The sequence below is a fragment of the Hyaena hyaena genome, unplaced genomic scaffold, assembly GCF_003009895.1.
Source record: "Hyaena hyaena isolate Hyena2069 unplaced genomic scaffold, ASM300989v1 scaffold_913, whole genome shotgun sequence".
In the NCBI taxonomy this organism is placed as follows: domain Eukaryota; kingdom Metazoa; phylum Chordata; class Mammalia; order Carnivora; family Hyaenidae; genus Hyaena; species Hyaena hyaena.
Window position 1 is genome coordinate 64,329 of NW_024081546.1, and position 72,089 is coordinate 136,417.

Sequence of the window (72,089 nt, forward strand, 5' to 3'; positions counted from 1 at the left end):
CTCACCCATTGGGACTAGTCCAAATGTAGTCAAGTTACTGAACTGTTATATTTCTAAGAGTTTAAATGTATTTATTTTTGTTGTATTTTAGTCTTTCTGAAATTAGCATATATTTGCCGTGCATACTTAATATGAAATGTTTCAATTCTGTGTTCTTAAATTGCTGACCTACTTTATAGTAAATAGGAAAAATCCTAAAGTCTATGGAAATATTCATTTTATTTTTATTATGAACTATTTATACCATACAGAAAAGTACAGGGAATAAGATTGTGTCACATACTAATATTTTGTTTTAATTACATCTAATAAAAACAGCAAAAGATAAATTTGAATGTATCTCTCTGGTATGCGTGTCAGACATATTTCAAGGTTTTTTTCCTTCATCTGTTACAGAAGACCAAATATCTCAGATTTGACAGACATGATTCATGCGCATATTTTATACTATTATTTCATAATTGTAGACCTACAAATACTTCTAAAATCATAATATACACATTTTAAATATTGAATTGATTCTAATATACTTTTATATATGTATCATCTATGAAATTGTAATCAGTGGTATCTTAAAACAACAAATAGCAACCATTTGTTTTATTGTGGTAAAAGATATTTTATCTTTACCATGTTGAATATGCTTCATTATTTTATTTCTTTACTTTTTATTGTAGTTTATGAGACCATTCATTCATTTTAAGTAACATACCTTCTCTATATTTTATTCTACTTTATAGTTTATATGGTACATTTTAATTATTATAAGATAGAAAAAGATTCATATTTATTTATATTTCATAACACAATAGTCACACACAAATACACATACATACAAGCACATATTTTTTTTAAACTAGAGACATATACTATTATTCAGTTTAGAATGGTTCAAATATTATTCCTGTGCCAAATCTCATTTCAGTATTTTGCAACTGCTATAGGTTAGAAAAAGTCATTTTATTACCACTTTTACCTATTTACTCATTATATCTCAGTTCAGTGTTTTTGAATCTCTTTCCATTTTGAAAATACTTTCTTTGACAGTATCCATCAAGGGATTTATGCTCTTGACTGAGCCTTATTTTTATTCTATTACCTATTAATTTATTTTCAGAATTTATAATGGACAATTATTCTTATAGTTCAGTTATGCCAGATCTTTTATTTGTTCTTTTATAGATTCTGAATTATAATTACCTACTCATTTTTTGTTAATGTATCTTTACCTTAATACTATCTTAATTACACATATTCTCTATTATCTAGGTGGTTAACCTGTATATTATGTATATTTGACATGCCACCTTAGTATAAATCGTACTTTGCTGAATTCCTGAAAATACTAGAACTTTGCATAGCCTGTTATATTATTGTTATCATGCAGTTTAATTCTAAATATATCACATTATTGTTATGTGTAATGTAAAGTATAGTCAAGGCAATGGCCCATGTATTTACCCTTTCACTACTCTGTGTTCCTTCCTGTATTTCTGTGTTGCTTTGTGGTATCATTTTTCTTCTAGCTAAAAAATTGCCATTAGATTTCAAATAAAAATTTTTAGTGCAGATATTCTCTGTATATTTATCATATTAAAAATGTATATAGTGTTTAAATCTGGAATAGAATTCTACATTGGTAGTCATTGTCTTCTAACACTGTGGGAGTCAACTGTCTTCTAGATGGCATTATTTTCTGAAGTTTGCAGTCAGTTTTATTGATGCTTTCTAAAGGAAACCTGTATCTTCTTTTAGATGTTTTTAATATTTTCTCATCCTATTTAGTTTACATCATTTTAACTATAATAAGCTGAGTTGTGCTTTCCTATGTGTCTCTATCTCCAGTAAATTATTATCATCCTTAGGCTTAAATTTTTCCTATGCAACATACAGAACCTTTAGATATCAGAGAAGATAAGGACAGTTGACTAAAGATCTGGAGATCACCGCATATAAAAAGAGATTCAAAGAGTGTTTACATAAATGACTTTTCAGAACCTTTACATAAATTATAGTATTGGATACTATAAAAAAAAAGAACCATATGAAAATCCTAGAAGTAAAAAAGTACAGAATTCAAAAATAAAAATTCAATTTGAAATACAGAACTCAGCCCATTTACATTAGCACCCCCCAAAAGTTCTGAAAACACTAAGGTATAAATTTAAAAAAAATTACAAGATTTATATGAGGAAAATTATAAAACTGATTAAATAAATCAAAGGACTGAATAAATAAAGGCACTTTCCATATTCAGATATAGAGCCAATATTGTCAAGATGTCAATTCTTCAATTGATTCAATCCAATCCCAATTAAAACCCCAGGAGATTATTTTGTGTATTTCAACAAACTGATCTTCAAGCTTATATAGAGAGACAAAAGGCCCAAAAGAGTCAACACAATATTGAAGGAGAAGAACAAAATCGAGACTTACTATAAAGATATACTAATTAAGGGGCGCCTGGGTGGCTTAGTCGGTTAAGCGTCCGACTTTCGCTTAGGTCATGATCTCGCGGTTGGTGGGTTCGAGGCCCGCATCGGGCTCTGTGCTGACAGCCAGCTCAGAGCCTAGAGCCTGTTTCAGTCTGTGACTCCCTCTCTCCCTGACCCTCCCCTGCTCACGCTGTCTCTCTCTCTCTCCTAGAAAAAAAAAAAAAAAAAAAAATTTTTAAAAAAAGCTATACTAATTAAGATAGTGTGATATTGGTGAAAGAATAGACAAGTAGATAAGTGAAATAGTATAGAGAGCCCAGGCATCAACCCACACAGAGTCACATATACTTAGACAAAGGAGAAAAGGCAATGCAATGAAGAAAAGATAGTCTTTTCAATATGTGACACTGGAACATTAGGACATCATATGCAAACACTACTACTACGACTACTGCTACCACTACTACTAATAAATATGTAAATATAAAGATATATATATTTAGCAAGTATTATATATATATACTGTGTTCTTCACAAAAAAATTTGTGAAGTGTATCATAGACCTAAATGTAAAATGCAAAACTATACAACTCCTAAAAAATAACATAGCAAAACATCCAGATTATCTTAGGTATGGTGATGTCTTTTTTAAATCTTTATTTATTTAGTTTGAGAGAGAGAGAGCACAAACAGGGATGGAGCAGAGAGAGAGAGGGAGAGAGAGACAATCACAAGCAAGGCTCAGTGCTGTCTGTGCAGAGCCTGAAGTGGGGCTCAAACCAATGAAGCATGAGATTATGATCTGTACTGAAATCAGGAGTCAGAGGCTCAATGGACTGAGCTGCCCAGGTGCCCCTTATGGTGCCTTTTTAAATGCAATACCGAGAGCACAATTCCTGAGAGGAAGAATTGATAAACTCAACATCATTAAAATTAAAAGCTCACCTCTGCAGAATCCAATGTAGAGAGAATGAGAAGACTAACACATTTTAGTGAAAAAAATATTTGCAAGTGACATTTCTGATGAACAACTATTATGCAAGATACATGAAGGATTCTTAAAAGTCAATAATAAGAAAATAAGCAACATGATTGAAAAAGGGCAAAAGATCTGAACAATTAACCAAAGAAGATATACAGATGGCAAAGAGGCATATGGTAAAATATTCATCATATGTCATCAGGGAAATTCAAATTAACACAATAAAAAAGTACCACTACATACCTATTAGAATGCTCAAACCCAATACATGGACAAACCAAGACTAGTGAAAACGGTAAGCAGCAAGTACTGCCGTTCTCTGCTGGTAGCAATGCAAAATGTTACAACTTTGAAAAACAGTTTGAAAGTTTCTTCAAAATTTAGACATACTCTTCTTATGTGATCATCAAGTGCATTATCAGTATTTACCACAAATAACTGAAAATCAACATCCACAAAAAACACTGCACATGGATATTTGTAGCAGGTTTATTAATAACCACCAAAGCTCAGAAGTAACCAAAGTATCCTTCCAAAGGTGAATGGATAAATAAATGGTAGTACCTCCAAACAATGAAATATCAGTAAACATTAAAAAGGAATTATTTGTCAAGCCATAAAATGACTTGGAGGAAATTTAAATGCATAATACTTGGAGGAAGCTTACATGCATATTACTAAGTGAAAGAAGCTAATCTCCTCAGATTAGCTATACACTATATGATTTAACTATAAGACATTCTGGAAAAGGTAAAATTTTGGAAAAAGTGAGAAGATCAGTTGTTGCTGGAGGTTAAGGAGGAAGAATGGATAAAAAGATGATAAATCTTTGAAAGGAAAGCTACAATATGAAAAAATGAAATTAAAGTTAATATAAAATATATAAAATTATAATAAAACTACAAAAGAGAATGAAGAGAATCACATATACTGTACAATAATATGTGAGATTATTTTCATGACCTTTGTGTCAGAAGCAAGATATTGAATAAGAAACAAAAAGTCCAAGTCTAAGGAATTAATATTCAATAAACTCAATAAATTGATTATATAATCTTTAATTTAGCCATCCCATATACCACCAGACCTTCAAAAATTCACACAATCTGATGACTACCAGAAATCAATCACTTTCCCAGAACTGTTACAACTAACAGTTAGCTTAGAGGTCAACTACAAAGGAATGTCTCATCCTCCTACTATTAACTTATTCAAAGTATAAATAACAATCTTCTCGACAGTGCTCTAAATGTTTCTGCATGGTGACTGGTAGTGGAAATAGTTTTGCTAGAAAAGAGAGATTATAGACTGGGTCTCACTGAAAGCATCTGGCTTAAATAAGTGAAATAAATAATTCATCATAGAAGCATGTAATAATCTGAGGTGCAATGAATATTTCTTATTGATTTTGCTTATGTTGATGTCATTGTTTTCCATTTGTTGGACAGAGATTGGGGTAAAAATAGGAAGTTCTTTTGGAAGCTGTAGGCAGGTAAGGATTCCTTTGACAATCCGAGAAAAATTATAAAGAGAATCATGTAGTATTCAGAACAGCAGTAAGTATTCAGTAGCTGAATAAGAAGCATGGATTTTCTGATTATAGAGAAGGCCCAAAAGATGTATCAGAATTGGAATGATAAGAACAAAAAGATGATTTTGTAGAAAATATGGGGAAATAAGTCCTAGGAGTCTCCATTTATTCTATTCTTAAATGAAGAATAATAATACCTGCTTCACCAGGTAGTTATTTTTGGAATTAAATATTAATTTCACTATTCTATGTCTACACACAAAAATGTAACACAACTCCAATCATTTGAACCTGGGCAATAAAGAATAAATATGACCTATTAACAGATTAAAAGAAAGAACAGAAAAATGAAAGAAATAGGAACAGTGCTAGAAAAAGAAGAAACAGAAAAATCTTTGAATTAACATAAATAAATAAAAAAATAAGAGATGGAAAATGTGAGATGGAAATAGAGGGAAGGAGGAAAGATGACAGTCATTTCACAAGGAAATGATTAGTTTCCACTTTAATATCATTTTAAGATGATGGCAAGATATCTAAATGTCTAGTAGTTATTTGTAAGATGAGAAAGCAGACAGTAAGTCAGCTCTGGATATACAGATTCAAGAGTTGTCCTTATAAAATTAAACAGCCTTAAAAATAATGGGATTATAGGAGAGAAACTATAGAGTTAAAGGAAAAGAACACAGGGAAGAGAAGGAGAGAAGAAGTGAGAGAAGGAGGGACCATGAGTCGTAGGGGGAAAGCTGCAAAGGACTGAGAATAATCTATAAGCTAGAGTGTCTATTTTTAAGGAGGTCAAAAACAAAACAATAAAAATTAAAGACATAATTGATTTTTAATTTCGGGTACTGTGTAGAAGTGAAGGAAAATGAGAGATCTATGAGACGCATACAATCCAAAACAGTGTCGTTTCATTTATAAGCCTGATGGATTCAGGGCAAATTGCAAGAGGGGCACACGGGTGGCTCAGTTGGTTAAGCAAACGACTTCCGCTCAGGCAATGATCTCGCAGTTTTTAAATTTGAGCCCACATTGGGCTCTGTGCTGACAGCTCAGGGCCTGGAACTTACTTCAGATTCTGTGTCTCCCTCTCTCTCTACTCCTCTCCTGCTCACATTCTGTATCTTCCTCTCTCAAAAATATATAAACACTGAAAATTTTTTTAAAAGAATCAAATTTCAAGGAATTATCATTAAATTGGGAAAAATAGAGTATGTGACCATCTTTTAAGGAGTTAAACAAGTAAAACAAAGAACAAATTTGAACACAAATAAAGCTTGAGATATGTATGAATTTAAAAAAACTTAGTTCAAGAATAAGAACAGACATTTAGGGAGTAAAAGTAATGTAAAATGTAGAAAATATGACAATACAAATAGAAGGAATGGCTGGTGGGCAGCTGACTGATGAAATCATTGTTTTGAAGAAGACCGGGAGTAATAAAAGGAGAACAGATAGAGAAATCACAATTGAAGAAGCATAAGAAGGTTCTTTTAGGCCCACAATGGAACTGTAAAGAAGAATCAAATTGTGCTTGCTCTCAGAGGCTTGCCCAGATCAGCCAAGGTTAAGAGATGTTTTCTAGGATACAGCATGATGTTTAAATAATTTTTTTGTGTGTTGTTACTGAATTGCTAAAGGAAAGTACTTTTTTTTTTTAATGTTTTATTTATTTCTAGGAGAGAGACAGAGAGAGAGAGAGCGTGAGCAGGGGAGGGTCAGAGAGAGAGGGAGATACAGACTCTGAAACAGGCTCCAGGCTCTGTGGGGGCAGTCAGCACGGAGCCCGACGCGGGGCTCGAACCCACGAACCGCGAGATCATGACCCAAGCGAAAGTCAGACGCTTAACCGACTAAGCCACCCAGGCGCCCCTAAAGGAAAGTACTTTTGACTAACCAGAGCTTCTTTATTAATTTTTCTGTCTAGCAGAAAGTACTAATATTTTATTCACCTTGTAAAAAAGTGAGAAAACACAAGATTTTAAAAGAATCCTCAATGTTGAGATAGTTTCTATAATTTTAATGCTTTAACAACAACAACAAAATAAGAGATAGATTATACTTCATTCCCAAAAGAAGCCTAAGTGTCAAAGCATATTCTGTCAAAATGAAAACTCAGTCCCTGTGAATCTGTCTTACTCTCTAGGAAGAATCCCAGGAGAAAGAAAAAAGAATGGTTTGAAATAAAGTATCTAAATTTCTTATTTACTGTCCAGTATCACAGAAAACACATCAAGCTAGTTCAAACTTAAAGGAAATAAATCTACCTGCTCATTCTGTTTTCTAGCTCTACCGTTTTGGATAAGACATAAAATCATCTTTTCAAAGAAATAACATTCCCTCTTCAGCAAGCAATTCTCATGATTATATTATACCATTTAGTTATACTATACAACTGTTCATATTTTTCCAAAAGACAATCATAAGATTGTATACTCTTTGCTCCAGTCAATAATAGACTTGGCATATATATATCCGACAGATATTTCATTGAATTTACAAATTAAAGGAAAAGGATAGTTAAAAATCATACAAATATTTCAGTCAATTTAAATTAGTCACTGAATAGCTCTGTATCCACTATAGGAAGTATATGCTTAACAAGGAAGAAATTAATATTAATAATATAATTCTTTGCTTAGAAAGTAGAAACTTGAATTGTAATCACTTCATAAGTATACTTTATTTGGCTAAATTAATCAAATTTAGGATTGTTTTTTTTAAATTTTTTTTCCTACTGAAAGCAGGTAAGTAATAAAATAAACTCAATTACCACGAGGACATACAAATTGACAAGTAATATTAATGGTTTCATGGCTAAAACTTAATATGATTTTATATGGCAAAATATATGGATATTTTTCAGGAACAAAGTATAATATGTTATTAGTCTTTACATCTATTTCTCCAGAATCGATATAACTTCAATAAAATACATGTATTATACTTGGCTACTTGATAAATTAAATACACATGGAAGAACAAATTCATATGTACATTATTCGTATTGCTTTAAATCTTATGCAAATTTTAGTTCTGCTGACGACCACCATATGGAGTATTAGGGCTCTTTTTGCTTAATGTCTGTAACTGCGCACCACTTCTTTCTGCTATGCCCTTTTCTCATACGGGTTCCTTAATACAAAGGAGAAAGGCTAGAGTTCATATTTCCACATAGATCTAAAAGAAAATACAACTATATACAAAGGAATCTTAATAGAGACAAAGAGGAACGGTGTAAAAGAGATCTCCATGAGAAACTATGTTCCTTCCAGTTATGACCTATAATAAGTATGATTTCCTAAATACATTTGTATTGTCTTTCCTCCTTCCTACAATGAGATGAATGAGTTCAGGTGTATAACATGACCTAGAATGGCTTGACATACTGCTAGAAAGAAGAGGATTTAAAATTGAACATTTCATGAAACATCATGGAATGAAAAAAGAAACAAAAAATAAAAATTCACATATCCTAAGCATATTACCAAAAATCTAAATCACAAAATCCAGAAAGTTAGCATAAATTCTGTGCTAATTATTTCACTGTGTCAAATTACCTTAGTGAGATTTAAAAAATATTTAATAGCAATAACTTTTATTTTAATATTAATTGAATGAATTTTATATTGAGCAATTTCTGCCAAATTACTAAAAGCACTAATATTTATTAGTGGGTGAAATATTTCCTTATTTTTCTTTTTTGATACCAGTGTTCATATATTTATTAGGATCTTAGTTTGATATTTATTCTCATAATCAAGATTGTAATTGTAATTCTAATATAATTCTAATTCAAGTGTCTTCTTTAAATTGGACTTAAGGTATTATTTATTTTGTTTATCTATTTCCTCATTATCAAATACAGATTAAAAATAATGGAGCAAAAGGTAAGTATATAAGAGAAATACAATATGTCAGAGGTTTATACTTCACAGAAATCTGTTAAAATAGTAATTCCGTTTAATTTTGAAGAGCTTTTTCCTTTAATCTCTATCAGTGTATTATTATTAAATTGAAAATATTTAAATTAATTCAACATTAAAAATATTTGACAAGGATTCTCAATATGCAGAAATAAAAAACAATAATCAAGGTAAATCTAAAGACATATTTTCTTTAGAACACAAATTGAGCAAGAAATATTAAAAAGCATTTTGCTCAGTCAATGGCTGACAATCTTATATTTTACAGGACAACATTTCAAGGACATCTTTCTTAAAGTTGGTGTATATAAGCTTTCTCTCTTGTTTGTACTTTTTTACTATGTAATATTTCTTTTTTTTTTAATATTTTTTTATTTATTTCTAGGAGAGAGAGAGACAGCGTGAGCAGGGGAGGGTCAGAGAGAGGGAGTCACAGACTCTGAAACAGGCTCCAGGCTCTGTGGGGGCAGTCAGCACAGAGCCCGACGCGGGGCTCGAACCCACGAACCGCGAGATCATGACCTATGCGAAAGTCGGACTCTTAGCCGACTAAGCCACCCAGGCGCCCCAACTATGTAATATTTCTTTACTCAGTTAATTGATTTGGAAATCTTAATTTAACATACATGGTGAAGATTTTCTGACACAACAACTGTTTAAAATGTACTTTACTCATCTGACTTGTGGCCTCTGATCTTTAGAATTAGTTAATCCTAATTAACTCAATGGGAGTGATCCCATGTGGATGAACCCAGAGTATAATTTACTTCATGTTCAGAAGGAGACATAAAGCCATTAATTTGTGTGACATGTAAGCTAAACATTTTGCTATTTTCCACCTCACTAAATCTCAGACTGGCATTTCTCGGACTAACATTTACCAAAAAAGAAAAGAAAAAAAAACCAACAGACTTTAATCACAGCTTCTTCACTATTGACCACTACATATTATCAAACATACAAAATCTCTAAAGATATCTATATATTAAAGATTTCAGCATTTACTGATGTTCAGTTGGCCTTTGTCTCCATTTTAGAACACGTTGGGTATAATATTGTGTGACTAAGCCCATTGATGGGCAAGATGGTGGGGGAACCACAAAGTAACTAACACTTGGAATTTGCTCAATAATATTTTTTGAATGGGTAGCATAGTAAGTAGCATGGGAATTAGATAGTAAATTCTAAAAGGATTAAAATTCCTCATAGAAAACCCTGGCGATGTAATGAAAAATAGCCTGAAGACTAGTAAAGAGTTTCTAATTGCCAATTGATGAATATTCTAAAAATAATAGAAAGTATTTGAAAGATTTTATGTAAAGAATAAGATTTTCAGGGGTGCCTGGGTGGCTTAGTCGGTTAAGTGTCCGACTTTTGCTTAGGTCATGATCTCGCGGTTCGTGGGTTCGAGCCCCGCGTCGGGCTCTGTGCTGACTGCCCCCACAGAGCCTGGAGCCTGTTTCAGAGTCTGTGTCTCCCTCTCTCTCTGACCCTCCCCTGCTCAAGCTGTCTCTCTCTCTCTCTTCTAGAAATAAATAAAACATTTTAAAAAAATTTAAAAAAAATAATAAGATTTTCAAATTTATCATTTTAGTTACTAAAACCAGGAAAAACAGTAGGATATTGTTTAAAAATAATAGGATTTTATATAATCAGAATTATTTATCTCATGGGGGTTTGTGTAACATCTACATAGATCTTTTCAATATTTGGTCAAATATATGTTTATATGGCGTTTAAGAGAGTAATTATAATGGGGAAAACAAAATTGGGAGTTATTTGTATGGCAATACTTGAAATAATGTGAATGGAAAATTTTTCTAGAGATAACAATTAGAGGAAAGAGAAGAAGTAGGGTTGAATTGATAAATATTAAAGAGAAGAATTAGGCAATAGAACCAATGAAAAATAGATGTGTAGAGGTATAAGAGGAAATCAGTCAATGGCTGTGATGATTAATTTGATGTGTTAACTTGACTGGATTATAATGATCAATTATTTGGTCCAATCCAGTCTACATGCTGCTGTGAAGGTGTTTTGGGGATCGTACCCCCAAAGTAACCATATACTATTAAAAGATAAACTGAGACATAATAAATATTCTAGCTCTCTTTCTGAGCAAAAATCAATTTCAATCAAGCAGTATCTAATCTAGCAGATAAAAAGGAGCTCAAAAGAGCTATACAAAATGAACAACTTTTATAGATAGAATAACGTGGAAACAAGGAAGTTTACTAATAAAAAGCAGGTTGATTATTACAAGACTATTTTTCTTTAGGGGTTGAAAAGGGTCTATGAGACAGATTACCTAACTAAGGTTGATCGGGAAATTCCTGACTGTTGAGTTTAAGATTACATTTCTGGGAAAGATGGAGCTGTAATTAAGTTACGAGTCAGTTTGGTGATGTGGAGTTTTAGCATAAGGGAATCCGTTTATGACCTGTTGTCATATTATTACTTTTGTTTTTAATTAACACATAAAAAGGTTTTTATGATATATTATTGATGACTTAATCAAAAAATTATGTGTAATTTTTGACTGTGTTGAAAATGGACTAGAAAATTAGATTCACAAATATTCAGAATAACTGTCACTGGTTTATTTTAGTTTTTCTTTTTTGTACTTTTAATTCACGTTTATAAGATGTCTACAGTGTTAAAAATATTGCTAATAATTAACTATTGCTTGGAGATAGGTAAAAAGAAATTTAGGAGAATATAATCGCATTAAAAAAGGTAAAATTATTCTATAATGAGTTGATTAAAATTTATAAAGAATATAAATAAATCAGGATAGGAAGGATAGATAAAAACATGTGTGGATGCAAGTGGATTTGTAGATCTAAGGAGATTCCATTTTTATAGTCTTTATTTTCTGCATGTAGTATGAAGTAAGTGATAGTTAAAGAGTATGGAGAAAGTTTGGAATATTAAAGATTGATTCAAAATTCTCTTGTTGCTAGTGACTATAGAAACTAGGCTAATAGAAAACAACACAAGATGTGAGTTAATGTTTAGTTGGCCTACTTGAACATGAGAGAATTACCACATGGTGGTGAATGGTGAGAAATATAGGACAAAGTTATACAATTTCAGAATCTACAAAACAGTTTTTTATAAAGAAAGCCCTCATGAACATGACATTTGACATAAACTATTCAGTAGAGGAAGACTTAGAAAAATAGAGACAAGCTTCTCGAAGAGGAATAGTATGACATGACCCAAAGAAGGAAAGATACAAGGACCCTTCAGTGGATCAGGAAATGATCAATTTGGCTATAGTAGCAGAACAAAAGCAGGAAACGAGACTATTTTGTAATCAGTTCTAGCTGCCTATATTTTTTACCAAAATTTCTTTCCTCAATATTCCATGTACCACTGAAAATCCCTCAGAAAAACAAAAATATTTCAAGTAGACAGCACAATAAAAGTGAATATGCATAAATACCAATGTTATCGACAAGTTAATCCCAAAAGCTCTTTCAGTTGTGTTTAAGCAGTATTTAACAGTGGACAGTCTTCTTAACTAATTTTATAAGGCAAATAACAATGCTCATTTAATTCATACTACTGATAAAACACAGGCAAAAGAATAAAATATTAACAAGAAATTGCTAGTTAGGCAAGAAAAACACAATTAAGAAAGAATCAAGAAATGCCTCTTTGTCTACTACTAATTATAACACTATTTTATAGAATAAAATACATGGCCTAATTAACAAGATTAAATCATTGTGTGTGAATTATATAATTTGAATTTGTTTTATTTAATGTGAAATGGAAGGAATAGTGAAAAGAGGAAGCCATATGTTTCTATAAAATTTCATTTTCTCAGAATTGTTAAATAATGTTATCTCTGTGCTTCTAGCCACTAAGGATTACTCTCATGATTATTTTCCAAATTAATTTTAAACTGAAACATATAAAACATAAGAGATATTGGAAATAATTTTGTCCTTTCTTCTTAGAACTGGTTTTGTTCAATTTGTAATGCAAAAACTTTTCCAATCTGTGCCATTGAAATATCCACAGAAACATCAACAATGTCAAAGATACCCTTTCTTTCCTTCCCCCCACCATGTTCATCTGTTTTCTTTCTTAAATTTCAAATATGAATAAAATCATATGGTATTTGTATTTCTCTGACTGACATTATACACACTAGTTCTATTCACGTCATTGCAAACGGCAAGATTTCTTTCTTCTTTTATGGTTGAATAGTATTTCATTGAATATATATACCACCTCTTCTTTGTCCATTCACCAATCAATGGACACTTGGGCTGCTTTCATATCTTGGCTATTTTAAATAATGCTGCTATAAACATAAGGGTGCACATATCCCTTTGAGTGTTTTGTATTCTTTAGGTTACTACCCAGTCGTGGTATTGCTGAATTATATGGTAGTTCTCTTTTTCATTTTTTGAGATGCCTCCATTTTACTTTTGGAGTTTAGCTAAAGTAAGAAATCAAGTGTATATAATCAATGCAAATATTTGAGTTAAGAAATGAGGCAGTACAGTTGTAAATACCTTTTAGTAAGATGTACTTTTATTTTTATTTTTTTTATGTTTTTAATGTTTTAGTTATTTCTGGGGGAAAGAAAGAGAGAGAGAGAGACAGCATGAACATGGGAGAACCTCAGAGAGAGAGGGAGATACAGAGTCTGAAGCAGGCTCCAGGCTCTGAGCTGGCTGTCAGAGATGTGGGGGCTCGAACCCATGAACCATGAGATCATGACCTGAGCCAAAGTCAGGTGCTTGACCAACTGAGCCACCCAGGCGTCCCTAGTAAGATGTACTTTTAAGATGTTGTATCTTGATTAATAAAATAAAATTCAAAGTGTGCATGTTTCCAAATGTTCTATTTAAAAATGTAAAATATTATAACTCAGTATATTTAATCATGTTAAGTGAACAACATGAGAAGTGTAAGACAAACAACAATCTTTCTTTTATCTTTTCCGTATGAAGTATTTCAGTAAATTATTTATTTATTTTTCTTTATTTGAGAGAGAGAAAGAGAGAGAGAGGAAGTAGAGGAGAAGGGCAAAGGGGGAGAGAGAGAGAGAGGACAGTCCTAAGCAGGTTCCATGCTCAGCCCAAAGCCCCACACAGGACTCATTCCCACAACCCTGGGATCATGACCTGAGCCAAAATCAAGAGTTGGACATTTAAATGTCTGAGCCAGCCAGGCACCCTGATTACTTTTGTATAATGTCAGGCCTGCACACACACACACACACACACACACACATACTTACAGATACCTGCTCTTTTGAATTAAGGTACATATATAAAATAGTCACATATAGAATGCTTAATATTCCTGTCAATTTATATTTTTTTATATCTGACTTCAGTCATATCTGAAAGTAATGTAACATTCCTTTAACTGATTCCATTTTGGTCTTCAGCAACTTTATAACCCTTTATATTCGTGGAATTCTTGGAAAGTTTTAAGTGGGCTGCATTTGTATAAAACATTATTTTCATAGGTTAAAATTATATAATAAGCAACAGTTAGCTACTGGCAGAACTTACCAATTTGAATTACCAAAACAAGTTGGGTTTTATTTACATGTGTTTGATTAATTTTGTAGAACATATGACAGAGATACAATTTTCAGATTAATCTATAGTATAAGACTGAGCTAGAGACAGAAGTAAGGTGGGGGACCAATTGCACCAGGCAACATGGCTTATAATAAATTTCTCAGAGAGGAACTGAAAGGATGCTGGGGTTCAGGAAAAAGCAGAATCTGAGATCTGGGGGGTTTGTTTGTTTTATTTGTTGATGGTAGAGAAGCTGGAATGCTGCCGACAACTATTAAACCCAATAATGAGTTCTTTCTAAAGGGCAAAATGCAAATGTCTAATATGGAGATATTTAAGCCATAATGAAAAGGACCTAATAGAAACATTAGGTGACATTAGCCTACCATTAAGCTCAGGAAAATGGTGTAGAAAAATTACAGAAAAGGAAATTCTACAGGTTCTGATAAAGGTTACTGATTGCAAGGTTACATTAGTCCTTTAGGTTGATTAAAACCTGTGATATAAAGATATGTTCCAAGGGTTGTGAGTACGTGCGTTGATGTTCGATCCCTGCTTATGTTGTAATGGAAGCTAGTCTCATGGAACAAAAATGTAAAAATAAATAATTATTTTTATTGTAATTTTTAAATGTTTATATTTGAGAGAGAAAGAGACAGAATGCAAGCGGGGGAGGGACGGAGAGATGGAGACAGAATCTGAAGTAGACTCCAGGCTCCAAGCTGTCAGCACAAAGCCAGACGCAGGGGCTGGAACTCAGAAGCAGTGAGATCGTGACCTGAGCTGAAGTCAGACACTTAACTGACTGAGCCCCCCAGGTACCACTAAAAATTATAATTATTAATAAGAGGATCTCTGGATGAAAGTAAGGTAGAAAGATGTATCAATGATTTAGCTCTAATATCATAATTTCCATGAAGACTTTCCAGATTTGTCCCAACCAGAAAAATACACTCTCCTGTTTGGGCAGCCATGTTTACCATGGTCTAAGTGTGCATGGTCTAATATGTATTATTCTTTGATTAAGATTTCTATATGTAAGAAGAGATTGTGTTTTACAAATGCTTATCTCTCCCTGTGCCAATTCTGGAGCCTTTTTATTATGTGCATCACATATTATAGTAAAATACTTTACAATGAAATATAGCTTTTTTAATTGTTCTATATCCAACAAAAAACCTTTTTTTAAATAACAAGGTATGACTTATACCAAAATATTAGAGTTTAAACTCTTGGACTTTTAGCATTTGTGAATTAGAACACATAACATTAAGAACCTGACATTTGACAAACATATAACCAACAGAGCTGATCGTACCCATGTGTATTTTTCAAGATAGTTTTAAAAGTGGTGAATTAATAAAATAAAGTTTATCTTTGACATTACTATGAAATAAATTCACTTCACATTTTCTAACATGTACTTTTTTTTACTTGTTTTAATATTTAATGATGCTGTAATCAATGTTCCATGTTCTACTTACAAGGACAAGGACATTGTCTTCTTAAATATTGCTAAATGTTGTCATATAGTCAGACAAGTGAGGCCTTGATCCTGTCATTTATTTCTTTTAAAGACAAAGTATCCCGTGTCCGTGAAAAAAAAGTAAATAAGAAACTGTAAACATTATGAATCTTGAGTAAGATAAGTGAACCACTATGCTTACGGCTCCCAAATTCATCATTTTCAGGAATATTTTACCGAAAGGAAAATACAAACAATAAATTACCCGACATCAGACACACTGTGTGGCTGTGTCCTGTCCCAGGAAGAAAGGCAAGGATGAGATGATTTGGGAGAAAAAGAAAGCATTACTAACTCTTCTTTTTTTAAATCATCAAGCATAAATTTCCCCAAAAAAAATTTTGTTGAGGGCACTCATTTATTTCACACTCAAAGGACCACCTGTAACCAAATGACGTGAACATAACCACAAGATTTTATTGTCTTCATAATGTAACAAAATATGAAGCTTAGAACTGGATCACTTGGCTCTTTCCCTTCTTATCTCCTCCCAGTTCAAAATGCCTGCATCTCTTAATAGCCAGCATTCTCTTAGATCTGCAGTTGGGCTCAACGCATTTAAGTCTCTGCACAATCTTCTTTGTGGTTTTAGCCTTTTTTTCAGGAAATCGGCTTAGTTTGCCCACCATAGCCACTCTGCTTCCTGTCATAACGCCGCTTTCCCTGGGCATAAAGAGAATCTTTGCCTTTCTTGTACTGTGTCACTTTGTGGGGTTGGTGCCTGCCACACTTCTTGCACAAAGTCCGGCGGGATTTAGGAACGTTCACCATGGCTGCGAGAGGGCTATCGGCAAGGAAAGAAAGCAAGCATTACTAACTTTGTGGAAAACAATGAAAAGCTATGTCATGACATATGCCCGTTTTGTTCAATTCTGGGCTACATAATATTGATTTGAAAATATTTGTAATCAAATATAAATACATATTTCAGGTTTATTTGATCAAGTTACCATTTCTTAGAAAATAATAAGGGTACTCATAATCAAGAAAAATCAAATTAATTCAATATTAGTTTTAGAATTTTATATTCTGAAAACTGGGGATTTTGTGCTCCAGGTAAAATTATATTGCTCTAAAAAGTTATTCCAAGTTTCTGTGTCTACTTTTTGAAGATTGAAGAATAATCTTGTAAATTCTGTTCTTTCTAATGCTCATAACATGTGATAATATCAACACATCACCTATTATCAAGACAGAACTCAGAGAAATTTATATTACACAGATATTTCTCTCTGCTCTAATGTATGTACTTCTGATCCTAAGTCCTGTCTTCATATGATGCCTTCTGGAGTATGTCATTCATGAATCACTAATTCAGTCATCATTTCGTCTTGAATTTCTAGGGTGAGTCAACCATTGTGCTCTAGTAACTACTACTTGTTTTCATCTTATTACATAGTGTATTAAGTATGCTTGTTGTATTAGTAATTTTATCTTACTGCAGTTACTTAAGAGTTGCTTATTATAAATTTCTGAATGGTCAAAAGAGAGCAAAATCAGAGGGGTTTTTGGTCCATATTTCCTTGTGTTGTTTGTGCTCTTTGAGTCTTGTTTAAGAAATCCTTCCCTACTCTGAAATAATTAATATATTATCTTCTAGTTTCCTCAAATAGTTGAAAATTTTGTTTTTCACATATTTAAGCTACCTGAAATTTATTTTGGGGTATGTTTTAATACAGAGATTTATTTTTTTTTATTTAGATAGCCAATAAGTCAGCCAGAGAGAGACAAACACCATATGATTTCACTCATATGTGGAATTTAAGAAACAAAACAGATGAACGTATGGGTTGGGGGGAAGAGGTGGGAGAACAAACCATAAGACACTCTTATAGAGAACAAACATTGTGATGGGGAGGTTGGGGAAGATGGGCTAGATTGGTGATGGATATTAAGGAGGTCACTTATTGTGATGAGCACCGGGTGTTTGATGTAAGTGATGAACCACTAAATTCTACTCCTGAAGGCAATATTGCACCGCAAGTTAACTAACTAGAATTTAAATAAAATTTTGAAGAAAAAAAGAAAACAAAATCAGAGGTTGTTATAAGTAATTTGCCTCTCTTATAAACCCAGAATGAATTATGGAATGAAGTTACACATGCAATATGCCAAGTAAAGCCTCTTTTCTAAAATAAGAATATTTAAAAGAGAAAAAAGTGATTATCACTAAGTATCAACATTGATCCATTCAGTTTTCTACTTCAATCTTGGCTATGTATCTATCTGCCTGCTTGCCTCTCTATCTATTTGTGCCATTCTTCAAGAGCTCTCACTTGAAGGCCTGTCTTTATTTAGAGGTAGGTCAGGTATCTAATTAGATTGTGCAAAGATTCTATGTTTTAATCACCTAGTGTCCTACACCAAATTAATATAACATTGAGTATACTTGAAAATCACTTCAAAAAGATAATTCATTCAGTGATGTTCACATTTCAGCAATAATTTTTAGAATAAGAAATTGTGTTTAACACCATCTTAATTTACTTCACCACATCAGAGGTCAAGTATAATGCCACTATGATATTTCTAAAATTAACGTGTTGTCTGAGAAAAAAGTTTCTGTAAACTAGTGAGTGAAATAGTCAGATCCTGTGAGAACCAACTTGTACAGTTTCAATATTCTAACTGTAGGTATATTTTCATATTCTGTAATGGAAATGTGAGTAGGGTCAAGAAAGGAAAGTTTTGCTTTTTTAAAAACTTTAATCCACTATTTGCATTATACAATAATTGAACTAAACTTTTTAAAAATTTATTGATACACAAATATAAGAATGTGAAGCTAAATAGAATTTGATTGATATTCTCTTTTCATATTTCATGAAATTATTTTTTAATATTCTTAAATAGATACAAGATAGTATACTATTAATAAACAATAAGTTAAATGGAAGGAAGAAACATAAATATCTAAAACATTCAAGGTAATAATAGCAATGTTTTCTATACCAAATAAAACATTTAAGTAAAACATAAAAATATATCAATTCCCAAAATTGAATATCTCTAAATAAATTAAATAATAGTTAGCATACATCATTGATTTCAAAATGTGAAAGATTTGGGGCACCTGGATGGCTCTGTCAGTTGAGTATCCAACTCTTGAATTCAGCTCACGGCCTGATCTCACTGTCATGGAATTGAGTCTTGTATTGAGCTCTGTGCTGACAGCATGAGGCCTGTTTGGGATTCTCTCTCTCCCTCTCTCTATGCCCCTTCCTGTTTTCTCTCTTTCAAAATATATAAACATTAAAAACATAAAATAAAATAAAATTTTAAAGGGCATATTTTTTTCTTAGAGAGAGAATGAGAGAGTGCAAGCAGGAGAAAGGGGCAGAGGCAGAGAGAGAGAATCCAAAGCAGGCTCCATGCCCAGCACAGAGTCTAATGTGGGGCTCGATCCCATGAACCCTGAGATCATGACCTGAGCCAAAATCAACAGTCAGAGGCTCAACCGACTGATCCACCCAGGCACCCCAGGGCATATTTTGTAATAGGCAAAGATTGGGTTTGAATTAAACAGGTATTAATACACAGTGAAAACATTACTATATGGGAAGATAAACTTATAATTTCAATAAACTTGGAGGACAAAATATAAAATGTCTCAGATAGAAAATAAACTATCAAAACATTCCAGGATACAGAAGGTTAAATGACTAGATACAATATTTCAAGAGGACTTACTTTATTAATACAAATCAGAGTTCCACGATGTGAATGAATTCCCTCATAAAAGGAAGTACTGATGGAGAATTGATGAAAAAGCAATACTAGAACTAAATTCCTCAGGGTAGAGGAAGCTTAAGATTTACAGTTGAACAAACTCATCAAACAGCATGTATTATTATCAGTCCCAAATCAACATCAAGGCATTTTCATTTACTCTTTAAAAAGTCTGTGATGCTAAAGAGGTTTAATTTAAAGCAGTATAGAATTAGAATTGACTTTACCATTTTCTCTAATCTAGTAAAACCTTAGTGAAATGTAAGGAACATAAAATTTTCATAGGTAAAGTATTTTTCCAGTATCAGGACTGTATATCACCAGCCTCCTCAGAACTCTTTTAAGAAATGTTTGAGGGGCGCCTGGGTGGCTTAGTCGGTTAAGCGTCCGACTTTCGCTTAGGTCATGATCTCGTGGTTCGTGGGTTCGAGCCCCGCGTCGGGCTCTGTGCTGACTGCCAGCTCAGAGCCTGGAGCCTGTTTCAGTCTGTGACTCCCTCTCTCTGACCCTCCCCTGTTCACGCTGTCTCTCTCTCTCTCCTAGAAATAAATAAAACATAAAAAAAAAAAAATAAAAAAAAAAAAAGAAATGTTTGAAATTCAATGTAGATTATTAAATCCAAATGTCTAAAGAAACACTGATTTGTTATTATTCTTAAAATAGACTCGAATAACTGAACTATGAATTATGTACATGAATGAAAATTCTAATAAGTAATGTACCAGTGATCAAAGGAAGCAAAGAGGACAATAATACAATACAGATGAGCTTTACAAATCTGAAAATTTGAGTTTGGGTATTTTTTGGATTTGAAATTCACACTGTTATTTTCCTTTCTATAATTTAAAACAAAACAAGAACCGTTTGAGCAAATGAATGCAAAGATATATGTAATTTAATATTCTATTTTGGATCATATTATTAAATATCACACATTGTGCTTAGATTTTTTATATAATGATATAAGCATAATTCTAATGTTGAAGTTTGTTTTCTTCACACTATCCCTATCATTTCTCCCTGATAAAGGATAAAATAATTTTAATGTAAAACAAAAATAAGTAACACCAGTGGGGTGAATGTTACCATTTTTGTATCTTGATGAATACTCATTTACAAAAAGTTACAAAAAGAAATAGCTAATTTGATGACTAAAGAGCTGTCGATGCCATGACAAGAATGGCAACATCTGATTTTTTCCCAATTAATGTTTTGACTTCTTGTGATTTACCACACATTCCAAAGCTTGAATATATATTGATTAAAAATAAATTAACACCAGAAAGAAATCCCTGCACAGGAAGAATCTATCGTATGCCAAAAGATTTGAGTACTAAATAGAGTCTGGTCTGAATCATTTTTATCATCCCTTCCATCCTAGGATGTTATTATTGCATTTCATTTTGCTTTACTCAACCTTATACAAAGATACATCAGTACAAATCAGTAATTAATAATTTTGACATCCTATGTGGAAAGTAAGCTAGTAACTGACATAATCTGAGGAACATACTAGCACTGACCCTGGCAGGGGTGAGGTACTGGAAGGAAATTTTTCAAAAGGGTAAAGAGGAAGATAACCAGGGAACTTCATGAGACACACTCCAGGACAAAGAAAAGGATAATGGAGAAACTGAGGTACAGTAAAAAACGAGCTTTACTTTCTCCTCCAATTTGGCACAGCCATCTCTGAACTTTCCTCTCCATCTGGCTGGGTGTGTGAAACTGAGAATTAATAAAATCATTGTGATTTCTTTAATAGCCATTAAAAATTAAATAAATTAATATCAATTTATACTTAAAAATGTATAATAATAGCATTTATCAGTAACAGTATATATAGAGAGTGTCTGTATATTATATACATTATATAGAAAGAGTATTGTATATGTGTATAATATTATATATTGTATATATATATAATGCTTATTTGTATTTGAGATAGAAAGACTGTGTGAATGGAAGAGGGGCAGAAAGTGACAGAGGCAGAATCTGAGATCATGACCTGAGCTGAGGTTGGACTCTTAACTGACTGAGGCGCCCAAGCGCCCCTAGAATATACATTTTTTAAATCTCTATGTACAAACTTCCATTCTAATACTTTATATAAATAGTTTCATTTAATATACCAAAACCACTTTGGATTGGAGAGCATTAAACATTTTAGAGAAGGAATTCAAGACAAAAAGGTTGAGGAATTTTTCTAATATTAATCAGATATCAGGTAGAAGGAGCTGGTATTTTAATCAGTCTACTCCTAAGTCTTGGATATTTACTCTTATGCGTCATACATTTCTAAGGTGGTGGGAGACTAAAAACTAAAACAAGGATTCAGTCTTATTGGTATTGAAATGTGTATGACACTGATAATTCTACCACCACCGCCAGGAAGATCATTTAAATTGTTCATGTATTAGGCAGGGTCTCATTCAGGGGAACTTATTAATAGAAAATGAGATGTTTTTAAATGTATACATACAAAGGGGCAAGATTGTTTATAATAATGGAAGACTGGAAATGATGTTTCCTTCTTTAGAGATATGGCATATCTTATGTAAGTACGCATAATAAATGTGAAAACTTTTTGGCAAAATAGCTAATTGCATACAAACCAACAAAAAGTAAAAAAAATTAAAAAGGTTGAATTCATGACTGTTTATAAACTATATTTTAACTGCATATAACATTGATAACTAAAGAAAAATGTATTCAGAAATATGAGATGAAGCAGATATTTGAGGATAGGGAAAACATGAATGATTGTTTTTATTCTTCCTATGTTTTTTTTCTAACATGCAACTTTATTTTTGATGGGAAATTAGTGAGTGGAAATTGGGAGCCTTTTTTTCTGGAACATTATTTGGCAGTATTTCTCTGCTCTTTGACCTTTAGTTTCACTTTTAGAAATTGATCCCAGGGCGCCCAAAGACTTACAACATCTACGTTCATAATGGAATTATTTGTGGTAATACAGCATTGGCAACAAAGAAAGCATCTAAAATAGCTATAAATCTTGAGTCTAAGTCTTGGGTCATCTGTACAATAGAAACAACCAGTCCTGACTATTTAGTAGAAAAATATTTAATAACATAAGACTCTGTCAAGAAATACAGCAATTTTATAGTGCTTTTCTCTATGAGTTGAATTTATGAATAATTTCACTTTTAAGAGATCTCTATTTGTCAATTTTTCATTGATCAACATATATAGTATTACTTTGATTTTTACAAGAAGTTAATACATATGTTTGTGTCTTGAGAGTCATTTTGGGAATGTTCATTTTAATATCAAATTTTACAGTTTTAGCATTTCATTATCTTTTTTTCCAGGAAGTTGTTTTAAAAGAAAACCAAAACAATATTTTTTTACTTGATGGCAATATCTAAAATATCCTCTCAAATTAAATCAGTTTATTTGCATTTGGTCAAGGTATTCTCATTTTATTTTCAAATTTTCATTCAAATTCTAGTTAACATATAGTGTAATATTAATTTCAGGAGTAGAATTTAGTGATTCATCACTTACATAGAGCACCCAGTGCTCATCCCAGTAAGTGCCCTCCTTAATGCCCATCACTCATTTAGCCCATCATCCCCATTCCCCCTCCATCAACCCTCAGGTTATTCTCTACAGTTAAGAGTCTTTAAGGGGCACCTGGGTGGCTCAGTCAGTTAAAGCGTCTGACTTTGGCTCAGGTCATGATCTCACGGTTCTTGAGTTCAAGCCTTGCATTGGGCTCTGTGCTGACAGCTCAGAGCCTGGAGCCTGCTTCAGATTCTGTGTCTCCCTTTCTCTCTGCTCCTCCCTGACTCACACTCTCTCTCTCTCAAAAATAAATAAACATTAAAAAGAAAAGCGTCTCTTATGGTTTGTTTCCCTCTCTCTTTTCCCCTCTTCCCCTATGCCCATGTTTTTTTTCCCCTTAAATTCCACATATAAGTGAAATCATATGGTATTTGTCTTTGACTGACTTATTTGACTTAGCATAATACACTCTAACTTCATCCATATCCTTGCAAATGGCAAGTTCCATTGTTTTTGATGACTAATACATACATACATACATACATACACACACATGCATATACACACACGCATTATGTCTTTATCCATTCATCAGTTGATGGACATTTTGGCTCTTTCCATAATTTGGCTATTGTTAATAATGCTGCTAAAAACAGCAGGGTGCATGTGCCCCTTTGAATCAGTATTTCTGTATCCTTTGGGTAAATACCTAGTAGTGCAATTGCGGGGTCAAACTCTTCTCATTTTGATTTAAATTACACTAAGAAAAACATCAGCCAAAACATTAATATACTGAGCAAGATTTATGTTTGTTACATGAAGCTTCATTTATTTAAACTCATTCCCTAACTTTTGTTCTACTTAAAAAATATGAGTAGTAATTACAGCTTTATAGGGTGACCCTTCTAACAGAAAGTTGACATATATTTGTTTGATAAAAACCCATTATTAGCTCTGCAACCTGTACCTTGTTGACTGTGGGCAAACATAACAATTTAATCTCAAGTACTTTCAATTATTCTTCTAAGTAGTGCCTTAGATGACTTTTTAATAAAAGATTCTTTTAAAATTAGGACCTTCTGAATTATAGTGTGTCAAATTTTCAACACACAGAAAATTGGTACTGAAAAATTCATATAAATATCAAATAAACATGTCTACATATATTCTAAGTTCATTTGCAGTGGTATCATCATGACTTACCGTAGGGACACTCTACCAAATTCAAATAGGTAGAGTTAGAATATGCTAAAATTAAACTGCTTCGATTTTTTAAAGGTCACTTTTAATTATTTTTATGTTATAATTTTACCATAATAGTGTCTATGAACACTACTCAAAGGCTATTCTATCTTTAAGAATATCTTTCTTATAAGTCAATATAAATGACATTTATATTACAATGTTTATGCAAGTTCTGAGTGATTGGAAGCTTTTACTATTCAAAGATCATTTCTATAAATAGCTTTATGAAGTGATAACACCTTATCACTTGACTAGCACTGTAGTATCATTTTCAAGGAAGCTATCCTTGAAATCCAATGCATTTTAAGAAGGTTAATTAAAGTCAAATTTATAATGGGATGGAATTGGATTTAGAATCAAACTAAAGTAACTCAATATCAGAGTATGAAGTGGTTCCTAACAGAATACTTTGATATTTAGGAAAGGTGAAATAGAATGGGTAAATAATTGTACCACACATACATAAAGGAATGTCTACATATACAGAGATACTCATGTATCTTTAGCTCAGTGACTGTAGCTGAAAAATTCTTTAGGTCTTCATTGGGCAGCCATAACAGGTATAATAAAGGGTGGCTTAGAAGAACAGAAATGTATTGTCTCACCCTTCTGGAAGCTCAAGGACAGAAACAAGGTTTTGGTTGGAGGACACTCCCTCTGAAACCAATAAAGGGAATCCTCCTTTTCCTTTTTCTATTATCTGGAGGTGGCTATGAACTTTTAGCATTTCTTGCCTTATAGTTGAATACTCTGCCCTGCCTTTGTCATCACATAGAATTCTCCCTGTGTGCCTGTGTTTTCACAAATAACCATTACTTTCATAAAAACACCACTCATACTGGATTAACGGTACACGTTATTCCAATATGAGCACATCTTGACTTAACCAATTACATTAAAATTACCCTATTTCCAAATAAAGTCACATTCTGGGATACTTGGGTTTAGAACTCCAACATATCTTTTGTGGTAAGGACTGGGGGACACGATTTTACCAATAATAGTCATATCACTATTGTATGAGTTTCTTTAAAAAGAAAATAACAAAGTATCCATATTACCTATCTACAGTTTTGTACAAGTCAGGAGATATTTAGGACTAAAAGCATGATAATCTGTTATACCATAACAGATCCAGGGCTGTGCGTTGGTATTTCAGAAAGTTCACTGTTGAGAATGCCCCTCATTCAAATGGAAGAAGTGGTGTTTTCCGACTGCAAAATCTCGGTTTTTCAACAGGCAGTTGTTACTACTAGTAGAGTTTCTATTCAGTAAGAACTTTATATTGAAACATTCTTCCTTTTATGCTGCTCCTCCTAAGAGCCAATTGAAGCTTATATATAAGATTTAGATTGTGTGGTTATACAAATTTATAGAAAATTGAATAATTTTGGATAAAAACATTACACAGATTTTTATCTTTATCTTTTCACTATTTCCTTTCTGTTTTATTGGTTTTCACGTTTCCCAAGTTATTATTTGTGTCATTTTCTGTAGACATTGAATGAAAGTAAAACCACCAAGTCTATCTGTCTTTCTTTCTTTCTTTTCTTCTTATTATGAAAGTATGATCAACCAAGAATTTGCAAGGGTAAAATACAATTTGATTCACATACAGAAAATATTTCCATGAATATGGGATGCCACAATTCCCATACTTGCTTTCAGAGAAAATCTACAGTCATGAACTATATAGGGCTATTTTGAAACCATACCAAATATAAGCAAAGATCATTTTTAAAAGATTCTCTTTCAAAAAAATCCAAACCTTATGATATTGTAGTTCCAAATATTCAGAGTTTCTGTGATAATGGCAAGCTTAGTGTTATATGACATGCAGTAATATATTTTTAGCAAGCTAATTGTGTAGAGTACTTATAATATGCCAAGTATTCATATATATTGACTCATTTAATCCTCACAGGGTTTTTTATTTTTAATTTTTTTTAGAGAGAGGTAGAGGAAGAGACAGACACACAGAGAGAGGGAGAAGGAGAAAGAATCCCAAGCAAGCTCCATGCTCAGCATAGAGCCTGACTCCAGCCTCAATACCAGGACCCTGGGATCATGACCTAAGCCAAAATCAAACTGAGCCACCCAGGTGCCCCAGTATAGGTTTTATATGTAAAAATTTATAGAAGGTATAAGAAACAACTGGGTGAATTCAGTTCTTAACTGACAATATAAATTCATGAAAAACGATTAACATTTTATTGTGTTGAATATTTGACCACAAGCATTGTTGGGCTTATTCACAAAATTGAAATAAATATCAATAAATGTCATACATATAAAATATATGCAGGAATAAATCCTTGACCATATTTTCCTTTGTGTTGCATATGATTTTAAGCCACCTACAACTTTTGTTAGTCCTAAAAGAAAAAAAAACAATTCTCTTCATAGATGCCACATGCATCAACATTTATTGTATGCTTAAATCAGAATTTATTTTTCTTGCATAATTTTTGTTTATGCAATCTTCTAATTCTTCTTTGTACTGCTTGCTACAATATGTAGAGTAAGAATAAGAATGTATACATACATGTATTCTCCTATAATTCTGATTTACTATCATGGGCCAGATAATTAAATCTAAATTTATTGCTATTATTATCTCATATTAATGAAAGTATGAAATACATTTTGAAAACTTGCAAAAGAGCATCAGGCTATCCTCTAGTCATTATCTTTTTTTTTTTAATCTTTATCTTTGAGAGAGAGAGTGTGTGAGTGGGGGAAGGACAGAGAGAGAGGGAGACAGAATCCAAAGCATTTTCTAGGCTCTGAGCTATAGCACAGAGCCTGACGCAGGGCTCACAACGCAGGAACCACAAGATCATGACTTGAACTGAAGCCAAAATGAGCAGAAGTGGACGCTTCACCAACTGAGCCACCCAGGCGCCCTTCCTCCAGCCTTAAGTTCCCCTTAAGAGAACTTAAGGCATTTCTCTACTTCATACACATTTACATATATTATTAGATCTGTCCCTTTTAAAAAGCATTTTTTTCATACTATCGACGTGTATATGTTTACTCAGAACAGCTTCTGAAAAATTAAAAACTTGCTTACAATTTTACTACCAAGAGAACGATGCTGTTGACCTTCTGGTTTTTATACTTTTGTTTACTTTTTTTTTGTATATATTAGGTATCTCAAAGTTAACTAGTAAAAATTGAGTACCTTTCTCCACAGACACCAGCCTTTCCTATAGTGGTCTCTATGTTTGTATATAATGCTGTCTTACACTAAAAACCTAAGAGTTCAGTGGTATAAAAGATTCTCGGGATGCCTGGGTGGCTCAGTCGGTTAAGCCTCCGACTTCCGCTCAGGTCATGATCTCATGGCTGGTGGGTTCCAATCCTGGTCAGGCTCTGTGCTGACAGCTGGCTCAGAGCCTGGAGCTTGTTTCAGATTATGTGTCTCCCTCTGTCTCTGACCCTCCCCTGCTCATGCTGTCTCTCTCTCAGAAATAAATAAAACATCAAAAAAAATTTTTAAAAACAAAAACAAAAAAACATTTCACTATCACCCCCTTATCTGATTAGTCTCTTAATGATGTCAATTCTACTTGTAACCTTACCTCTTATATCCTTTCATCTTCTTTTATTCCAAGATTACTTTTGCGAAATTTCCATTCAATATCAATCTTCCCTACAGTTAAACTGATGAGGTCATTCTCATTATTAAGGCTCTGTATTAATACAGAGCCTGTATTCTTACTGCTTTTAATAAATTCCAAATTCCCTCACATTCTTTATAATGGTTTTCCCCAGTGTATATTTCCCTTATCCCCTATCTAATGAAATTTTTGAGACATTTTTTGAGCCACGCTTACTTTTAATTCTTTTCCACCCAAGGGACTGTCTTTACTATTGCCTTTAAGCTTGCTCAGTCTTGTGTTCTGCTTGTTTCTCGTGTATCACTTCCTCCATCGTCAGACTAAATCTCTAGAGCCAGTGTTTATGTGCACTAATTCAGTGAAATATTTAACCGATTCATAGAATAGCTTAAATTTGACTGTGCTATATCTATAAGTTGTTATATTTCCCTTACAGTGACCCCTTCTTTTACCATAATTTTTAGAATAATGTGTTTCAAGATAACTTGAAAGCGGTAAGAGGACAAGGGATGACTGACATCTATCATCTTTATTTTTATATCCCGGAGGAGTGCATAGTATTTGTTGCTTCTTGGGGGAAAATGCAACATTTGCAAACCTGATGAGTGAATCAAAGAATAATTTATTCATCTAATTTTCTACCTTTAACATTTAAATTATTATTTTTCATTATTCAAATAACACTGCAACGAATAACTCTTGCAGTTATATGCCTACGTATTCTATAATTATTACATTTAAATACTTTCTCTGAGAAGACTATTTGGCTAAATACATATAATTTCTAATGCCTTTGCATGGCATTAATTAATTGCTTTCAGAAAGATTTATGGATGTACATAACTGCTTTGTTGTACATTTTGTGAAACTTATTACACTTAATGTATACATACACTTAAAATTTGATAATTAGAAAATTGTGTTTCTGTTATTGGATTTGCTTGCTTTAAAATGTTGAATACTTATTAATGACTTTTTAGTATTTATTTTTTATGTTCAAATATGAGAACAGGGAGTGAACTTTGTTTATTTATAAATTTATTTTCCTAGAACTTAGTTGTACTTTTAGACCATGATGATGATGATGGTGGTGATAACTATTATTATTGCAATTGTACAGGCAGCAAACGCAAGACAGAATCTACTTTCTAATGTCTTTAATTCCATGATTATTAGAAATGAGGTAGAAAAAGGAATCAAACATTTTATGTTTATCTCTGAAAATCTGTGTCAGAAGATTTAGTGACACTCCTTTGATAAAGCAAGTGTTTAAATTGTATCTTTGTGATTCTAAGGCTTTATTTGGAAATGTAGTAATTCATAAAACATCCCATTCCTAAATCTTCTCATAGCTACCATATAAATAGAACATCAGGATCAAGTAGGAAAGCCTTCAGCATCATCACCCAATGTGTGAGGTTCTGTCCTATGTCATGCTTTGAATGTATCATAGGAAACATTGACTTATCTCCTAGTAGTTCCATATCTGAGGGAAAAAATACTATCATTTATTGTTACAGTCTGTAATGCAAAGCATCAACCGTCTCTAAAAGACTTCAAGAACACCATCAACATTTGCAAATACTGTCTGAAAGAAACTCAGCAAACATATTGCATGTCATCCAAAAGAAAAAAGCGATCTCCTGTATTTTTACCACGTGTTATTGACCATAACAAATGGCAACAAATGTGGCAAGAGTAGATTATTAATTATTCCATTACATTGTACTAACCAGCATGGTCAGAAAAATTATCAGAATTTTTAAAAATTACATTTATTTAAGCTATAAAGTTGTTAACAATATTTGCATCCCATTCTTGCCCCTAAATCTAATAGTATTTTGGGGGTTTTATGTTTTAATAGTATTTTATCCTACCATATGTTGGTTGCAAAAGACAAATGTTACTATGTCCATTTTACAGATGGAGAAAATAATGGGAGTTTCTAATATCAAGTGGTCAATGGAGTGTCAGGAAAAAAATACCTACAGCTCTAAATTATTTGGATAGTGATCAATAACTGCACATAAATAAATGTAAATTTTTATATAATATAATTTTATTTTATAAGTATAAAGCTATAGAAATATAGATATAAATTTTTAAAATTTGCTGTTACATAAATTCATTAGCTAACTCTATAGTTAAATTACCTTCGATGTAAAATTGTCAACACATATTTAGTGGCAGGAAAAAAATTCTTACAAACTTATCATTGTAACATATAATTATCAAAATTTCAAAACCCCAATTTAATCAGTGGTGCCAGGATTGCTCAATAGGTTAAGTGCCTGACCAGTCAGTTCATGATTTTGCTGCTGGTAGGTTTGAGCCCTGCGTTGGGCTCTGTGCTGACAGCTCAGGGCCTGGAGCCTGCTTCGGATTCTGTGTCTGCCTCTCTCTCAGCCCTCTCCTGCTCACTCTGTCTCTTTCTCTCAAAAATAAGTAAATGTTAAAAAGTTTTTAAAAATTCCAGTTTAATCAGTCTACATTTAGTTTATAAATTACAATACTAATAGTTATAGGATAATATTACTGCTTCTCATGTTTCATTTTACTTCTTTTTTTAAGTTTGTTTATTTACTATGAGAGAGAGAGACAGCATGAGAGGGTGAGGGACAGAGAGAGAGAGGGAGAGAGAATCCCAAGCAGGCTCCGCACTGTCAGCAGAGAGCCCGATGTGGGGCTCCATCTCACAAACTGTGAGATCATAACCTGAACCAAAATCCAGAGTCAGACACTTAACCAAATGAGCCACCCAGGTGCCCTGAATCTCTTGATTTAATTAAACTTTCCATGTTTTATAGACTAAATCTATAGACTATAGATTTAGAAAAATCTCATGGTATTTTTGTTTTCATAATATGGAATTTGGTAGATGTATCTACATCTAATACAAAATAACAAATGCTAAAAAAAACCCTAAAAAAACAAAAAACAAATGCTTTTTAGAAGAGATTCAATAAATAATTAATTAATGTGTAATTAATGAATAGTACGTGTGCCTATGTGTATGTACTTGTGTGTGTGTGTGTGTGCATGCATGGATGTGTGTGTGTGATAGGTATTGGAAGGAGCAGTTATGGGCATACAGAGTTGCGTGAGAAAAGAAATAGACAAGACTTGTTACATTAGAAGCCTTCTAAGTGTCACAGTTTCTGTAAGTTCTGGTGGCAATGCATATGAGGTGCAGTAGAAAAGTAGAGCAGATATGAAATAGAATATTGCATTCAGTGATAGGCTGGAATTGGCTTAATATGCTTCTGTATAGCATTTCTTCACTAGCCTGAGTTCAGTGATGTTATGTTATGTTGGATGCTTGAAATCAGATATTTGGGGCATATTTATACACTGAAAATCAAGAAATGCTATAAATCAGAACTTTTCTCCCTCAGAATCCAGTAGTTGAATTTCCCAGAACACTAGTCCATGACATGAAATAAATAGAACTTACGTATCAAGATAATTTTGAAGTATTCAAAACTGTGAAATAACATTATTTGACTTGACTGTTTAAAAAAGAGAATGATTCAAAGGGGCATAAGTTTTAAGTCAAAGAGAATAGTTAAATATTTCTATATTCTATGTAAGAGATTATGGAGGTAGCGCTGAATATGAGGAAAGGAACAGAAAACAAATATATAAATATATGGTTCTCTAATCTTCTAGTGATTATTATTTAGTGCTCTGCTTCCACACACAGCATAGTATTGTGATGAAGGTAGGTTTTTCACAAATACTTGACACATGACACTTTATTTATGTATTTGAAGGTGACCTGGGAGGCATTCCAGGTGGTGGTAATGAGGCTATGCTACAATTTATCAGAAGCAAATGTGGAAGTTTACAGTTTAGTTTGTTTTAAGTTTATTTTTTTATTTTGAGAATGAGAAAGAGCAGGGGAGGGAGAGAGAAAGAGGGAGGGAATCCCAACCAGGCTCTATACTATCAGCATAGATCCCAACACAGGGCTCGGGGCTCGAACCCACGAACCAGTAGTTCATGAACTGAGTCAAAGCCAAGAGTAGGGTCTTTAATCCTACTGAGCCACTCAGGCACCCTAGAAGCTTACATATTTAATAAAATGCTGGTAGGTTAAAGACTTCAGGCACAATCACTACACACAAAAACAAAAACAAAAACCAGAACAAAAACAAAAACAAAGGGCGCCTGGGTGGCTCAGTCAGTTAAAGGGCCGAATTCGGCTCAGGTCATGATCTCACAGTTCGTGGGCTCGAGTCCCGTGTCGGGCTCCATGCTGACAGCTCAGAGCCTGGAGCCTGTTTCAGATTCTGTGTCTCCTTCTCTCTCTGACCTTCCCCTGCTCATGCTGTCTCTCTCTCTCTCTCAGAAATAAATAAAACATTTTAAAAAAATAAACAAAAACAAAAACAAAAAACTATGCATAATAAATGTTAATTTGCTATATAGTGTACATGTAAGTGATGACTAGAATATCATTTTGTATTTTTAGATAATTGTACCTATAAAAATGGTTCTTGTTGTCATAAGTCTATTCATCTTAACCCTGACCTTTATCTGGGTTATCTTGTCTACATACTTAAAACTACCCTCAGAAGGCACCTCTTCTAATGAATTTTTATCAGACCATGTTTTTCACTGTTGAGCCTGTTTTCACATTTTATAGCTTGTGAACCTGGAGACACCATTCACACTGTTGAAGGTTACCAGAACTTTGAATCCTAGATATACATTCATACAAGGAGTTTTTCCAAGGTGAGAATAGAGTAATTGAATCCGTACACAACTTTGGAATTATGGGTCTATGATCCTATCAGATAGATTATATCCATCTTAAATAAAGTTTAAACTTTTAAGGAAAAAATAAATTTCTAAAGCATTTCAAAAGGTATATTTAAAGTACATTTTATGCAAGATAAATTACTGTACCTTTTCTTTTTTTAAAAAAATTAGAGGAAAAAATGTTACAATGAATTAATAATTCTTTAATATTTATGGACAAAGCCTGAAGCAATCAGTAGTACATTTGAATGTGGAATGGCAGTAAGTATAAGAAGTATCAAAAAACTTTTTGTTTGCATGAAAATATTTTCTATATGCATAACTTGAAAACACAGAAGTCACACTTAGGAACCTAAACATTTGTTTTAAGGTATTCTTCTAAATCCTTACAAAAAACATAATAAGAACATATATCTAATGGTGTTCATAATATAATCCATTACTTCTGAGTTGTGACTGAGCCTTATTTCATTTGGATAATTTTTCATCAGTTTGTCCCTTAATATATACATTATATATTATTATTAATATTATGTATTATTATATTAATAATATATATAAAATACATGAAGCAACAAAATCTCCATGGTACAGTTGAATAACATAATTACTTAAATTTGTATGTGTTGAAGCAAGTATACTTCATATGCTTCTTTTGTTCATGTCTTTGTTACATTTATTTAGATATTTGGCTTGGGACCATATTATGTCATGTAAAAATAGCCTTGCATTTATGGGATAATTCATAGTTGGTTATGATATGTTTTGATATGATATGTTTTCTTTGAATATAATTTAAAAATTTATGTGTTAGCATTTCATTTCTTAGAATTGCATCAGTTTTGTTGGTTTCTCTGAGTTATTGAAATATAATATATAAAAACCTGAGTTTTTAAGTTAAGGCAACCTGAGGGATTATGGAATTTATTATAGATAATGAAATACAACCTGGGAACTTGATCACTAGAACGGTAAGCAAAACCATCTTATTATTCATCTGAAGTGTCTGTAATAAGGAACTTTATCTTAAAGATGTTATGATATCACTTTATATAGTATTTTGCGCCTATAATTTTATAATTAGATTTTACATTTGTTTTACTTTTGTGCCCTATATTAAAATTTACTTTTACATTTTAAAATAAACTGAATGACACTGAATACATGACATTTTCTAACTAAAAGTCAGTTCTTGTATACATCTGTTATTTTAAGGAGTTTGACCATTACTCAATGAATACAAAAAGCAAATGAAGGACTTTGAGGCAGAGGAGTGACATAATCACTATAGCTGGGGTTTGAGAAGAAAACAAAGAAAGTGTGGATTCAGGGTGACAAATGAGGATGCCAATGCAGTACTGTGGGGGCAGATGTCAGTATCTTGGAGAAGTTGAAGTGAGTAGAATTGAGTAGAAATAATGAAAAGTAATTATTTTTTATATTATTTTGAAGGTAGAATTAACAGGATTTATAGATTTATAAACAGATTACAAGTGTCTTTGAGAAAAATAAATGAATTAAGCATCTTTCCAAAGTTACTGTCTTCAGCATCTGGAAGGATAGACTTGCCTGAGATGACAAAGATGGCAGAAATAGCACAATTTAGTGCATGAGTTTATGACATTTTAATCTGAGATGTCTGGTCATAGAAATAGCATATGTTAAGTATGATAATAGCTGTAAATTTGAAATAATCAACTAATTTAGAATATATTTGGCATGTCATTCAAAGTGTTTTTTTATAAGGTATCTTTGAATTGTATTTTTAGTAATGATAAAATGAGGAGCATAGATTTTTGCTGGCTGGTGGCACAAATATGGTAGTCATTGACATTATTTACAGACTACAGTCAAAGGCAAGAACTTATATATCATCATCAAATGAATGAATGTAGATAGAAATGAGAAGAAAATCAAGAACCGAGCTCTACCACCATTCAACAGGGAGAAATGAGAAAAAAAAAAAGGGGGACAAACCAGGAAAGGAGACCTAGAAGGGATAATTTAGTGAGTGGTAGGCAAAATAATAGGATGTGGTGACCCGAGATCCAAGTAATATATTTCAAGAAGGAAAAAGAATTTATGTTTTTAAAATTCTGTCATTGATAAAGTAAAATAAAGACTGGTAAATGAACATTTTATTTGGCAGACTGTGGGTTGGCAAGAACAGTTTTGGATTGAGGCATGGCAGTGCAAATTCTACTGAAAAGGTTGAGAGAATCAGAGACGACACGTAGAGAGGATCTTTTTAGAGACTTTCTACAAAGAGGATTAGAGAAATAAGTCATGCATGTTGGGAAAGGGATGATCATGAGAAAGCTGTGGGTTTTTTCCCACAGAAAAGATGGACATATCTTGCAGAACATAAAAACTTGGTGAAATAGGAAGGAGAAAAGAGAATTGATTCAGTTGTTTTTTGAATATGTAAGAAGTGATGGGGTTGGATTTAGAGAAGAGCAAGATTAAATATGGTATGACTCATGATCAAGAGTCTATGGGCACAAAAATTGTTAGGCAGCAGTGCCAATCGCACAACTCCAGGGTACATCTTTAACCGTATATTCTGTTGGAACTTTGTTCTAGTGAGCGGCATTCATTGTTTACAAAAAGAATGAATTGTGCCCCATAAACTTGTCCAATGCAGAGTGATATTGGCAGTTGGATGTTAGTGATGGTGGAAGTCTGAGGAAGTGGCTTTTTTGTCAGCTGGAAGTGAAAATGGATTTCAGTTGGAGGAGTGAGTGGAATATGCGAAATATTCATTTAGGAGATTCGGACAAAGAAAGTGTAGGATAACTGTGGTGAAGCATTAATGACTTGCTTCAGGCTAGCGAGCAGGAACTTAAGGGCTATCACCCAGCATGTAGGGATGTGTTATTCTAGATACATTCAGCTGCATGGGTATAGAAACAATCATACCTCAAAATACCTGACATTTAAAAGACATATTGTTTTTTTGAGGTATTTTATTTATTTATTTTTAATGTTTTTATTTATTTCTGAGACAGAGAGAGACAATGTGAGCAGGGCAGGGTCAGAGAGAGAGGGAGACACAGAATCTGAAGCAGGCTCCAGGCTCTGAGCTGTCAGCACAGAGCCCGACGTGGGGCTCAAACCCACCAACTATGAGATCATGACTTGAGCCAAAGTCGGACGCTCAACGGACTGAGCCACCCAGGCGCCTCTGAAAAAATGTATTGTCTTTGATAGTAACTGATTTTAAAACGATAGTTTTAAAACAACCACTGGTAACTTGGAAATTGCCTATAAACTGTTTTCTTTTGATGAAATGTCCATATTTCTAAAAATCATAAGGGATATTAAAAAATTAATGAAACATTTGGTATTATTAATTAGATGTGTTTTTATACAAGTTTGCAGATATCAACATTTTACCTTAACTTTTATGCAAAAGATATATTCAAAAATATAATATTCAAAATGATATGAAAATCAGGTTTTGTCTTTTAAGAGTCAACATTTTAACTTACACAACTGTAATTAAAAATTAATTTATTTGTGGGGCACCTGGGTGGCTCATTCAGTTAAACATCTGACTCTTGACTTTGCCTCAGGTCATGAACTCACAGTTTGTGGAATCGAGCTCCATGTCGGGCTCTGCATTGACAGCATGAAACCTTGTTGGGATTCTCTATCTCTGCTTCTTCCCCACTCACATTCTCTCTTCCTTTCTCTCACTCTCAAAATAAATAGATAAACATTAAAAAATGAATTTATTTGTGAAATCATGTTCCTGCATGTGAAAAGCATTTATATATAATCCCATTTAATATAAACTTATGAGATTTGTTGTCTTTATTTGAATGCAAACATTTTGTTATTTTTCCCTTAACAACAAAGAAATTTTTATTTCCTTTAAAGGAAAAGCTCTTAGGGAATTCATTTCAGTAAACAGATCAAATCAGTTTTTTTGTTTTCTTTAAAATGATAGCAAACAAAACTTTTTGGGAAATACAATTTCTATAACACTAGCAAATATATATTTCCATTTCTTTGAATTTCTATGTTTTATCTACAAATAAAGCTAAAATGCCATATCTCATATTTCTTTGACATCTTAGGCAGGTACATGCTCAAATGAATTCCACAGGCTTCTTACAAAATGGGAAGTTGATCCAATAGTTCTGAATTTAACCTCCCTTTTATTTTCACACAGACAGGCACATACTCCCATAAGACAATCCTATTACAACTTGAAATGTTTCTTTAAACAGTGGTTTTATTCTTCAAATATATTGTTGACTGACTACCTTTAAAATCTACTAATAAACGTATTAAATAAAATATACATATGAGTTTATGAAGAATTTCTATTTGTGGAATAAATCAAATTGGATATAATTTAGCATTGATTACAGTTTAATTAACAAATAATCAAAATTCCCTTCCACAAGTTTCCTATTAATCCTGCTCTGTACGTTTTAAAGCTTGATGTTTTTGTACTTAATAGGAAAGCATGTTTTGATACTTTTCCCAAAAGAATAACAATAGCAGTGTTTTGAAGTTGGTTTTACATGTCACAATGAATATTTTCACTGTGCTTTTTATGCCTTGAAAGCTACATTGTGGTGTGTGTGTGTGTGTGCGTAAAGTATATAATTAAATAAGTGAATAAATATTTAGAAGTTATTTATTAGTGTCTGTCATCAGTACTTAAAAATGTTACCTAAAATAATTGTTCACTAGAAGTTCAAGCATGACAAAAATCTTTGAAACATGACAAATTAAATTATTAACAAAAAATCTATCAGAAAATAAACTGTAATGGACATTATAGTAATGGTTAACAAGAAGTATTGTATTATAGGGATTCATATTCATAATTAGTGTGTCCAATGGAATCTCATTGGAAATACAAGAAGAATGACTATTATGTATTTGCTGGATTACTGCTGTATTGTTCATATTGCTGAGAATTTTATAATGTAAAAGTTAAGAATATATAAATAAAACTAGGTGAACTTTGTTCATATTTAGTTTATTCTGTTAAGTTTTGTCAGAAATATAGGTAACATCATAGAAGCTTGTAGTAAAAAAAAATCTTGTCACCTTGATAAGCCATCTGGTGCATAGACACATGGCTATTTTTTAATATAATAAATTTCAAAGGATTTGTATAAAGGGAATATTTTAGCAATAGGAGGGATCATTGGGAACCTATTTATTGTCAGAGGGACAAAAAACACATAGGGGCTAAATGACATAGAATCTCACATAGTTAGTAGCAAATCAATTATTAGATCATGGATATCTTAATACAAACTCTACTGTTCTCTCTAATGTATGTAAATTTATGAAAAAAATGTAAATTATGAATCCTCCATACATGGTTTGTTAATTATATCTATGCTATCTGAGAATAACATTCTCTCTGGGCCTCAGCTTTATCAGGTTTAAATTGAAGATTTTCACCTTCATTGCCATCAAATTTAGAAAGCATCTGATTTTCAATGCTTTCAACCATTTAATTCCAGATTTCAAAATTATTGATACTGAAAAAGAATTGCCAGTGTAACTTAAAATTATGAAAGAATTTTTTTCAGGAAAAAACCTTAGTTTAGTAACATTTTCAAATATAACATTTGAAGAAATATGATGACTAAAATTATAAAATAAAAGGGCACTGGGAAATTCTCAGAAAATTCATGTGTGACATAAGAAGTATAATAAAATAAGAGAAAATATTAGAATAATAATGAAAATTTATAAAGAAACAGTATTTAAATGGTTGATCTGAAAATGAAAATCTCTAATCTGTAAAAGAGAGACTTTTCAAACTTATGGTCATAAATTAGAGAAGAAAACAATAAAATGTTATTTCTAGGTGCATGTCAACTTGCTACTCTTCTTGGTCAAAGGAAACACACAAAACATATACTTATACATTGTGAATATAAAACAAGAATCTGAGGAAAAGTTTTATATATAGTGAGAAAGATACATTTTTTTTGAGAGAGAGAGAGAGAAAGAGAGAGGATGCAAGTGAGTGAGGGGCAGAGAGAGAGAATCCCAGGTGGGGCAGAGAGAGAGAGAGAGAGAGAGAGAGAGAAGCGGGGCTCACCAGATGCGAAGCTTACCTGACTTGGGACCCAAACTCATAAACTGTGAAATCATTACTTGAGCTGAAGTCAGATGCTTAACGATCAAGCCACCCAGATGCCCCAAACTTTCATATTTTTAAAGAGCATTTTGGTACTTAAATTTAATTTGGAATACTATTACACACCTCAAAACATGTATAATAAAATCAGAATTAAAAGAAAGTTTATAAAAAGCAAAGATCATAAAGAAATCAGCATATCTCAGGAGCTGAGGTGAATGAGTTTGGGGGGATTGACTATTAAGTGCATGAAGAAATTTGATGGGACTATGGACCTGTTCTCTATCTTGACTATGATGGTGATTACGTGCTGTATACCTCATTCACAAAATACAAATCAACCAAAAGGCTCAGTTGGGAGAGCATTAGACTGAAGATTATGTTTTAAAATATAAGAATACACAGTAAAAAGGATGAGTTTTATAGTATATAAATTATTCATCAATAAATTGAGCTAAAAATTTGTAAACTTCTATTACTAAGTATATATTTATACATATACATATATAAATACAACTTATTCTGTTTTTGTAAAAGTACTTCATATACAATGGAATTTTGTTATTTCTAATTTCTAAATATTACTGTATAAATTATGTAAATATATATATTTTACTATTTTAGAGAGAGAAAGAGCACAACTCGGGGATAGAGACAGAGAGAGAGAGAGAGAGAGAGAGAGAGAATCCCAAGCAGACCCCATGTTCAGCTCTGAGCCTGACACGGGGCTCAATCCTGTGACCCTGAGAACATGATCTTAGCTGAAATCAAGAGTCAGACATTCAACTAACTGAGTCACACAGGTGACCCCTGTAATTATAATTTTGTAACAATTTTTAAATATTTATTTTTTGAGAGACAGAGTGAGACAGAGCATCAGCAGGGGAGGCGCAGGGAAGGAGACACAGTATCGGAAGCAGACTCCAGGCCAGGAGCTGTCAGCACAGGGCCTGACACAGGCCGAGGACATAGACCCTGAGATCATGACCTGAGCTGAATTTGGTCGCTTAAACAACTGAGCCACCCAGGTGCCCCATATAATTTTTAAAGTATTTTTACTTGAGCAAGGACTTAGAAATATATTTTTGAATGGATTGTTTACTGAATTCAGTTGCAAGACTACTTTAATTGCATTTTTTTCCTTCTGTCATCCTCACTCTAAGAATATAGTTTTCCTTCCCTCTCTCCTTTAAAAAAAAAAAAATTATTCATGCATTCGTGACAGACAGGTCCCAAAGTTGCAGTGATGAGAGAATTAAGAAGCCGGGGGCTAAGACTCTCCAGGCTCGGCTCCTCTCCAGGCTCAAGCCTCTTTTATTTTGCTGCTTGCCTGATAACAGCAAGCACATACAACATAGTATTTGGCACCTTGGCAGGTCATGCGCCTGCAGTGTATTCCATACTGGGTCATGGGTGTATATCTGGCACCAGACAAAACTTTCTTATCCCTGGCCTGGCATCCACATGCTGTCCTTCTAGAGACAACAAGCTGTCCCGGCGTCTTTCCGAACTGGGAAAGGAACTGCTTTCCGTTCCTTGGTGCTCGATCCCTTTCCATCAAGACATTCTTACGGTGCCTCTGGCTTCTCATTCTCCAACACATTTGGACTCTGGATTCTAATAAACAAACTACCTGTTTGTATTTACTTGTTAGGTTGTGATTTGTGTGGTATGACACTGTGATGTTTGTAATCTTCACTTACAACAGTAGATGGTATACCTTATATTAAAATTCTCTTTCTTCAATTCTGTTTTAACATCTTTGATGTTTACTCTTATTTTCCAAAGGAGCAAAAGAGAGCTGGTTAGGAAGTTGCTTAAGCGTCTGAAAAACAGGTAATACACACATTATCATTTTAACTGTTACGGGTATGTAACAATCCTACCCCATATACTACCATTAAATTTTAGCTGAGATGCTATAAGGTTGAAGATGAATGTGCTTATGCTGAAAAGAATTATAGCAAACTAAAACTACATGAGTAATAAGAATACATCATCATTAGTTTTTGATCAAACAGCAAAACTTCAGTAAATTAGATGTTGGTGTGATTTTGTGGTTAGTTTGCTACAATGAAATCTATCTCAAAATGGTAATATCCATAAATACTGGAGAAAAAAGAATACATTCTCTTATTGCTGTGCATAAGAAATGAACGAATGATACATATTTTAAAGTAATAAAAAGAAGACACCAGTAATTTTGCAGCTAATAACTTATTTTCATTTACCCCAAGTTCTTTGACTTGTATGTGAATGCAATTTTTTAGGCTATTATTACTATTACTATTATTTTGTTAAACTGGAAGAGTAGTAAAATTATTGAAAGGAACTTGTATACTAGGAAGTAATGAATTGGGGCACCTGGGTGACTCAGTCAGTTAAGCATCTTACTTCAGCTCAGGTCATGTGCTCACAGGTCCATGGTTTTGAGCCCTGCATCCAGCTCTGTGTTGACAGCTCAGAGCCTGGAGCCTGCTTCGTATTCTACGTCTCTCTCTCTCTTTTTCCTTCCCCAACTCAGGCTTTGTCTCTCTCTGTCTCTCAAAAATGAATAAATGTTAAAAAAAATTTTTTAAGAGGTAATGAATTAAACAATTTGTTACCTCTCTTAAAATGCAGGTGAATAACACCAATTTGTTACTTCAGTTAAAGATAGGAGTAAGCAGCAAAGCTGCACAGAAAATATTTGACAAGTAGAATTATTTATTTTAACCCACAAGAGCCCTGTCATTGACAGAGTTCCTGGTACTTATTTTTACAATTATTATTGCATTAAAGCCTTATTATTAGCTTATATAAATTATTATGCTATTTAAATTAGCATTTACAAATTAGCATATATAAATTATTATGCTATTAAAGCATTTACCTTAGAGAAATTAGTGTCTCAATGTTAATAAAAATACACTATGTATACACATACTGTAAATTTGACTATTTTATTAATACAATCCTACATCCAGATTTCACCTTAATATAAAAAATAAAGGATGGGGCCCATCAGAATATACAAAATATAAGCAAAATAAGTAACTAATGGGAACAGAAATGTGCTGATAAGTTTTACTGTGTTTGTTCTACATTTATATTTATTTTACTTTATGTATGCTAATTCTTTTAGTTTATTTATTTATTAGGAGAAAGAGAGAGAGCACTAGCAAGGGAGGGGCAGACAGAGAGTCCCAAGCAGGTTCCTTGCTGTCAGAACAGAGACCATTGTGGTGCTTGATCTCACCAACTGTAAGACCGTGACCTAGCCTGAAATCAAGAGTCAGAGACTTAACCAACTGACCGCCCAGGAACCCCTTATACGTGTACTAATTTTTATCACTGAATATGAAAATCCTAAAGTATGAAACCGTTTTATAATTATACACAAATGCTTCAAATTAGTTAGTTATTGGCTATTTCTTTCTTTCTTTCTTTTTTTTTAATGTTTTATTTATTTCTAGGAGGGAGAGAGACAGCGTGAGCAGGGGAGGGTCAGAGAGAGAGGGAGTCACAGACTGAAACAGGCTCCAGGCTCTGAGCTGGCAGTCAGCACAGAGCCCGACGCGGGGCTCGAACCCACGAACCGCGAGATCATGACCTAAGCAAAAGTCGGAACCTTAACCGAGTAAGCCACCCAGGCGCCCCATTTTTTTTTAATGTTTTATTTATATTTCTTTCTTTTTACTAGCTAATAACCATGTATGGTTTTAAAATTTAGCAAAGAAAAATTTTTGCTCACAGTTGGAAAATTTCTTGTCTCCAATTCTTGACAACTAGCAGAATTTCTGGTAGTGTGTAGGGCATACTAAATTTTGTTGATTCAAAATTAGCTCAAAAATTTTAAAAAAGGAAAATGTTTAATCGATTGCAATGAATAATTATGTTGAATTTTCTAGTGGAACAAATTCCTTGAAGCTAGAAAATGGCATATTGGTTACATAATCTGCAACATCTACTTCAGAACTAAAAGTAAAACAAATGATAAATACGAGTTTTAGGAACACTAAAGTCAGTAATTATTTAGGCAAAATATTTTAATTATGGGATATAATTGAAACCAGAAAAGACTATAGGAAATACATGAAGTCTCTACTGCTGTAAAATTTAAACACTGTCTATCTTAACTAATGCCTCATATAAGAAATCACTTGTATGTTATAATGCATATCTTTATAATGAGTATTCATTGAAAAACTACAATCAACACACATACGATGCCATCAACAATATAGTTGTCCTTCACATAATACATTGATTAAAGTCTTCTTTCTGAGGGAAAAGTGTGAGATTTGGGGAAGAAAGGAAGCTCTGAGAATGTAAACTAGTCTCAGACTCTGTGCTGACAGCTCAGAACCTAGAGCCTGCTTCAGATTCGGTGACTTCCTCTCTCTCTGTCCCTTCCCTGCTCGCACTCTGTCTTTCTCTCTCCCAAAAAATAAACACGAAAAAATGTTAAAAAGAAAAGAAGAAAGAAAGAAAGACTTGGTTGTTTACACAGATGGATGTATCTATATAGGACAAAGCTGCCCCGGAGTGACAATGCCAAGAAGAAAGAGCTTCTCCATTTTATCACAAAGTTGGCAGAATATCTAGGTAATTATCCAGTGAATGTAAAATCACAGGGGAAATACTCTTTTCTTTGTTTTGTTTATTGGTGTGTTCGTTGCCCGGACATTATTAAAAATGGAATTCCCAAAGAGTAAAATCAATATAGTGACTACTCTAATATATAGATTTGAGAAAAACAAATTTCAACCTATTTTGTCAACATGATTCTCTTTTTTGTCTTTGTTCCTTTTTTAAAAAATTTCTTAATGTTTTATTTATTTCTGAGGGAGAGAGAGACAGACAGACAGAATAAACAGGGGAGGGACAGAGAGAGAGGGAGACACTGAATCCGAAACAGGCTCCAGGCTCTGAGCTGTCAGCACAGAGACCGATGCAGGGCTCGAACCCACGATCTGTGAGATCATGACCTGAGCTGAAGTTGGACGCTAACTGACTGAGCCACCCAGGCGCCCCGTCCTTGTTCTTTTGAGCTTTATTATATTCTTCTTCATTAGGTCATGTAGTTTTCCAAAAGTTAGGGTAGCTAATTTAATTTTTTTGAAAGTAAAGTCTCTCTCACACACATCTTCTTATGGAATTAAATATTCTTATTCTTAACAAACTGGAAAAAATTGAATAGTAATAAGAAAATTAAAAAAAAAAAACAAAAAAACAACAACAAAGCAAAACACCTGGTTGGATCAGCCAGTCAGTTAAGCACGGTCATGATCCCAGGGTCATGGGGTTGAGTCCCATGACCCTGCCTCAGACTCTAGTACTGGGCATGGAGCCTGCTTAAGATTCTTCCTCCCACTCCCTCCCCTGCTTGCACTCACTTGCTCTCTCTCTCTCTCTCTCACTCAAAAAAATAAAAAATAAATTAAAATAAATAAATAAATAAATAAGAAAAAGAAAGAAACATAACAAACTTCACTGAAATTTTTTATCTTGACAATTTGAGCAGTTTAGGGAAAAATGTAAGAAAAAAGACCTTTTAAGTGAAATAGAAAGTGAAAAAAAAGACCTCTTAATATCCACTCTCCCCAAAGACTTGTTAAGAGTTTACAAATATTATCCTTACCAATTTATCTTTTATATTATTTCTTGATTTTTGCTTTATCTTACTCAATTTTACACATTATTGCATTTTTTATTTGCTTTGTGTCCTGTAATTAAATGCACACTTAGAAAAGTTAGCTAGCATTGATGCCCACAGATTTTATGAAATAACACAATAATGTTTACTTGATTTTTTCAATGAAATTTATTTTTAAATTAAATGTGTTGATTTGTCTCCACTCTGGTGAAGGACCAGATTGGGTAAATGTTTCATAATAAGTACTGATATGGGCTCTATGGCTCTGGAGAGAAGCAATGATTTTCATCAATAATATTATATATTACTTGATGTCACCAAAACACCACAAATGCCAAATGCTTTTAGAATTTTTATTATCAACTACCTCCTTGGTATATAATTAGGAGGTTTTTAGGAGTTTGAATAAGGCTAACATTCAATGGTAAACAAAACATAGGGAGCATAAGCAATTTAGTGAATGTGGTACCTTATAATTTTATTGAAATTAAAACACTAAAGAGTCAGATACTTGTTAGTTGTCCTTAAACTATTTAAAACTGTTTTTTAAATGTTTTTATTTATTTCTGCGAGAGAGAGAGACAGGATGAGCAGGGGAAGGTCAGAGAGAGAGAGACACACACAGAATCTGAAACAGGCTCCAGGCTCTGAGCTAGCTGTCAGCACAGAGCCCGACGCGGGGCTCAAACCCAAGATCTGTAAGATCATCACCTGAGCCGAAGTCAGACCCTAACTGACTGAGCCACCCAGGCGCCCCAAACTAATTTTTGGTTAATTATTAATTTTTTGGTTTGGAATCATATATGAGATTTAAGTGCTACACCATGGTTCTTAGAACCCTATGACTCTGATGGGGTTGGTTTCCACAACTGTGGAGCTAAATTGAAGAAAAGTGCTTTTATATATTTGTTACATAGGGAGGTCTCCATGTTTTCTCTCTGTTTTGGTACAATGGCTTCTTATTTCACTCAGGACAAAAACTGTACATACATACATGCATGCACACAAAACTGATATTGCAAGTTAATTTTACAAATGACCAATGACAATGCGACAATTAATAAAATTTTCTAAAATAAACAAGAGTATAAGAATTATCTGAGGAAAAATAAATGCTATATCTATCTTTTCTCAAGACATATTTTCAATTACAATTGTCTCTCAGTATTTAGGTCCATTTATCAGGATATTTAATGACTAAATGTTTATGATTTTGTGAGATAGAGTGGGATGGGGGGTAGGGGAAGAAAATTGTACTGAGATTTATAAATCTCTATCTTTAAGCACATGAGGTATAATTTAGTGTGAGCAAACATGGTAATACAAAAATATAAAGAAAGAGGTGAGATAAAGAGGAGTAAGTAGAGCTCTAAAAGAATTTCTTCCATCATTACAGAATCTTTTTCACAAAACTAAATCTTTTCATGTTTCTTTCTCTAAAAACCTTATTTTTAAATGTCAGTCTAATTCTTTGGCTTTTATGAAAATTGTGGGCACATTTTTGAAAGTAGTTTGTAATTGTAAAGAAAGAAGTAAAAACAATTAATAATAGGAATAAAACCTATTTTTCAAAAAACATGTTGTATTTAATAACAAAGCTATGTATTAAAATCATACATGCTGAGTTACTGCATGGGCTATTATAATTTTTATATGTTATGTTTATACAAGCAATACCTCAAAGGAGATATAGCAGAGAGTCATCCCCTTAATGTGGTGAGCATTTGAACTTGATTTAGATTTCCTAAAACTACTATATTTTTGATGATGCATGTCAAGATTTAAAATGTGAAGCAACTTAATTTGCTCAAAATTGAATTAAAAAATATCATGCCACATCTGAAATTTTGCAAAAACATTTATATAATACATATAGAGAAATCATAGCACATGCTGGTTTAATAATCACTCCCTAGTATATTTAACTGTTTTTTAAACTTTTGCTTGTTTTTGTTTTAATTTTTTAATGTTTTATTTATTTTTGAGAGAGAGAGAGAGAGAGTGTGTGTGAGCAGGGGAGGGTCAAAGAAAGAGGGAGATACAGAATCTGAAACAGGCTCCAGGCTCTGAGCTAGCTGTCAACACAGAGCCGGACGCGGGGGCTCGAACCCACGAACAGTGAGATCATGACCTGAGTCCAAGTCAGACACTTAACCAACTGAGCCACCTAGGTGCCCCACTCTTTTGTTTGTTTAGATATTTTTAATTAAACTAATATTTGTATTATCCACTTTGATTTTTTTTATGTATAAGTTGACTCAAATAATGTATTCAAATAAGAAACAAAGAGAAAGACAGAAAAAGCATTTGAAGACCTAGATGACAGCAAAGATGATTAAAAACTAAAAGCCTAGTCTCAGATTCTGTAGACTTCTTTTTAGGCACCCAAGTTGTGACTTTAACTTCCTTGTTTGCTAGATAGTGTCTTTGACTACTAACCATAGCAATTCAATCTGAGAAATTCCTATAATGAGAGAATCAAAGTCTATGATTTTGTACTTTTCTTATTCATTTGTTTGTTAAAATTGCAAGGATTTAAGGGTTAATACCCATTTTCCTCAAGGAGTAGTGCTCTCTGAATCTTCCCAGTTAATGTGCATATACTGTAAAGAAAGTAAAAAAAAATAGGCATAATTATATTTTAGGGTAGGGTGTGGGACTTAAAGCTCTACTAAGAAATGACAGTCAAGGGGCACTTGGGTGGCTCAGTCAGTTAAGCATCTGACTTCAGCTCAAGTCTTGATCTCAGTCTGTGAGTTCAAGCCCTGTGTAGGGCCCTATGCTGACAGCTCAGAGCCTGGAGCCTCCTTTGGATTCTGTGTCTCCCTCTCTGACCCGCTCCTGAAACCCTCTCCTTTTCACGCTCTCCCTCTCTCTCTCATATGAATAAACACTGAATAATTTTATAGAAAGAGATGAAAGTCAAGGTATCTATACATGGAAAAACATCTGTAATTTTTATAGGTAAGAGAATACAACATAAGTATGAACACTTTCAAGTTATTTTGAGGTATTAATGCATTTTCAATTGTAATTTATACTTTTGGAAAAGATATTGATGTATGTAGCCATTCTAAATTTATTCACTATATAACTTTACGTATATGTTATACATAGATACAAATGATAAAATAAATATATACATGCATACATAAACATGAATTTTAAAATTAGAAACTAATATAAATGTGAATTTTTTGAGTAGTTGAGAGACTTTGTACTACTTGAAATCTGCATTTGGCTTATATTGGTGACATAGGCCAAACGACAAATAATATAAAATTTTAAAAAATGATAAATTCAAAGCATAAGCAGAAATGTATTATATGATACAATTAATTCATGTTTTGAATTAATGAAAAAAGGATCACTTATTAAATAAATAATTCTGGGAAAATATATTTAGCATAAGTAGAAAAAAGCAAACTCAGTTCTAAAAGAACTAAAGAATTTGAAAGAAAAATAAAATTTAAATGTAAAACTCAAGGTTTAAATGTACTTAAATGTACCCTATGTAACATAAAAGGAGTTAGCAATTTGACTATGTAGCATTTTAAATTGCACATAAAATTTAAAGTAAATAACAAACTGAAACAGAAATTCTAAATTTGCAAAGTGCTCTTAAAAAGCCATGTCATAAATATGGAACACTTACAAAAAAAGAAACTGCAGAAGACAATGTGAAACAAGCTTATGAGTATATGTTAAATCTTATTAAATGGACATTATAACTATAATGTATACTAATTTTATTTAAAAATAGGGTACTTTAGAAAAAGAGAAAAATAAATTATCTTAATTGTAGATGTTGTGAAAGTATGAATAGAAGAAAAATATTTATATATTTATATATATAAAATGTATTATATAAATTACTAATTAATATAGTTCAGTATGTATTGTAATAGATTGATGAAATTATAAGTTATATAAATAAAATGTTTATTAATAGTGTTAAAATATGTGTTTATCTGATTAATTCACATCTAAACTGTATTCCTCAAATAATGAGATCTTAGCATGAAGATGAAAATAAATTGTGTTTATTGCATCCTAATTTATGATAGCAACAATATTGGAAACAAGTTAAATGTAAGGAACAGAATAAGTAGAAGTAGGATCTCTTTAGGCCACAGAGTCTGTGCTTTTGTTCACAATACAACACGGTACCTGTGGCTGGATGGAGAGGCAAGGCCCAACCTTGGGTTCTGCTATGTCACCGGCAGAATTATTTTGAATTATTATTATTCAAAAAATAATCAAGACAGAAATAGTTTACAGTACACTAGCACATGAGAGAAGAAAACTAAATCTGGATGTACAGAAACACCAATAGAATAAAGCTATATGGAAAGAGAAATAAAAATACCAATATATACTTAGGACTGGTAGCTTACAACTTTTTCAAACCGTAAGATATTTGGTGCTGGTTCTCTGTCTCATCTTTAGAAATGGGAACTTTGCTTCATGCTAGTGACATCATTCCAAGAACACAGAGACCTATTATTACACTAAGAGTGTTGTGAAGGTCAGAGGGAAACTATGAGTCTGAGGCATAGGTGCACCTGGCTTAACAGGAACCCAGATAGGTACTGTCAACTCTTGGTCTTTGCCAAGCAGTAAAAGTAAGAGAAATGGGCTCACTTTCAGCTTCTCATGGTTTACTGACTCTTGTGGCTTCAGTTTTGTCCCTTTGGATGATTCTCTCTTTCTCTCTCTCTCTCTTTCTCCCCCTCCCTCCCTCCCTCTCTCTCTCTCTGTCTCTTTCTCTCTTTCTCTCTCTCTCCTTTTCTTCTCTCTCTGCTCCACTCTCCTTCTCTTTCTCTTGTTAAGGATTGAAGTAGCTCACCTTGCAACGATACTTTTTAGCTATGTCTCTTTTTCCTTATACTTACACTGACGAATTGGAATTGTTTTCAGTATTTGCTGCCCTTCTTTTCTGATTCTGTAGTGAATGAGTCATTTGGGCTTCTATCAAAGCATAATTGAAGCAAAGTGTAGAGAAAGACTTTAGTAATTTTAAATAGGTAAAAGATGTACATGCATATATATGATAGAATATATAGTATTTATGGATATGTTTTTGCATAAAGAGATACATAATATGTGTGTATTGTATTTTACACCATGTATATACAGTGGAAACTCTGTAAATGAAAGATCCTGCTGAATTTGGCAGGCTGTAGCCAAGCTTATTACACTGGAATTACACTGGATTCTGCACCCAATTCCAGTGGTGAGGGGGGGGTTTTCCCAACACAAAACAATTCTCTCATAGCAGTTGTGTGTCCTACAATCCAAGTCAATTCTGATACTATCTACCAGGAAATACCATTAGATTCCATAGGTTAAGAGTTCAGTCCTATAATATGGCCCTGCCCTTAACAAAACTTAAGTCCAGGTTGTTATCTGTGTTTCTGAAAGATTGGGTATAAATCAGAGGTTTTCATAACCTAGTCTTTGGGTTCTGCCAAAGACTTGTTGAAGAGCCCACATGACTTGGGTTAAGTTTTGTTTTGTTTTACAAAGGGCATTCATGGCACAAACCAGCAGTCAGGTGAAAAGACACAGGGCAAGATTCTGAGCCAAGGAGCGTCAGTCCTTGTGCAGTTGGGGCCTGGCATAGTGGCACGTGGAAGCATCTCGTTCACCTACCTGGTAACTCTCCAAACCCATCCTTTTGGGTTTCTATGGGTACTTCATTACAGAAGCATTACTGATTAAATTATTGGCCATGACTGACTGATTCAGCCTTCTCCCCTCTCCGGAAGTCAGGAGTGGGATGAAAGTTTCAACCCTCTAATCAGAAGTTCTACTGGCAGCCAGCCTGATCCTTAGATACTTTCTAAAAGTTTTCATGAATATAACAAAAGACATCTAATTGCTCTAGCTCTCACCAGTGGAAATTTCAAGGGTTTTAGGAGCTCTATGCTAGGAAGCCAAATACATATTCCTTATTATAAATGATAATATACACCAAAATACCTAATGAATCTGACAGTATAAGAAGAAACTGAATGGAAAACTACATAATTATGACATAAATTAATATCCTTTAATGGGTCTAGCCTTGGCTCTCCTTTAATACTAAAAAGTTCAAGGCACTGAAGCTGAGGGCATTGGGCATCTCTGTCTGGTAATTCACTCTAAATGGATTACTTAACTTATTGAATTTTAGCCCGATATTCATGAAGGTGAAAAATAAGGAACATTGGGAGCTAAGACCACCTTCTTCTGTATGGAATCTTAAATAATTCCTTTTAACAATTTGTTGACTAGTTTAATAGCAAATCAAGGTGACAGGAGCTATAAAATGTCATACTTACAAGTTTTTAAAACTATACCAAACTTGTTGTCATGGCTAACTCTGTAGACCTATGAATGTTACTTATTTTCTTCTCTGAAAGTTAAAAATCTGTCCTGTAAAGATGCATTATATTTGTAACCAGCAAAAAGGTATCCTTGAAATGAAATCAGTGTCATCAAGTACAATCTGACATTTTATTGGATCATCTTGTACAAATGCAATTTAAATGAAGAGTGTAGTGTTAAATTTCTTTAGATAGGTTGAGTAGCTATAAACATTTAACTTTTGAGATCTATCTCTAATAGAATCCATTTAAAAAAAAATCATGAAGATCAGTTGTTCAAAAAAATGTCTTCTCTGTGAAACTTCTAGAAACTTCTGTGTGCTATCAGTTTCCTTTTTTTAAAAAAAGCCAACACCAAATAATCCAATATTCTTGGTATGTCATCTCAGTGACTTTCCTTCATAGATCCTATTACCTGGTAATTGTTCCCCAAAACAAATGGGCAGTAAGCGTTGCTGACATACCAGGTGTCACGACTTCTAATGAGAATATATAAAAAAACTATTATATGTATTCAAACATTTTAGATATTAAATTCAACATGCTTAAAACAGACATGACTTTATGATACTTCTTAAATTAAATAGTAAGTATCCATTCTTTCTTCTGTGAAAATAACTCAAATTAACAACTTTCTGATTTTGTCTTAGTTGGCCCTAAGTAGGACAAACATAAAAAAAACTAATTCTCTTTAAATTATCTATCTCTCTCTCTCCCTAGCTATCATGTGGAATTGGATGTTAAGATTGCACATTTCCAGAGAGCTTATGTGATGTGTGCTTTAGTAAAAATTAGCCCTGTTACCAGAATTTTTCTTTCTTTACTAAAAGTACCACAGTAACACAACAAAATCAATGTTATAAACGACAAACTTTGCTAAACCACTTACACTTTTATTTATTTTAATAAATGACAATTTTGTAAGCTAGAAATTATGATTCATCTTTGGTGCCTCCTTTTTCCTTAACTCTTCCAATTTCTTGGAAACTCTGCCTAATCATCTCATAAATATCCATACAATTCTAATTTCTGTGTTCAGTAGTGTACTAATTTATTTTGCTACGTGCTCTTCTGTTCCCTCCACACTCTGTTCACATTGCATCTAGGAAACCATTTTAAAATTAGAATTTAATGCTGTAAAATTTTCTCTCTTGAAAGGTTTCTGGAAGACCTTTGGTCTTGTCCATAAAAGGTTCTGAATAATAAAAACACCATGTTGCAATGGTAACCTATCATGGCATTCTGCATTCCAACAAATTTTTCTCTGACTATATTGAACTTTCCCTGTTTTCTCCCACCCTAGATATTTTCAACATGGTATAATGAATGTTGTCCTCCTTAATACACAGTGTCCAGCAATACACACACACACACACACACACACACACACACACACACACACATACACACACACACACAGATGGTGTTGGGGGGAGTAGAGAGAGAGAGAGAGATTGGAGTCTTCCTTCTTTAACTTTCAGATCTCTTTTTAAAGATAAAGATTTTGTGGCTCACAAACCCAACAGCTGCCTCTCCACATCAGTCCAGGTCCTGCTGTTTTTTCCTTCCATTATTCCATGTACTTTTCTCTTTCAGCTCCTATCACAGTCTGTAATTGTATATTTGATGTTGCATCTAACATTTTATCCCATAGAGAAAGATATTTAGCTGAATAAATATGTTTATTGTGGATATACCAAAATATTTGAAGAATGATGAATATTTACAAATGAAAGCAAAAGACCAGTTTTATTCTTTGTTATAATAATAAAATATAATTATTTACTACTAGCAGTAATTTGAAAATATTTGTAGTTGTCCATCACAACATATATAAAAGTAATTAAATGACTCATAGGCTTAACTATAAAGCCAGACACTCTAAATGTTTAGAATAAAACATAAGAGAGGTTAAACAAAGATTTCTTAAGTATTACAGCAAAAGCAAAATCAACCTGACTTTAAAAATAATAAAGTGGGCTTAAGAAAAATTTATTCATTCTGAAAAAGAAACTATAAAGGAATAAAAAGAAAAGCCACAACCTAAGAGAAAATATTTATGAACCAAATTTTTTAAAATGGCTAAATTAGAGGCATCTGGGTGATTCAGTCAGTTAAGCGTCTGACTTTGGCTCAGGTCATGATCTCACAGTTCATGGGTTCAAGCCATGTGCTCTGTACTAACAACCAGCTCAGAGCCTGGAGCCTGTTTCAGATTCTGTATATCCCTTTCTCTCTGACCTTCCCCTGCTGAAACTGTCTCTCTCTCTCTCTCTCAAAAACAAAATTTTTAAATTAAAAAATTTATAAAGTGGCTAAATTAAAACCTCCAATAATACACAGTGTTGGTGAGGATGTGGAGGGTTAGGAACTCTCATTCACTACTAGCGGAAATGTTAAATGATACAACTGCTTTGGAAAACACTCTAATCATTTCTTGAGAGTTAGACATACACTTATGGTACTGTGTTTCCAATCCTAAGTATTTAGTCTCATTGCCCAAAACCTAACACCAAACTCAAATTTTTCACATTTAATTTATTTAAATATATTACAATTAAAAATATTTTTAATTATTTTGACTGGAACTACTTTGCATACCCTGCAAACTGAATCCAACATTTGCTAATCATAAATAAGCCAAACTCTATAGCTATAAAATACTTAACATTTCTACTACTCTACAGAGCTCTATTACCCAGGGATTCCCCATATTGCTGCTGAAACAAGTGAGGCCCATCTCTGATTTTTTTTTCTTTCTGCTAAACCTTCTAGTCCCTTTGCAGGTGGAGGCCTTATGTAGCTTCATGAAAGTTTTCATGCTACTAGGGACTTTCCCTCTCATGCAATCCTGTCTAAATGCTGCCCCGTAAGGTTTGTTGTATGTTACTGTCACTTAATGACCCTGTTTCCTCCTTGATTATGCCAAAGTCCTAGTGCCAGTAGGCTTTGAACTAATGACCCCAGCCTGTTGAATAAAATGAAATATCATGGGCCCCATTTTAGGTCAATACATAGGGGCTAATTTAGGCCCATCTATACAATAATGATAATCTAAGTGATTTCCTGGTTAGAGAAAGTGACTTTGATGAAAGCTTAGCAATCTTGACCATGTTTCCAACCATTTAATTACATCCTATTGCTTTCTTCATTGTATTAATTCCCTTATCTTTTAAAATAACTTTATCTTCTTAATAACCCAAAAATGGTTTAAAGAATAGAAATATTATATTTCCTGTGTGAATTGATATTTATTGACACTAATTATTTCACCACAACAGTCAATCATCCCTCTCAATTAAGAGTACCTATGGAACTAATTTTCAGCTAATAGAAGAGGAGAGAAATTGATGTACACTATTTTTAGACATTTCTTTTTAATTCACATAAATAAGAAAAATCTCTATTAAACTACTGATATTTTTTTTCATTATAGTGGCTAATTTTACATTTTTAAAATCAACACTGAAGTAGGGCACCTTGGTGTTTCAGTTGATTAGGCGTCCAACTCTTGATATTGGCTCAGGTCATGATCTCGTGTTTATGAGATCAAGCCCCAAGTGGGACTCTGCACTGAGTGTGGAACCAGCTTGGGATTCTCTCTCCCCTTCTCTCTCTGCCCCTCCTGTGACCATGCTCTCTCAAAATAAATAAATAAACATTTAAAAAATAATAAAAAAATTTAAAAATAAAAAATTTTAAAAATTATTTTAATTATTATTAATAAAGAATCATTAAATACTTAACAGTCTTAATTATTTTACAATAATAAAATAAAATTACCACTGGAGAGCAAAAGAAAATGATTTTATAATATTTTGGCTAATTGTTATATAATTTTGATGTATTCCATTTTTTAAAAATGTTTATTTATTTTTGAGAGCGAGACAGAGCATGAGTGAAGAAGAGTGGGGAGAGAGAGGGAGACACAGAATTCAAAGCAGGCTCCAGGCTCTGAGCTGTCAACACAGAGCCTGATACTGGGGTCAAACTCACTAACCATGAGATCATGACCTGAGCTGAAGTGGGATGCTTAATGAACTGAACCACTCAGGTGCCCCGATATGTTCCATGTTAAAATCCTGTAATAATTTATTGAGCATATATGCATTGTCATGTGCCATGCACTGAATGATAGAATAATAATTAGGGCAGATTCAATTTCTAATAAAATTGAGATGTTGAGGGGCGCCTGGGTGGCTTAGTCGGTTAAGCGTCCGACTTTTGCTTAGGTCATGATCTCGCGGTTCGTGGGTTCGAGCCCCGCGTCGGGCTCTGTGCTGACTGCCAGCTCAGAGCCTGGAGCCTGTTTCAGAGTCTGTGTCTCCCACTCTCTCTAACCCTCCCCTACTCACGCTGTCTCTCTCTCTCCTAGCAATAAATAAAAATTCAAAAAAAATTGAGATGTTGAGTAGTACTATAAGAGGTTTATATAGACTAGTTTTGAGCATGACTAGAAGACAAAAGTGAATTATTCAAGCATATGACTTACAATCCTATGGCATCTTCTCTTGTTAGACATCTTCTTAAATGCAAGGTTTATAGTAAGTTCCCTCTGATTAATTCCTTGAAGAGTAAAGTTCGGTTCTACTAATGGATGGACCTGAAAAATATCCTAACACCAGTCACAAATAGATAGCAGCTACCATAGAAACTCACTATCCAAAGTTCAGAATATGAGGCAATAAGTTTGGTTGTCCATTTCTCATGACAGGAGAGATGGTCTAAAATATGGATCTACAAGGACTTATGGACAGTGGCTAACAGGTGAGCAAGATTTGGGAAGATTTACATTGAATAACATTGACAAATTAGTCCAAGGAAATCTGAAGAAGTGTAGGGATCGTACTTAGAAGAGTGTGAAGACATCTGTATACCACATAAAATGCCAACCAGAAAGCTTCTATATTAGAAGAAGCTGTCAATACTTGGTTGTTGAAAAAGGTCTCCATGGCAGGAGACAAAATTCTATGGTCTTCTTCCACTATGATCTGGACATGACCATTACTGTGAACACAGTGCTGACCCTGTCACATAGTAGCAATTGCTGGGTATCCAGCCAATGATGTGGTGACTGGCTAATTATATTGGATCTCTCCCATCGTGGAGGCTCAACATTTTGTTGTCACAGGGAAAGAAATATATTTCAGATATGGATTGCCCTTAATACCAGTCAGTGTTAACATGATTGGAATTCATTATGCTTTTTTAAAAAGTTTATTTATTTTGAGAGAGAGTACACAAGGAGGAGAGGCAGAGATAGAGGCAGAGAGAAAATTCCCAGGGAGGCTCCACACTGTCAGCACAGAGCCCAACACAGGGTGCAGTCTCACGACTATGAGATCATGACCTGAGCCAAAATCAGGAGTTGAACGCTTAACTGACTGAGCCACTTGGGCACCCCTGGAATTCAATATTCTTTATCCAGCACCATAATATCCCACACAAAATCAACTCTGCTGTGTGTTGCTATTTCCAAGCCAAATGAGGCATGCCTTTACTGAGACAGTGCACAATTACCTAGCCACTGATGAAACTGAATGCTTATAACTTACACCTTATGCCATTATCTAAAGAATTGAACTCAGCCACCAGTGTTGGACAGATATGAAGTACAATGGACTGTTTCCTTGTCTCTAAATGGAACAAACTCTAAGCTTATTTTTTTATTTCAAATCCTCTCAGTGTGATCAAACTGAAACTATATTGCAGCTGAGACAACTTTGCAAAGCTTGTTTTCCCTCACCCTGACTGCCCTTTATCGTCGTGAATAATTTATTATGCAAATTAATTTTACAAAATCTTCAACCTTGGCTAGGCTCCTTGACATTCAAACAGGACCTATTTTATAGTAAAGGACTGTGACAATTGGTTCCTACACAAAGAATATACTGTTATTGGCAGGAGTACCATGATTTGCAAGTAACTGGCTTGATTATATGAGAGATGGCCAGCTAAAGGATGAGTTATGGTGCCTGCTTAGAGGGCAGACTTACAAGGTGTGGGTCTTTTTCTACAAGATTTGGTGTAGTGTTGAAACCATGGCCACTAAATGGTATGGTCCTCCCTCTTTTCTGAATTGACAGACATAGGATCAAAAGATAAGAAGTGGAGCTTGCCTCTTTTAATATTACATAAAATTCATTTGAAGAACTTTTGCTTCTTATCTCTGATGTTTTATGCTGCATGGGTTTAGAATTCCTGAGAAAGGAGTCTTTCAAGCAGGAAAAAAGATCATGGATTTGGTCAATTGTAAGCAGAAACTTTCCACTGGCCATTTTGACTTTCTTGTGAAATTAAACCAACAGGAAGAAAAGCAGGATCATTCTTCTTCTGGTTGGTATAACTTATCTTTATCAGCCTGATTGGTTTCCTTCTCCTAAGATTGAAGAAGGAGCAAGGTTAAACTGTCTGTGGTCTGACTACTTGTATTTTTCAAGCACAGATCTCTACAAATCTACATGAAGAGAAAGCTACTTTAAAACTGTTGACATTATAAATGTCACATTATTTTTTCCTCAATAGCAACATAATGTCACAACTATGTCTAGGAGTTTAAAAAAATAAATTGATGTCATGAGTATTCCATGTCCAGAAAATTTTTAATATTACATATTTTGTCTATAAGTACATGCTCATGTAATATGTCTGAATTTAATTGATGTATGCATATGTACATACTGTGGTTCTATGAACATTAGCAAAAGGTATTTTGGGATTTTGGGATTTACCCAAAACTAAGAATTAAAATTAAAATTAAATTAAATTAAATTATTTGAACTATAAATGCCTTTATTACATGACCAAAGATAAGAAGGAGGAAGATTTATTTGCCTTTCTGAGCCTTGATTTTCCTCAGATAGAACTGTAGCTCCTTGCCCTCTAGCACAAAGCCATATCTGCTAGGCCACGTGGCCTGGTGTTGAAGTCCATGCTTGTTGCAAGAGAGTATGAATTCATTAGCAAAATGATAATGTAGCCCTACCCAAACCTAGGTATCTCCTTACAAGTCCATGTTGGCTCAGATATTCTGGGACCTGTGTTGAAGCCTAGTGTTTCCTTAAAATTAAGTATCTTTAAATAAATGAATTTCCTGCTACAAGTTAAAAATCAGCACAATCATGAAAGGTAATTCAAATATGCAACTTCCACTAATTGATTTTGAATTCCTTTACTAAGTTTTGCACTGATTTGGTAAAATAATTCATGACTAGTATGAAGAGAAATATATTAAGTGTATTAAGTATATTGAAACAATGCCTATTATATGCAGAAAATATAAACATGGGTATCAATCCACTTGCATAGTGGAAAAGCATTAGGTTCAGGTTCATAGCAGGTGAGTGAGATTCAGTCCACTGCTATCAATACAGTGAAAGAGTCATCAAATCTTGAGCAAGTCAATTAACCTATTAGTATAACAAATTCAAAAATAATAAGTCTTATAAGTGAGATAGGACTTAATGGGTGCTGGGGTAGTAAAATATAAGAACAGTGATTTTACTTCCATATGTTGTACCAACTACTGACTAACTAGCAATATGTCATTTTATTTCTTTAAATGAAGAAATAAAAGGCAAAATATATTTATTAATATTTATTAAATATTTCCCGACACTTAACATTGTGATATTGTGAATTTTACTAATGGTTATGAATTACAAATTATATTGACCTATTATAAATTAATATACTAGATTTCTTTTTCATTTTGATGAAAATGTTCTTTAGCTATGTTTGGAAAAAAATCTGTGACATATTTAGATAAAACATAGACTCAATATATGTATTTTCCCACATATGAAATCATACATGAGCTTATTAAACAATGATGCTTACACAAACAGTAATGTTGATTAGCTTTAGACCTTCTTTTGATAAGACAGGTTCATATACAACAGATCTTGCACACAAAAGCACATCATCTTACTATAACCAAACAAAATATAATCAAGTGTTTTTGGCTTCATTTTGGATGAAATAACTTCTGTAGATTTCTAATATTACTATCAATAGATATTTTCTTGAGACACTTGGGTAGCTCAGTCAGTTAAGCATCCATCTATTGATTTCAGCTCAGGTCGTAATCTCACAATTCATGAGATTGGTCCCTGCATCAGGCTCTGCACTAACAGCACAGAGCCAGCCTGAGATTCCCCTTCCTATCTCTCTGCCCTTCCCATGGATGCTTTCTCTTTCTCTCTCTCTCTCTCTCAAAATAAATAAGTAAACTTTAAATTAAAAAAAAATTTCTTTTAATGAGTTATGTTTAACCGGTGACACATTTGAGTAACTTAAACCACTTTCATGAACAAATACAGCTAAAAGGGAAAAATATATCAATATTTTTATTTCCTTCATACTCTTCTCATCTTGCTGGCCTCTTCTACAGAAATAAAAAGTAACTGAATTCTTCTGATTACTTTTCAAAGACTCACTGTTTCTATAACTAAGGCAAAATCCCAGCAGTTGTGTGGAAAGAGGACTTGTTGATGTTAAAGAAATTTCAGAGAGGTGTAAATTAGCTTTGCTTTTCACTAGGCAACTGACAGATGGCAATATTTTTGAGAAGATAAAATACCAAAAGGATTAGCTCTTTAACTGTATTGCAAACTTTTTTCCAGGCTGTATTTCCAGAAGCCTGTATTAATGCCCTCTAATCCCAAGAGTGCTCTGAAAGAAACAAACCCAAATAATGACCACTTTTTCTTTATGATCTGGGATCTTCTCAGAATGTCAGAAAAAAGTCAAATCATCCTGCTAGTAAAGCTCAGCTCAGATATTATACCCAGGTAGGAATCAGGGTAAGTCAATAGGAGAAGTATCAGATTTGTGTTCTCTCACTGTCTTGATTAAAATAAATAAATACACAGCATTTAAGCAAGATAAGAATTCTCTAGTTTGCCCTGATTCCCTGGATTCATTGTTTTATATCTGAAAGTGCTGAAAACAGTGCCCAGCACATGAAAATTGCTCAATAAGCATTTGTTGAAGAAATGATTGGTGATTCTTTTTTCTTAAGACATTTCTGTTTATGGCACATGAATCATACCTTCCCCAAATTGGGTAATGCTTTAACTATGCCAGACATTTAGCAAAGAAGTCCAGAAGTTCAATACATAACTTCAAATAAATGATGAAGGAGAAAAATCTTACATCATGCAATTAGACTTGGGAGAAAGACAATATATAATTTATTTTTCACAGTCCCACTTCTGAAACCAATCAAGTCTGTTCCAAATTAATTTCAGAGTTTTACACAATCTGGCCCCTCTCTACTTATCAAACCCTAATTTGGATTACTTTTAAGTATTAATCCAATTTATTTATTCAGACTGATATAAATATTTTATAATGTTCACATCATAATTATCCCATCTTTAAAGTGTCCTCACAGAAATTGTGTTCTCTCTCCCATAAGTCAGTTGATATTCAGTTTACCTTCAAAACATTTTTAAACTTTTCTCCAAAAACCTTCTGATTACTCTAGCCTATTAACAGTGTATTAGCAATTACCTTATATTTCACAATGCATTAAGTAAATATATTTTATATTGTTATGTAGTTTTGCCAATTATTTAATTTGCTTCAGTCTTGTTTCTTTGTTAATGGGTCATTAAGTGGAGATTAGACTGGAAAAAGTTAGCCGTGGCTACTCATAAAGTGCTTTCTCGGGAGTTTGAGTTGTATCATGTAGGCAGGGGAGTCATACAATTTGATAAATGCTGAATCTTGGGGATAAGACATGAATATCATGATGATGTTGGAAGATAAAATGCACATTCTTTATGCTCAGGGACTCCGTTGGACTTTTTTAGAACCTTCAGCTTTCATTTCCCCTCAGAATACTCAAAAGACACTAAACAGAATTATAGTGACAGATTGGTGTTTGGAAGTGTTGTTGTTATTATGAAAGTGGTTATGAAATCAATTTCCTTCACATAATGAGCTGCATATTTTTAAAAAGCATTGAATTGAAAGGTAAAGGTATGAAATACTTAAGAATGACAATATGGGGGCTCTGGAGTGGCTCAGTTAGTTAAGTGTCCTGAGCATTCTCAATTTCGGCTCAGGTCATGATCATCTGGTTTGTGAGTTCAAGCTCCACATTTGGCTCTTTGCTAAGATGTGGAGTCTGCTTAGGATTATGACTCCCCCTTTCTCGTCCCTTCCTCCACTTGCTTTTATCTCCCAAATCAAATTAAAAAAAATTTTTTTAAATAACAATATGAAACGTTTTATTTTTAAGAAAAATATATCACTTCAATTTAATAAAATATATTTTGAAAAAACCTGGTATCTTATTAATCAATATAGAAATTTCGTATTAACTTGAAAACAAATGGAATGAATCTTAATATTCTTTTAGGATTCTATATAACATTTTCAACTATTTCTTTGTTTTACTAATTTTTAATTAGGTTATATTCTACTCAAATTTTATTTCATTTTGAAACCATTTAGATCTTTTTTTAAAATAAACTCTGAAAGAAATATATAAATTCAACTATATTTCCCTTTTTGTATTATCATATTATAGTTTATTATAAAATTGATATTTATTCATACTAAAAAATAACTGTAATGAAAATTAGCTTACTATTTATTATTTACTGGTAGTAAAGAGATGCATCAGAACATTTACTGAACTCTACTGGTCATTATATTACTGTTTCATTATGTTGTCTAAATTATCCAAATAGTCCAGACTTTATTTCAGTTACTGGAAGAAAATGACAGCAAAACTGAAAGTATATTTTTAGAAATGTGACTCATGTCTAGTACTTTTGCTGGAATGCTTAGAAATTATCGATATGAAAATTAAAATGGTAGATATGACCGAGATCTTTGCAATGGCTAGAGTTCCATTCCAAGACTTTTATATATTCGAACCCAATGTATGCATACTCACAATTCATTTGCAGAAAGTACCCTTCTATGTAATGATTCAGGTATATGTTGTTCTAAAGAGGCTTTTTATTGGCTTAAGTACTGAACCAAACTTCCAGTCAAGATTTCTACAAGAAACATTTCCACAGGAATATTTCTGAATTCTTCAGTACCACGTAAGTCTTTTTGAACACTGATGACCATCATTTTGAGCATGTTCTAAGATAAACCATTTATTTTCAAAGTACCTTGATTTTCATAAATGTATTTTAAATTGCAATTTATATAAATTAATTAGTAATCTATTTTCTTATTAAATATGGGTTGGCTGGTAAGGTAGAGGCAGTGTGGGAGTGATAAGTCTAACCGAACTATGTATACATGTTTTTATGACATGTTTGTGTGGATGAATGGAATAAATGACTAGTCAGAAAAATCACTGTTCTTTCCTTTGTGCAGTGTTCATATTCCAATGATATCAGAGTGAGGACTTGAAAATGAGGATAAAAAAATGTGGGTTGAAATGAGTTCTTTCTTTCTTCTTTCTTCTCTCTGTTTCTTTCTTCTTCCTTTCCTTCCTTCTTTATTTCTTCTTTTTTGAATTTCTTTCTTTCCTTTTTCTTTCTTTTTGTTTTGTTCTTTTTGAGAGAGAGAGTATTAGTGGGGTGGGCACAGAGGGAGAGAAAGAGAGAGATACAGAGATACAGAGAGAGAGAGAGAGAGAGAGAGAGAGAATCTCAAGCATGCTCCAAGTTTAGCATGGAGCTTGACATGGGGCTTGATCCCATGACCCTGGAATCATGACCTGAACCAAAATCAAGAATTGTGTGTTCAACCAACTGGGCTACTCAGGCATCATTTTTATTCTTTTCTTTCTTAAGTTCTAAACTTAACCTGACATTTTTAAAAGTCAACAAAAATACACTAATATTGCTACCCTACCAAGACATTAAAATGAGTTAAAATACAATCTTTATAACATGTTTTTTGGTTCTTGTTACATATTCAACATAGGGTCATTGAAGGTGTTCTAATGGGAAATTATATGATCAATCTTGTGCTGTAGAAAGTCTGATCAAGACTTTTAGGATATCTCTTAGTTTAGAAATAGGAATAATATGTAGAATATCACTGCTATTGACCAGACATGGAATAATGAGGGCCTTTAAATTTCATTCAATGAGAATAAAGCATTATATATAATTCATGATATATAATTGAATAAGGAATTTGAGAGATAGTGAGTATATATAGAATGCCTTATTAACTATAGCTAGTGATCTGAAATATTATGTAATGTGTTTTATAGAGGATGTTAAGGTTTCAAAATTGGGAGAATGAAAAAATGGATATAATCTTAAAAATGTAGGGATGTCATGAGAACATGATATTTTACAGGATATAATTTATTCAATAATTAATATTTAGTGAATATCTGAAAATAACTGTTGTGGTGACTGGGTGAAATAGAATCAGCACTGAATCTGGGATGACAAAAGACTAAATTGTCAGATTCATCAATCATTTTGTTTTACTTTTCACTGCCAGTCTTACCAACCCTACCCTTTCTTCCAAATTATACTTGAGATACTGTCACATGAGGCAATAAATAAACACTGTCACCCCTAAACTTCCTCTACTTACTCCTGCTCTGAGAACACTGTTGTAAGTCAACTGACCGTGTCCTAATTTGCATCCAAGTCCAGGAGACCTGCTTTGATTTTAGAACAACTCCTAACCCTGGACACACACAAAGCCTGGTGAATCTGCTGAGTTATGATTAATGTTCCAATTACAAAACCAAATATGGTAATAAAAATCTCTGATTCTGCTTTTTATACTTTATCAACTTGGCCTCTCTCTCTCTCTCTCTGTTTTATTTAAATTCCAGGTAGTTAACATACAGTATAATATTACTTTCAAGTATACAATATAGTGATTCAACACCTCCATACAATGCTTATCACAGCAAGTGCACTCTTTCATTCCCTAATCCCCATTACATATTTTAACCATCTACCCATCCACCTCCCCTCTGGTAACCATCAGTTTGTTCCCTATAGTTTAAGAGTCTGTTTCTTGGTTTGCCTCCTCCTCTCTTTTGCTTCCCTTCCTTCATTTGCTAAAGGTGGCTTAAATAGCTAACTTTATGTTATCTTTCTACTGATTTTTCAAAAAAAACTATTGTTACTTTTATAGGTGAGAAATGAAAACTTCTTTGATGTTTGAAATTTGAATTACTTTTATTGGATATTTCTTGGACATGCTTCATACTCACAGCACCTATACTTAGTTAATACACCAAGATAAGCTTTCCTAGTAGCTGTCTCCCCTAAAACAACAACAACAACAACAACCAAAACCACCACCACCACCACAACAAAACCAGATTAGATCACAAACCAATCCTTTCTTCCCCCATCTCTGCATTTATTGCCATGATTATACAATCACTCATTTCTGTGGTAATTGAAGCCATGATAAAGCTTAGGAAAATAGCTTGAATTTGCTCAACCTCAGATTTTTCTCCTATAATACAGAGATGATAATTCCTACTTTACAGAATAATATTAAGTATTAAAATGAGATAATGTATGCAAACACAATTTACAAAGTGTGAATCACTATTGAAATGTGAGAAGCAATTTTATAAGCAATAATAACAACCTTTCACAATTTGTACTTAACTAAAAATTATCAAAAATATAAGTATATGTAAAATGAGCGAGAAATGTCTTCATGGTCTGACCCCAAAGATTATGTTCCTTCAAGTTACATCTACATATTATTTTGTACAAAGTAGCTGATTCTATACTTTATTACATAGTAGAATGTTACCTTTATTCTCTGAAGATCCTTCCCTTAAAGAGTTCACTTCTTTGATTGTCTCCAATGGTTAGTTTCTGTAATAAAATCTGACTATCCCTCAATGTAATCCTTCTTTTTCTGTAATTATTATTAATATAATTATGGTAGCATATCTAGTGATAGGTAACACATAGATTTTGCTGTTAGTGGGCTTATAGTTCTCTTGGAGAGATAGATAAACAGTCATTTCTATGACAAATCAGATGGATTTAAATGTTTTAATAATGACCAACCTTAGTGGATATGAACAGAGAGATTATTAAATTCCAAGAAGGAAAATAGACCATTTCTCCTGGAGGACATGAAAACTGAGTTTTTAAGAATGAGTACTGATCAAACTGCGATACTAAAGGAAGTAAAGAAGGAATGAAAAACTTGACATTAGGGTTCACATTCATTTTTTTAACAAATACAGGTGCGCCTGGGTGGCTTAGTCGCTTAAGCTTCCGACTTCGCTTAGGTCATGATCTCGCGCTTCGTGGGTTCAAGCCCCGCGTCGGGCTCTGTGCTGACTGCCAGCTCAGAGCCTGGGAGCCTGTTTCAGTCTGTGACTCCCTCTCTCTCTGACCCTCCCCTGCTCACGCTGTCTCTCTCTCTCTCCTAGAAATAAATTAAAAAAAAAATATGTATTGATTGTCTACCTGGAACAGGTACTCAGTTATGAACTGGGAATGAAAATATGAATAATAAATGGTCCTTGTCCAAAAAAAGTTAGAAAAGTAAGACCATAACTACCGTTCAGTGATTGAAATGCTCTGATGAAGTACGTTATTGGAGCACACATTCAAAACAATATTCACATGACACAAAGGGAGCATGGTGATCAAGCAAGAATTGAGCTGCAGTTTTTGAAGTATAAGTAAGTTTACAGTTCGTTCAAAAATGAGGGAAAAGATTACATTAACAGCCTATGTGAAATTGTGTTGTTATAAAATAGATTGACGGGTTAAGTGAAAAACAGTAATTTTGTATCACCAGAGCAATGGAGTATATTAAAGGGTGGTGGATGATAAATTTGAAATGGTAGCTTTTGTTTTGTTTGCTAGGCCCGTGTGTTTGAAGAATATTTGTAAGTTTGTTAGCAGGATTGGAATAATTTTGGCTTGGAAAATACATTTTCAAATTTCATTTTATTGCTTTCTTCAACTGATATTTGTGGGAAACTTACTATGTCCTAGACACTGTTCTCTCACTATGGTGTATTAACGAGGCAAGGCCACTGCTGTCAGAGACCTTGTATTCCAGGATCCTGACTCTCACAGCTATAGGAGAGCAGATCGAAGAAGGGCAGGGCTGAACGTAGAGCGATCAGTTAGAAAACCGCTACAGCAATGTATTGTAAAATTACAAGGTTTATACCTTAGACTGTTGATGAGTTAATGAGAAAGAGGTGATAGATTTGAGAGTCATGAGGGAAGTATTAATGACACCTCTTCCTGAATTGTTTAGTGTGCATGGCGGGGGGCAAGGGGAGGGAGCGAGATGGGTACAGAGAAATAATCTAGTGAATATCCCAGTTTTCTGGGCTTGCAAGTAGTGAAAGTTGTTGTAATATAGTTAATTTTCTGTGTCAGCTTGGCTGGACCATGAGATGCGCAGATATTTGGCTAAACATTAATTCTCTGTGTTTCTGTGGGGATGTTTCCAGATGAGATTAGCATTTGAATTGGGAGGCTGAGTATAACAGACTGTGCTCTCTAATGTGAGTGGGTATCTTCTAATTTACCATGGGTATGAATAGAACAAAAGGCAGGGTATGAGGAAATTCACTGTCTCTGCCTGACTGCTTGATCTGGGACATCTGTCTACACTTGCCCTTGGACTGGAACTTCCACCATTGGCTTTCCAGTTCTCAGATCTCTCAACTTGGACTACAACCATAAGTTCTCCTGGGTTTCAGGCCCTAGGACTCAGGCCGGAACTATGCCAATGACTTTCTTAGGTCTCCAGCTTAATTAGATGACAGATCAAGGGACAAATGAACATCATGTGTCCCCTTATATGATGCACCTTGAAGAATGCAAAACATGTCCTGTGGGACTCCTGCCAAATGGTATAACCTGCACTTCATCATCAAGAGACACCAGACAAACTCAAATAACGGGAATTTTACAAAGTCACAGTCATATATTCTGACACTGACAGAATTACAGAATCATAAAGATGAAGTCTGAGGAACTGAACACATGCTCTTGGGTTGGATATTCTTCTTGCACATTTCCTATAACTTTGAAATAATAACAAATTTAAAAAATAATTGAAACGAAGGAAAAAAATGAGCAGGGGAAGAGAAACACAGAAAGGGATAAAAGGAAGCAAAACTTCCAAGAATGGATATACGAATATTTGATTGAAGAATGAGGACATGAAGAGAGATCTGCTTGAGTCTCCTTTCTGAAACACATTAAAATTAAGATTTCAAATCTCATGTTAGTTAGTGAACATTTAAATATATAATGTATGAAAAAATAAAAAAGAGCTACCAAAAGTAATGACAATATGGTAATTTGTGTGATGGAAAGCTGATCTTGGGAACCGAGCCAGTTTCTCCAAAAGTATTTCTTTTTCTTGTCTATAATCTATTTTTAAAGATTTCAAGATTTCAGCATAGTAACACAGACAGTATGTTAGTAAGTATATACTAGTTAGTTTGAGATTCAACTCTGTCTAGGGGCAATCAGAAAAACAGGAGTGGTTAACCATAATTATTCCAGAAAGCCTAGTGTCCAAAAGTAGTACTGAATTGTTCCTATTTCCCATAAATAGATCAACGGCTGAGTATTTGCTGATTAGAAAATCTAAAGTAAAAAAGAGTTTTATAAGTGAAAGCAGTGACTTATTAAATAACATGATGAATATTAGATATAAGTTCTCAATCTTAAATTGACTAGGCTTGAAAGAGCTGATTTTTTTTTCAATTCTTACCATTTCCTTAAGAATCTAGGCAAGGCACAAGCTTGAGCCCTACACATGGTTGTCTCCAGAAATTGCTTTTGAAGAATTTTTATTTCCCTGATGGTAATCCTAAGGATAACAGAATCTTGCCTCTAAAATACTATTCTCTGCTTTGTCTGGACTTATGATGTGAAGTTTGATTTTACCAAACGCCTAGAACAGAATTTATGAGATGTCTTCTATTTGCTGTCTAATAAATGTTTGTCAGCTGTCTATATGTGAGACGGTGTTTGCTCTGAGGTCTGCTTTTATTTTAATATGGTAGTGGATGTATGGGTAGTGAACTCTCATTTACATCAAACATCTTTGGAAACTACCGAAACGAATGTAGAAGATGAACATTACTACATAAACTTTGATCAGTGAGCAGCATACATCTTAAGAGACAAACCCAAAATTTGTTGCTGATCTGAGTTTATGAGAGCTTACAAATCATCCCAGAGTAGCATCTGAATCTGTGGCCCAGTGGGTGGAAAGAAAACAAGAGATACATTGAAAAATAACTTCTAAACTGAAGTTAAAAACAAGCAAACCAAGGGCACCTTGGTGGCTCAGTCGGTTAAGCGTCCGACTTCGACTAAGGTCATGATCTCATGGTTTGTGGGTTCAAGCCCCACGTCAGGCTCTGTGCTGACAGCTAACTCAGAGCCTGGAGCCTGCTTCGGATTCTGTGTGTGTCTCTCTCTCTGACCCTCCCCTGCTCACTCTGCCTCTCTCTCTCAGAAATAAATAAAATATTAAAAAAAAAAAAAGCAAACCATAATCACTTCTGTCCATTCTTAAGTTTCAACTGATTTAAACAGTTAGTTTCAGACAATTTAAAAAGCAGTGTAAGGTGGGAGAGTAGGCAAAAAAAGAAAATATATAGATCTGGGTTTTTTTTTTTTTTTTGTAAGATGTAGCTAACTTTTCAATAGGGCAGGTTAGAAAAGAAAAAAGCATGTGGAAATCACTGCTAAGGATAGTCTTGGTCAGATCAGCAGAAGCAAATGTTAAATCACTGCAGGGGACAGGAACATTCAAGGATTTAGGGCACTCTCTACTTATTTTCTTCTACACCAGAACAGAGAATTATCCTCAGGGAGAGTATTCATGAGAAAGATTTCAGAGAAAATGGGCCGAAGTCCATGTGACCCAGGTCTTTAGTCTGGCCCGGCACTCAAACCACCCTTCAACAAATAGCCAGCTCAAAAAAGTAACCCTACATTTCAAAAGTGAAAAAAAAAGTAAAAGGAACCAGTATAGGATCTTTGAAAAGATATTAAAAGCAAAGAGGAAAAAGGAAGATTCAGAGGGGAAGGGAGTAGGGAGACATAAGATATACACCAACAAATTGCTTATCAGAGAAAGCTATCTCTCAGATTTGTGGACAAATGTTATAAGAAATCAATCAAATTAAAGACAATATCATTTTTCTAAAATAAAGATTCAAAGAAAGTATAAAAGATGAATATGCAAAGGATGGCAAGAGAGTTCAGAAATTAATAGAAAATAAAATAATCATAGAAATGATCTTCACATGATTGCAACAGAAAAGGAAAGCATGTACAGCTTTATCCAGTCAATGTGGGAGCCCGACAGTGACCACAAGAAAGCGTGGTTAGGGACGCAGGGATGTGCCTGCACACGGGGCTCCCTGCCTGGGCAAAGCATGCCTGCAAACAGGGTGCTCTGCCAGGAGGCCTGCACACAATATCCAAGTTTAATGGTCCGCTTGCAAACGAGGGAACATGCCCTCCTTAGAAGTAAGGAGAAGGCTGGAATTGTGAGCAGGCCTCTTAGTAAACATGTTGTGGTAACTTCCTCCCTTTGCCCCCCTCTGTCCTTGGAATGTGTTTGGCTACTTGCCCTTGTTTTGTAAAAGAAGGTATTTTGTAAATTTCAGTTTGCATCCAGTTACCGGGGTATAAAATAAACCGCAAGAGGGGCTTGCATAGAATTGTTCCTCCGGCCGGAGTTGTGTCTCTGTCTGTCTTTTGTGTGTGTCTTGTCCTTTGTGTCATTTCGTCCGCAACAGTCAAGAATATGGACGATAGGTCCAAAATCACAGAAAGAAAAAATGGAAATCAACAGTTACAAATGACTAGAGAAAATATGCAATGATAACCAATAACTCAAAGCCAAAATAACCATAATTAGCATTCTTCAAAACGAAAGAGAAAAATTGAAACTGAAATACATTTGAAAACAAATAATGAGATTAACAATTTCCTGAAATGAAAAAACACCTATCTTACCCTTCATGCTCCCAAATCCAAAAAGGTCAAGGTAACCATAACAGGGAGTACTGCTAGGGGTGGGTCCCAGGATCACACTCAGATGTAATGACTCACTGGTAGGACTCAGAGAACCATGAAATGATGTTTTACCTATAGTTATATTTTACAACAATGAAGTCTAAAATCAGCAAAGGAGAGAAGCTCCTAGGCCAGAGTCCAGGAGACACCAGGCGAAGGTCCAATTGCCTTCTCCCAGTGGAATTTTGCAGAAGTACTTACTCCATATGTATGGACATATGGCAACACATACAGAGGATAGCCAACCAGCAGAGATAACCTAAACCTTGGTGTCCAAGGCTTATATTGGGAGGTCATTCACATTAGTATGTCTGACCACCAGCATGACTGAGGTTCAGGTTCATACCCTTCCAGAAGTCAAACTGATACCTCATGGCCCAAGGCCCCCATCATAAATCATATTCCTATCATAGTGTATGTTTCCTGATCCAAGGCCCTCAGATGAACAGATATTTTTATTAGACAGGATATTCCAAGGACTTAGACGTTACTTTCCAGGCAAGGGCCAATTTTTCTTTGAAATGTGTAGGGTGTGAACAGCCCTGACTTTCGAAGTTAATTCTTTACTGCACGGGGAGAATAAGGTTGACCTTAGATGCCCAGATAGAGTAAGAACATTGTGAAAATATGTCTAAAGAATACTCAAAGAAGGAAAATGGGGATTAAGAATATCTAGACAAGCATAAGAATTTATCTTTAGACACGAGAGAAATCAGTAAACATAGCAGGCTTGAGTCCTTCTCTAAACAATTACAGTAATTATGGATAGTATAAAAAGGAGTTATAAAAAGTGATATTACAGAAATTAAAATTAGGACAGCAAAAGGCAAAGCGATGAATTATGCATTCTGATTTCATATTCTTTCAAGGCTGGTGATCAATGATTAGAATGCGAAGATCAACATTGTGCTACTGTTCAATTCTGACTAATCGACTAACAGAAGTGTATGATTATTACTTAAAATTGAAGATGTTAAAAGCAGTCATAGTATATTTAAAAAACAAAAATGTCAATGGGCACCTGAATGGATCAGTCGGCTGAGAGTCTGACTGTTGGTTTCTACTCAGGTCATGATCTCAAGGTCATAGGATCCAGCCCTGCCTTGGGATCCGTGGTGAGCATGGATCCTGCTTAAGAGTCTCTGTCTCTCTCTCCTTCCTCTGCCCCTCTCCCCCATTTGCACACTCATTCTCTCTCTCTAAAATAGAACTAAATTAAAATCAAAACCAAAATTAAAATTAATAAGTAGATAAATATCAATATATAGTACATAAATAAATTAAAATGTCAAAATTTTAAATATTCAGCAGAGAAAAACCCAGGGATGCATGCGTGTTCATTCACACACTCATGACAGTAGTGAAAGCTATAGTCAAAGATTAAAAGCAAAGAAACACCGAAAGTAAAAAACATAAGATAGAGCTAAATTAAAGCATATTATTAATAAATTTGAAAGTGATAAGCATAGTGTTAGAAAAAGATGACATACCAAATATGCAAATGAAAACAAAGAATTTTAAAACTAAAGCACAAAATTTTAAATAAAATGAAAAAGAGAATTTCATAATGAAACAAATTATTTATAAAGGAAAAACTTTCAGTAAATAACAGATTCATAATTTATCAAACACTATTGAAATTATATTGGAGAAATTAACAGAAATTAACAGATATTCATAATAATGCTAGAATTATAACTCATTACTAAAAATATACAAAGCAAGTAAACAACAAGAAATATGGACATAGTCTAAGGACTCAAATAATTGGGTTAAACCAGTTAGTTACTGCGAAATTCTGGCCCTTGAAAACATATACTATATTATACTTTCAAGTGTTTGCAAAAAATGTATAAAAATCTATTATATATTAAGCTACAAAGTTAATGTCAATAGATTGCAAAATATATAAGTGTTGCAGACTGAAATCTGCACTAAAAATGCAGAAGAGTATTATCCATAATCTTGTTTAGAAATTTTTTCTAAATTAAACAAAGCCCAAAAACTATAAAGGAAAATTGCAAATTTTCCTTTTTGGCGGAGAAACTATAACAAAAATACAGTAAAAATAAAAACAACACAAAAATATACAATTACAGCAAATGT

General features: G+C 33.5%; 1 pseudogene; it reads right to left on the minus strand.

Moving 5' to 3' along the window:
• Positions 1–16,406: 16,406 nt before the first annotated feature.
• On the minus strand, positions 16,407–40,789 carry LOC120222827 (annotated as a pseudogene).
• Between the last annotated feature and the right edge of the window lie 31,300 nt (positions 40,790–72,089).